Source organism: Camellia sinensis, chromosome 3 (genome assembly GCF_055761805.1).
Source record: "Camellia sinensis isolate YWXY chromosome 3, ASM5576180v1, whole genome shotgun sequence".
Lineage (NCBI taxonomy): Eukaryota > Viridiplantae > Streptophyta > Magnoliopsida > Ericales > Theaceae > Camellia > Camellia sinensis.
The window spans coordinates 106,009,117-106,063,952 of NC_138963.1; the positions used below are offsets into that span (position 1 = coordinate 106,009,117).

Genomic DNA, 54,836 nt, shown 5'->3' on the forward strand with positions numbered 1-54,836 from the left:
TCATTCCATGAATAGTTTGGGGGAGACATTAATGACTACTTCAGTGCAACAAAATTATGCAACAAATGTTTGTATTCCTCTGTGCACTCGTGCTGCATCAATGTTATGTGTTGCTATTCTTATTTTAATTATTGTGCAATCGTTTTTGTGGGGACATAATTTTTGAATGACAACATGTGGCTAAGGTGTCACCAAAGTGCCAGCTAAGGTGCCACGTGTCCCGGTCATGACGCTGAGATCATCTCAGCTAGGCTGAGGTTATCTGCGAAGATACCAGAATCTGGGATAAGCGGATAAGGGACAAGAGTCCTAGAATGAGAGAGGACTTCAGTTTGGGTAAAGATAAGACTCTTAGAGAGTTTATCCCAATCTTACTGGGAGTCCAAGATTAGCAGTAATCCTAAGTCCATTGAAGCTAGGCTTCTATTGGGACTAGGTTTGTGTTGGCTGTAAAAGAGAGGCACCCTCATGGGTCTAAGGTATGCTTTTTATGCTCTGAATAGTGAGTTAAGCACTTTTGCTATCTTGAAGAGATAACTAACTTGATCGTCGGAGTGCCCCCGGGTGGACGAACAACCGCTGGAATCTCTTCTTTTTGTGACAGGTCGTTCGGGCTTAATCTATTCTGCCAGTGTTCTCCAGCTGAGTGCTTGATTGGCAGTGTGGTCAAAAATTGACACACATAATTTTGCGTCGTCTGTGGGAAAGAAAAGAGAATAGATGGCCAATAACGGACAGAAAGAGAAGGTTGGGGACGACAATCCTATTGGGAGTGGGAAACCTATTGACCTTGACATCGAAGAAGACAACTGCAACAAAGAGACTCAAGATAAGAACTGCAGAGAAAAAGACGTCAGCTAGGAGGGAGACACATCGAAGAAGTCAGACCAAAGCGGGTATTATAACGAGGACGACCTCCAAGTGTGGAAAGAAAGATGCCTGCGAAGGGACGACGAGATGAAGGGAATGGCAAACAAATTGGCAAACCTGCAAACAGTCGTCAACTTCATGATGTAAACAATGTCATGCAGCCACCATTCCCGTTGCAAGATACACCGAATCCAGCGTCCAAGAAAGATGCATGAAAAGATGGCCAGAAAACAGTCCTTACAATCCCCCAGCACACCAAGAGCGAAAAACACTCTCACCAACCTTCAAAGGAGGTAGGGCGAAGAGAGTCAAGAAGAGAAGAATCTAGGAGGACACATCGCACCAAGGAAGCAGACCCCAAAGAACATCGGTATGTTCAAGGGCAGGAGTTGTGCTTCGACGCAACTAATGGAGAAAGGTCAAAGAGGGCTCACAACGAAGCTTAGAGTAGTGCACCGAAAAAGCTGAAGTCAGGAGATAGCCAAGCTCCTGGACGGATGAAGGAGGATCTAAAGGATTACCTACAGGGGAGGCAACAAGATGCCGAGGTAACGTCCCCGATCAAACCGAGAACGCCGTTCTTGATAGAATTGGACAAATTCGAAGCGCCGAAGTGGTTTAGCATGCTGAGATTCTAGATCTACGACGGCAAGTCGAACCCCAACTTTCACGTCGATTTGTACCTGAATTCGATGGCGTTATACACCAGGCACGAGCCGTTGCTTTGCAAGGTGCTCCCATCATCCTTCGAAGAAATTGCATCGGACTGGTTTCAAAAGTTGCCGAAAGGAACTATGAAAACCTGGGAAGGCCTGGCCAAGATGTTTGTGGCCAGGTTCAGTGACAAACAAACTGCAGCCATTGAGGGTGGATGCCCTGATGGCCCTGAGAATTAGCAAGGACGAAAGCCTTAGGGCCTATGCCAAAAGGTATTATGAGGTATTCAACCGAATACCAGGATGCAACCAAGAGGTGGCGGTTGTGTTGTTTAAAAATGGCCTGAAAAATGACTGCCTGTTTCAGAAATCACTGGCAAAGACATGGCTAAAAAACATGGAGGAGCTCATGGCCAAGATAGAAAAGTATGCCAGAGCCGAGGAGGATGCGTAGGGGACAAAGGCGCCGAAACCAAAGAAGAAAAACAGCTCGCCGAAGCGAGGCCGAGGTGATGGTGGCTACAACAAACCAGAAGTAGGATTAAGAGTTGCCCAGGCTGTCATAACCATATTCTGAATTTTGATTTACAAAATCTTGGAGAAAATCCAAAATCAGCCTTATTACAGAGCACCATCAAGGGTACCAGACAAATTCATGGGAAGAAGCCTTGGAAAGCACTGTGCTTACCACAATGAGGCTAGACATCTGACTCAGGGGTGTAGAGCCCTGAAGACACATCTGGAGAACCTGGTAAGACAAGGCCATTTAAGGGACCTGGTGGATGAGGCCAGGACAAAGCAGGCAAGACTGCCCCAGGCACCAATAGCACCACAACCACAGGCAGGCGAACCTCGAGTGATTAGTGTGATTCACTCGAAGGTGAATGAGAATGAGATAAGGGGGGAAACCCAGAAAGTAAAACACCTACAACATGTGTATCAGGTCGGGAAGAAGAGACCTAGGGTAGACAAGAGCCAGAGACCAGTGGCGTCCTTTACTGAGGAAGACCTGGAGATGGTGCAGCATCCACGCAACGATGCCTTGGTAATATCCCTCCAGATTGAAGAGTGCCAAGTGAAGCGTATCTTAGTTGAACAAAGTAGCTCTTGTGACATCATGTATGTCAGGTGTTACAATACAGGTGTTACAACGAGCTTGGCCTTCACCAAGATGACTTGGAGCAGTCTAATGGCCCAATGGTTAAGTTTAATGGGACGCCGACATGGCCCCTGGGAGCAGTAACTTTGGAGGTGTAGGCTGGCACCAAGAAGCTAAAAAATGAGTTCACCATAATCGACACCCCTTCCCCTTACAATGTTATCCTAGGAAGGCCATGGCTACATGCAATGGGGGCTGTACCCTCAACATTACATCAGCTATTGCGGTTCCCAACAGAGCATGGAATAGAGGAGGTCAGAGGGGATTAGTTACAGGCAAAGAATTGCTCCATGGAAGCAATGAAGTCTACCTACAACATACGAGAAGCAGAAACAGCAGAGATCGTAGACGAGAATGTGGAAATCCTGGATGACGTCGGAAAAGAGCCAAGCAAGAAGAGTGAAGAAGCCTTGAAGAAAATCCTTGTCCAGCAAGGGGATGAAGAACGCTTCTTTCTTCTCTGCTCAAGCTTAGCCGAAGAAAAGGAAAAGGAGTTAGAGGCATTCCTGAGAGCAAACCTTGAGGTGTTTGCATGGACACCATACGAGATACCAGGCATTGACCCCGAGGTCACTTGCCACAAGTTGAATGTACACAGGTCAGCCAAGCCTATCATCCAGCGAGCAAGGAGGCCGACATTAATGCATGTTGAGGTAGTAGAAGAGGAAATGGATAGACTTCTGGAGGCCAGAGCCATTCAAGAGGTAAATTACCCAACATGGTTATCAAACACAGTGGTTGTGAAGAAAAAGAACGGTAAGCGGAGGGTCTGCGTGGACTTCACCAACCTGAACAAGGCTTATCCCAAAGATAGTTTTCCATTACCCAAAATTGACCAATTGGTGGATGCCATTTCAAGGCATGGAAGGATGAGCTTCCTGGATGCCTACAGGGAGTACCATCAGAGCTATGTACCCCCCAGATGAGGAAAAGACTGCATTCATCACCCCAAAAAGGCTATACTGCTACAGGGTAATGCCTTTTGGATTGAAAAATGTAGGAGCAACATACTAGAGATTGGTAACCAAGATGTTCAGACATCTAATTGGCAGAACAGTAAAGGTATACATAGATGACACGGTCGTGAAGACCAAGGAGCCTAAGGATCATCTGGAAGACTTAAAGGCAATCTTTGACATCCTTAAAACATATCCGCTCTGACTCAATGCATCGCAGTGTGCATTTGGAGTTGGGTTTGGTAAGTTCTTAGGATATTTGGTAACCAGAAGAGGCATTGAGGCAAGCCCAGATCAGATCAAGGCTATCTTAGAACTGAAGAGCCCAACATCGGCAAAACAAGTGCAAATGTTGACTGGAAGGGCTGCGGCCCTGAACAGATTCATAAGCAAAAGTGCTGATAAGTATAAACATTTCTTCAGCTTAGTAAAGAAAGCCACAGACTTCTTATGGACCGAAGAATGCGAAGCCGCCTTGGCCGACTTAAAGAAGTATTTGACCACAGCTCCAGTTCTCTCAAATCCAGCACCTGGAGAGGAGCTGTTCTTATACTTGGCAGTTTCAGAGCACGCAGTAAGTGCAGTAGTAGTTAGAGAAGAAAAATGAGAGCAAAGGGCAGTTTACTATGTGAGTAAAACCTTGGCAAACGCAGAGACCACATACTTACCCTTGGAGAATTTAACACTGGCTTTAGTAATGGCTTCCAAAAAACTGAATCATTACTTTCAAGCCCACAAAATTATGGTGTTAACTGAACATCCTTTAAGGTCCCTGTTGCAACACGGAGATCTGACAGACAGAATAGCCAGATAGGCAGTGGCCTTGGGCCAATATGACCTGGAATTCAAACCCAGGACAGCAATCAAAGGCCAAGTCTTAGCCGACTTCGTGGCCGACTTCGCAGCAGATGCCATCATATATTGGGCTCCGTTGCGCCGAGGTATACAACGTCCAAATGAGCAAGAAAAAACCCAACGGAGGACAACAGAACAAAGGAACAAAGAGAAACTCAAGCCCTGCAGTATTTACATCGGTGACTCTTTCCGGTTGTTTGTTGATGGGAGTTCAAACCGACAAGGAGCAGGGGCAGGAGTAGTACTAGTATCACTAGATGGACAAATACTAGAACAATCCCTTCGTTTGGGGTTTAAGGCCTCCAACAATGAAACAGAATATGAAGTACTAATTGCAGGGTTAAAGCTAGCAGCAGCCATGGAAGCCAACGAGGTAATAGTCTTCTGTGACTCCCAACTTATAGTCAACCAGGCAACAGGCGAATATGCAGCCCGAGATGAAAGAATGTCGGCATATGCAAAAGAAGTGGGCAGGCTGGTAGCCTTATTTCAAAATTGCCGATTACAGCAGGTAAGCCGAGATAACAACAGCCATGCCGATGCTCTGGCTAACCTGGCTAGTGCAATGAAGCCTGGAGAGGCAAGAATGATAATGGTTGACTACTTGTCAGGTCCAAGCATAGAACGACTGAACACAGCGCATGAAGCAATGTGTGTGGAGATGGGACCAAGTTGGATGGATGCAATAATAGTATTCCTTAGAGATGGGAAGCTGCCAGATGACTGAAAAGAAGCGCACAAAATCAGGCTGAAGTCGGCAAGATTCAGTTTGACCGCAGAAGGACATCTCTACAAAAGATCTTTTACGGGACCCCTTTCTGAGGTGTGTGCATCCTGCACAGGTTGAAGACTTTCTATACGAGATACATGAAGGAGTATGTGGAAGCCACGTTAGGGGCAAGTCACTTGCTCATAGGGCCATTATGCAGGGGTACTAGTGGCCTTACATGCAGAAAGATGCTGAAGTCTATGTCAAGAAGTGTGAGAAGTGCCAAAGGTTTGCACCTTTAATACATCAACCAGTGGCAGACTTGAACCCGATGTCCAGCCCTTGGCCATTTTTCCAATGGGGCATGGATCTTGTTGGAAAACTACCTCAAGCAACTAGACAAAGGAAGCACCTGCTGGTAGCAACAGATTACTTCACCAAGTGGGTAGAAGCTGAACCCCTTGCCAAGATTCGGGACGTTGATGTAAAGAACTTCATATGGAAGAACATCATCACTAGGTTTGGAATCCCAAGAGCAATAATAGCAAACAATGGCACACAGTTTGACAGTAACCTAATCAAGAGCTTCTGTGCAAAGTTCAAAATCAAAAATTATTTTTCCACCCCAAGTTTTCCTCAAAGCAATGGACAAGCAGAATCATCCAACAAAGTTATCTTCGATGGGATTAAGAAGAGGCTACAAGTAGCAAAGGAAAAGTAGGTGGATGAATTGCCCAGTGTACTCTGGGCATATCGGACTACGCTGAGGAGATCAACTGGGAATCACCATGTGCTATGGCTTATAGCACAGAAGCAGTCATTCCTCTGGAGGTCGGCATCCCAGGAATCAGAACCCAGGGAGTGGAGAATGGAACTAATGATATATTTATAGCCCAAGATCTGGATCTGCTAGAAAAAAGAAGGAAGAAAGCAACAATTCAGCTGGGGGCATACCAGCAGTAGCTCGCCAGGGCTTATAATAAAAAGGTGAACCCGCGAGAGTTCCAAGTTGGTGACCTCATCCAGAGAAAGGTCGTTGACAACAAGAAGGATCCCAGAGAGGGCAAACTTGGCCCAAATTGGGAGGGACCCTATAGAGTCATCTCGGTCTTGGACAATGGGGCATATCGGCTTAAAGACTGTGAAGGCAAAGAATTGCCAAGACCCTGGAATACTTGCAATTTGAAGTTTTTCTATCACTAGATTTTCTTGTTTTCTAAGTTTTCTTTTTGTCTTGTTCTTAGCAGAAGTAATAAAGTTTTAGCTTGATCTTTAAACTTGTGTAATGTGATTGACCAGATACTTGATGATGTTTCTAAGAAAAACATGACGAATAACTTAGACTCGTTATATGGCAAAGTAGAACTTTTACTTGCATATAATAGAGTTGAACTAAGTTGGCGATGTTTCTAATCGAAACATGATGAATAACTTAGACTTATTATATGGCAAAGTAGAACTTTTACTTGCATATAATAGAGTTGAACTAAGTTGCCGATGTTTCTAAAACGAAACATGACGAATAACTTAGACTTATTATATGGCAGAGTAGAACTTTTACTTGCATATAATAGAGTTGAACTAAGTTGGGATAACCTGGACTTGTCATATTGGCAGAATCAGACTCAGATTGGAACTAAGTACACGTCAGTCAGATTAACAACGAGACCGAGGTTGGTTACCTTGGTCAGTCTTTGTTTAAATCCGACCTCTGCAACAAGGTCAAAGCCCTGGGCTTAATGAGGACCCAAGAGTAACTTAGGTTCACATTAGGGGGTAGAGGGCTGGAAAATGATACTTGGAAGATTGGTTTAACACTTGTTGAAATTTTAAATTTACAAGTTGAAGTTAAAGGAAGATTGGTTTAACACTTGTTAAAATTTTAAGACAAATTTACAAGTTGAAGTTAAGCCGAGGTTATGTTAAAGGAAGATTGGTTTAACACTTGCTGAAATTTTAAGAAAAATTTACAAGTTAAAGTTAAGCCAAGGTTATGTTAAAGGAAGATTGGTTTAACACTTGTTGAAATTTTAAGAAAAAATTACAAGTTGAAGTTAAACCGAGGGTATGTTAAAAGAAGTTGGTTTAAAGCGTTAGGCCAAAGCCAAGATAAAACGTTAGTGGGTGTAACCGAGGTGTTATACGCCAAGGAGATTGCACAGTTAAGGTGTATGCTAATACTTGCATTCAGATAAGGAAGTTAAAATACAAAAAGGCACTTCGACCTGACATTAAAAAGTAATTGTTCAGATTGCAAAGGTAGCATATCTGCCAAATTAAAACTTACACTATTTTAAAAACAAAGAAAAAGGTACAAGGTGCAGAAAAAATAAGAAAAACATCAAACTAAGACTCTTCGGCGTCTCTAGCTAGTTGGGTCTGGAGTTCAGAAGACAGCTGAGAAGGCATCTCGATGGCCCTCTCAACCCCGAGCTCATCATCGATTTCTTGAAGAGTTTGGTCAAGGCTCTTGTCGGCAATAGGCGCGTCCAATGTTGCCTTCTCAGGAGTAGCGTCTTTGGAGACCCCACCCTTCTCATCCTGAGACAAGTCCATGACTTGCTCATTCAGAGTAGGGGACTGAGCCCCAACAGCTTCCTTCTTCTTCCTCACCAAAGCCTCCTCCTCAGACTCAGAATCATCTTCAGATTGGCTTGGAGTAGGAGGGAATGGCAGGGGGAGGTCGTCAGCATTCTTAAGGGGGAAGTCCTCGAGGACATCAAGCTTTTTGAGGGCAGCCATCCAACCAAGGGTGAAACCCTTGTTGCATGCCTGTTTCACTTGCTTTTTGTAGTCCTCCTTGACGTTGGCTGCCCCCTCAGCATACGCCTTCTCATCAGTGGCCTTGATCTCGGCCTCCTTTGTGGCTAGGGCATGTTGAAGCTCCTTTTAGGCCTCAACCATCTTGGCCTCGGCCTCTTTCTTTTCGGCCGTAAGGACCTTGGCAATGGCCTCTGTAGCATCGACCCTTTCCTCGACCTCGTCGGCGGCCTGATCTGACTAGGTCTTTGTTTTTGCCTAGGCCTTTTTGATGGTTTTCTGTAAACCAGTGACCTCCCTGATCTTGTCAACCAACTCCTTCCTCATTTCAAAAGCTTGCATTGAGAAAGAGTGGGCGTGCTGGATCGCCCGAAAAGAAATGGACTGGACAAAAGTTAGTAAAAATCCTTTAAGTGTGGAAAAATAAAGAAAGAAAAATACCAAGTGTAAGGAACTTACTTGAACAGAATGCTGCAGCATCAAAGCAAAGTTTTCATACTCGCTTATCTCGGCGTTACGATTAAGATCATTTGGAAAGAGCAAAGCCGTAGAGAGGGCAACGCCGACCTCATGATCAGTCGCGCTATCACCAACTCTGACCGGCTTGTCCTCTATAGTGATGAGAGGGGCCCAGGGGGCATCTGATTTCATGGACCCCGAGGTTGCGGCTAACTCTGACCTTGACCTCTTTGACCGAGTTGATTGGGATGGTTTGGCCTCGGCGGGCCTCTTTTCGACGGCGGAGGGGGTCTTCTCACTCTCAGCCAATTTTGAAATATGCAAGGTGTCCTCAGTATCAATCTGAGTCACTGTTGCCTTGGGCTGAGCCTTCTTCAGTCTTTTGGGCTTTGGCTTTGGTTGAGGTGGGATTGCTCTGGTAGAGCATTGACGGTGTCAGGCATGTCGGCCAGAAGATCATCTGCGACTGCTTTCTTACGACCCATCTCGACGACAATTGTGATTCGGCGTCAACGTCGGCGTTGAGATGGAGGGATCAGCTGTGGAGCCGAGGTTGATGGCTGCTTTGCTAGATCAGAGGTTGACCCCTAATCTGGCCGAGATGATGAAGTTGTTGGAGGTGTGGTGGCGGACGGAGGAAACTTGCTCTTCTTCTTCTTTGGGATGTCGGGCAAAACGGATTTGTAGGTTGGGATGAAGTTAAGCTATAAAGGAGCTTTTCGCCGCTCCATTGGCAGATCCAGTAACCTTTTGAGGTCCTTGCTGGGAAAGAAAGGCTTACGGAAGCCTTTTGGTGGCTGCGAAAGCGCTGCACAAAAGAACACAGACGTTAGAACATACGGAAAATAATAAAGTTTTAAACAACTTGAAAAATAAGCCTGTGTAGTTCTTGGTTCTTACCATTACCCTCTACGAATACTGTTTGGCTAAGAGGGTGGAGATGAAGGTCTTCATCTGGAGCGAACTCCCAGTTGCCCAAGACAATGATGTAATCATCCCCAGCTCCCTTGTTGGAGTCTGGGAGGTCGGCAACAAATTTATATTCTGTGGACCTCGGTTTAAGATAGTAGATGTAGCCTTTTTCTAATTTAAGGCCACACATGGTATAGCAACACTGGATGTCGGCAAGGGTAACCCTAGCTTTCTCTTTTTTGGCTAAGGCAATTATACCATTGATAACTCGGAAAAAGTTAATGGCAAGTTGCATCGGGTTCAATTTGTCCACATTCTGTAAAGGCAATGATAGGAAAAGGCATGAGGTTTTCATCAGGCATGATGGAGTTGTCCTCCCTAGCCAACCTCAGGTGAACGTCGGCCGAGATGTCAAACTCCTGCCTGAAGTATTCTAATTTAGTTGGGGTGTCTACCTTATGCCTCCACATACCCATTATATCGGCTTAGGGAAAGGTGTTGGAGTTCAGAAGGAAGTGTTTTTGTGAAGGTTTGAAAGACCTCGACTACAACCTAAATGTGCACTGTGGTAAGAATTTGAGAAGATCTAAGGGGGATTCATTTTAGTTTTCCCTAAAATTTGTGGGTTCTACAAACAAAACCCAAACCTATATCAATGGAAACGAAGATTGAAGGTAACAATCTGGAGAAAACACAAAACAAGAACAGTGATTCAGAGTCAGGAATAGTGATCAATCGCCAAGAACGCTATGACAGAGTGTGTACAAAGGTACGAAGCCAAGAACAGTGGCAAAAATCAACAAGTATGTGAGCAATGTGTGTGCATTCAAGAATGGATTGGGAAAAAATAGAATCATAAAAACAAACATGTTCGAATACATGGTGGAATTCAAGATACAAGTTAAACGATCAAAGACATAAGCAGGATTGAAAAGGCAGTAAGTAAAACAGAGGAGTTCGTTAAAGAAAAACAAGAGATTGGAAAAAGAAGTTAAATGGGAAAGAAATGGTGACTCACCGAAGAAAAATGAAGTCGGTGTTGCGTACGCCGGAGTCAGATAGTGACAGCAGCCGGAAAAGATCAACAAAAGCTTCATCGGAGGGGAAGACTGGAAGAAGTAGTAGAGCTTGAAGAGCTTGGAACAATGGCGAATTTGGAAGAGGAAAGAGAGAAAGTTTGCACGAGAATGAAGATGCAAAAGTGAAGCGACGAATAGAGAGGGAAAAAGTTTTGTTAAAACAAAAAACTGCGACAAAAAGGCAATTAATGTGCCTAAGACGACGTGCGTGTCAGACAACGCGCGCAAAAATGATACGACTTAGTGGTGCGTGTCAGATACGGCTCAGAAAGGGAAAGACGCGTCGCAAGAATGGTTGAGTTGTTGTTTGTGATAACTCATACGCGTGAGGAAGCTCTTGGAGTTTCTTGATTTAATTAAGCAGTACCTCGGCTTTGAGGATGATCTCGGCTGAGAAACTTGAACAAAACCTGGTTAATGGTTCTGAGGAATTAATGAAAATAGAAAGTCTTGGTCATATTTAAGCTGACGAATGATGACTTCGGCAATGAATGATGAAGCGAGCTTAGCAGACGTGCTAGATGGAAGAAATGATATAGGTTCCATCACCTCAGGATGCCGAGGTAATAGAACCTAGGGAGCAGTTGTGGGGACATAATTTTTGAATGACAACACGTGGTCGAGGTGTCACCAAAGTGCCAGCCGAGGTGCCACGTGTCCTGGTCATGACGCCGAGATCATCTCGGCTAGGCCAAGGTTATCTGCGATGGTACCGAAATCTGGGATAAGAGGATAGGGAACAAGAGTCCTAGAATGAGAGAGGATTTCAGTTTAGATAAAGATAAGACTCTTAGAGAGTTTATCCCAATCCTACTGGGAGTCCAAGATTAGCAGTAATCCTAAGTCCATTGAAGCTAGGCTTCTATTGGGACTAGGTTTGTGTTGGCTGTAAAAGAGAGGCACCCTCATGGGTCTAAGGTATGCTTTTTATGCTCTGAATATTGAGTTAAGCACTTTTGTTATCTTGGAGAGATAATTGACTTAATCGGCGGAGTGCCCCCGGGTGGACAAACCACCGCCGAAATCTCTTCTTTTTGTGACAGGTCGTTTGGGCTTAATCTATTCTGCTAGTGTTCTCCAGCTGAGTACTTGATTGGCAATGTGGTCGAAAATTGACACACACAATTATATATTGTCAACATAGCAACCAATTTTTTTTAATTACTGTGCAATGGTTACATATTGTTAACGTAGCAACCAATTGTTTCTAATTGTTGTGCAATGGTTACATATTATCAACATAGTAACCAATTGTTTTTAATTACTATGGAATGGTTATATATGTATGTGTTCCCATACAATTTTATGATGGTGATAATTTTGGCCCATAAATTACTTGGCATGTATGTGTGGTTAGTCCAAATGGCTTTCATACGTACTTCTCCTAGTACCCCATCGAAAAACAAAGGCACTGCAACAGAGAAGTCTAGCAATGTTGACGAAACACACAAGCAGTTCAACCACAAGGCATCTTGGGATAGTGAATCAACCCAGATTTTCTTGCAGTTGATTGCCGATGAGATTAGAAAAGGAAATCTCCCATTCTTAGTCCTAAGCCAAACTGGGTACAAGTCATTGGCAAGAAAATTTGAAGTAAAAAACATGGGAAAAAACATGGGCTGAAATAGTTGAAAAATAAATATATGAGTCTCAAAAAAGAATGGAATGCTTGAAGGAAGTTGATAGATTCCAGTAAAGGAATCCTAGGGATTGGCTTTGACATCAAAACTGGTTTGTTTCAGACGTTGAATGAGTGGTGGGATAAAATGGAATCAGTAAGTAAAATTTTATTTCCACATGTTTGTTTCATTTCATATTTTCCTGTTAACAATTAATTTTTTCGTTTTGGTTGCTAGTAAAAATTCCACCTATTGCATGTTATAATGTTCAATTTTTTAGACAAACAAGGTGTGTGCAAACTTTAGGGAAAAAAACTTTGGAACACCGCAAGTTGATGGAGACGATCTTCATAGGGGCATTTGATATGGGTAAGAACCAATGGACCCCGTGAGAGAAAGTAGTTGAACCTGCTGCTGTTTCATCCAATTATGTTAATAGTATAAGAATGCGGCCATTCGTCGATTCAATACCCGCACATGCAGATGACATGGATTCAGATTCTTCAATGGAACCAGTTGATACTGTGGTGTAAAGCAAATGGACTCCGTCAACAAGTTGTGCAAAGTTTAAGAAGGAAACAAGTGGTGTGTCAATTATAGCGGAAAGCATGAATAATTTGACAAACGTGGTTCAGACCCAAAATCAGCAAGTCACTATCAGGCACCTCATAGGTAACGAATCATTGTACGCAATTTCGGAGTGCATGCAACAGCTCAGGAACATTCCTTCCCTTCTCGATACGCCACTATTCCATTTTGCGTTGACACTGATGGGCAACGCAAATTACACGAAGGTGATTATGTGCTAGCCCGATGACGACCACATTCTAGGCTGGATGACACAGAAACGTCTTTAATATAGTGTTGCAGCACCGTTTGCGAACCTGTTCGGGGCTCGCCAAGTTTGATAGCAGTGTGATGGTGAATATAGCCTTCCCTTCTCTTGGTTTTGGATGTTGGACTTGTAATAAACAGGATAGTTATGTGTGCTTTTTTAATTTATTTTTTTTCTTTTTAATTCTTTTTTTTTTTTGGCTTTGCTCCAAAAATTATGATGTTTGTGTGTGTTTTTTAGGATGGAATACATATATGTGTCTGGTTTTTATTATGGAAATTAGATTCGCAATGGCAGGTTGCCATGTCATGCTTTTTTATTTATTTATTTATGTTGGTTTACTTTCTGTACCGTTTGTTTGGTTGTGTTGGTAATGCAATCAAATATTTCTTGGTTTGTATATTACCAAGTACCAGCAAATTTAGTGTATTTTTATTATGACTTGATAGATTATTACATGCAATTGTACCCATCTGTTAGGTATGTTCGACATGGTCACGTAAAATAAAAATTTTAAAGGTCGAACAATGTATTTCAAAACTATTATTACATTAGCTCAGTCCATTATGTGCAAACTGATCTCAACCATTCCTAATGTTGTAGGTGACGCTGATATCGACGTGATGAACACCAGGGATAAAAGCAACAATGATGGTGTAGTGGAAATGCTTAACCAAATCGCCATACAGCTTCAACAACAAAATAACTGGACATTCCTCCAAGCATGCCAGTATGTCCAAGAGTGGTACGAGAAACACGTGTAAGATGCCATGTCGCACTTCTATTTTGACCGGACATGCATGGATAACCAAACTATATACAAGCCATGTCGGTCGATTTGAGGAAAATGTGTGCATGCCGAAGGAAGTGTTTACGTCTTTGTCTCACACGTTAGTAAATGATTTTAGGTTACAAGTAGCGCAACGTGAACATGGCTTAGCTGTTCAAGAAAGCGTTGTGACGTCTATCCACATGTTGAAAGGGTTTCATAATTGTGATATCCAAGAACAGTTCCAATATTCAGGGGAGAATGTGTCTCGGCACATGCATAGTGTTTTAGCGGTGATGAAGAAGTTCACTATTGTACATTGCAGGCCAACATATAGTCTCCATCATATACATCCATACGTGCGGTCTAAACGGAAATATCTACCTTTCAAGGTGCTATTTTCAAACATCACTCAGTTAAGTTTATTTCAATGTTTGGAAAGAATTTTGACACGTGTGAAAAACATCATGCTTTTGGTGTCATCAACATTCAAACAAAAACCATTTCTTGTACCCCTAGAAGTAGTAAGATAACTAAGTTGTTGGCAGGACTGTATCGGAGCCATTGATGGAACACATGTTACTGCGCGGTTACAGGGCCAGATGCTCCAACATATTTTGGTAGGAAATACTGTCACACTCAAAATATCATAGCGGCTTGCGATTTTGACATGTGTTTCACCTTCATATCGCTAGGATGGGAAGGAAGTACGTATAATAGTGGCATTTTCAATGAGATAATAACAAATGACAATGTCCCTTTTTCCACATCCTGAAGAAGGTATCATATTGCATTTCCATTTCCAAATTTTTGATACATAATATTTGAGAAAAAAAATTACTAAATTTGGTTTGTAATTTGAATTTTTGGTATTTTTGTAGGCAAATATCATCTTGTCGATGGTGGCTATTCGAACCACATAGGTTACCTAGCACCATTCAAAGGCAGTCATTACCACCAACAACAATTTCTCGCTGCTAAAAGGCATAGGACAGCAAACACCCCTAGGAAATTATTTAACAAAGTTCACGCGTCGTTACGAAGTGTGGTGGAATACACTTTCGTTGCATGAAAAAATCAATGGGGGTTTATTTAAAATATGGCTCTGTATGATTTTGCAAATGTGCAAATTCAGTTAGTTAGTGCGTCAATGGTGTTACATAACTATATACGTAAAAATACAGGCAATTCAACAACTGTTAACCCCATCTTAAACGAGGAAGAGGCTATGGCAATAGTAAATGCCATACCGGAAGTTGCACATGACGAGGATGGTTTAATGATTGGGGATGAGGACCCGTGTATGGCATTGGTGTGATTTCGCATACGGGATAAATTAGTGTACATGCGTAATAACAGAATGCTAGGAAACATATAATAGTCAACCTACTATTCGTATGCTTGTAACATTGTTCAACTACGGTCAGGATGTATGTGATTATATTATCTTGTACAGTATGTATGTGTTTACACACACACACACACACACACACAAATTGAAATTTCAATGGTTTACGTGCCTTGTTTTGCAAAATTATTGGGTTGGAGAAAGAGAAATTTTGTTACGTACTTGTAATAATTAAGCATGGTAGCACGATGGCAAACCGCAGTATTATGATTTGATGACTGTGATAGAAAAATTAAAAATTTTATAAAATTAAAATGGGCACGTAATATGTGGTCGTCAACTCAATTTTGGGTAAAAGGTATGAGTATGATTTACCCAATTTTTGTTTAACAAATTGAGTAAAAGGAGAGAAAAAATAATTTTGCAAATTTGTTTTCAAAAAATATGAACCAAAAAAAATTTAAAAAAATGTTCCAACAAATGGTTACCATCATTGACATAAAATTTTTGACAAGTTTACCTTATTTTTTTATAAAAAAAAATGCTGAAATTCTCATTTTTCTCGAAATTAAAAAAAAAATTGCTTGTAAAAAAATAAAATAAAATAACCAAAATAATCGATTGACATGTCAGCTGCACAATCGACACGCTCAGGTAAATCAACAAAAAAAAGGGAACACCTTCACTCCAAGGGCATTTGGGTAATTTCACATATGGACACCTCACCAAAAAGTCAAGAAGTTAAACAAGCCAAAAAACCTATCCCAAATCAGACTTTTCAACCCCAAACTAAAATAGTTAAAAAAAAAAAAAAAACACCAAAAACATAAAAAGCTAACTCATATTCCAAACGAGCACTAAATAAGGTAGATGTAGGAGAAGCAAGTGCTTCCCTCGGAGCAGTTTTTCATGCTTTACAAATAAACTAATAATTCTTCTTAAATAGTTCATCGCATTTGTAGTACCTAATGTCTCTCCCATGTTTATTTTGTTTCGGACGTTTAAATACTCGCTGAAACTTTGTAGTCATCCATTTCTTGTCATTGGTGAAAAGATTCCAGATTCATTCTCTTGCCTTTTGTCGGAACTTTTTCCTGCCAATTCTGTCATCATTTCAGAACTTCATAAACTTCACCTCTCCAAAATTAGTTGCTCTTCAAGAGATTTTGGAAGAGTGTAGAATAGGTGTCGTTGGCTCAAGTTTTGAAAGCTTTGTTACTGTTGGCCAGCACAAAGTTTTGATTTTGCCCAGCATAAAGTAATATTTTACTTCATTTTTTGACAATTATCTTTAAAAAAGAGCCTTGTGTCCTTTCTTGTGATCTAACTGTGACATTGTTGCATGCTTTTCTTGACATAATTGAAAGTGACATGTTTCATGCCCATATGAAAAGGTGAGTCCTCTGCTGCTTTATTTTATCTTGAAAGGACAAATAATTGTTGGTCATCTGATGGTTTTCTTTATGATGTGTTTGGTTGGGGGTTTGGAAAGGAATTTGGAAAAAAAAAAAAAAGGTATGTGAAATATAAATAAAATATACTTACATTTCACCTAATTTTACAAATCTTTTCCAAATCCATTCCCAAATCTCCCACCAAACACAACATTAGTGATATTTGGTGTTACTTATTTCACTTGTAAGATGTCTTTTTTCCTCTAATTTGAATTTAGAAGTTGGAAGGTAAGAAACTTGCTACTCATCATCTCTTTCTAGTGTCATCCAATAGTGCCAAATCCATGTTAACCAAGCCTTTATTCTTTCAGCACCTCAATACAAGTTCATTGGAATTTGGTTAATTCTTTGGTTTTACAATCAACAAAACATGATACTTGATCTAAAGGGTTGTTCCCACTTACTCAGCATGAGCTTATTCCATGTCACGTCCCGCCAACTTACCCCATGTCACGTCTCGCCAACTTACCCAAACAGAATTACCTTCTAAAAGGAAGTCTCAAGGAAAGGAGGCTAATGGAATATTCAGGAAGCTCTTCGAAGACTTGAGAAAATATGAGAATATGGTTACATAATTCTATAAAAGGATCTAGAAAGAGGTTCTAGAATATTCAAGTGAATATTATAAAGATGGAATGTAAAAGATCCTTGTAACTATTTCTAAAATGAGGTAGAGATTTGCATAGATATTTTTAGGGAGAATTCTAGAACCCTCTTATAGGATAAGGAAAGCTTCCATGAGAAGCTTCTCCATAGGCTTTTTCTTGTATGTTCTGGAATATTCTAGAGAAGGCTTAAGATTCCTATAAATAGAAGAGGAGCTCACTTGCTCCAATGGATCCAAGATTTGTAAAGCTTTCTCCCAAGTGAATACAAGGCATTCTCTCAAACTCTCTTGTGTTCTTCTAACTTCTTTTTCCTATAAGTTTGTAAGTTAGGCTAACTTAGCATCATCAAGTAAGACTTAAGATTGTCTAAGTGCCGCCCAGATAGCTTGGAAACAACCAAGGCCGTGACACATGGTATCAAAGCAAGTTTGAGACAAGAGAAGAAAGGGCAACAATGTCATCTGGCATAAGGAGACTGTGACTAAGCAAGCCCGTGGAAGGGAACCCACAAAAGGAAGGAAGGATAAGTCACGAGATGCTATGACCACCATGGAAACATAGCTTGCCAAGGTGGAACTTGCCGTGGGCAACTCAGGGGAGCACCTTGATGTGTTGGAGCAAAGCCTTGAACAAGAGGTGAAGGGTCTCAAGGGAGAGATTAAGGAACTCCATGATGGCATGCTTTCCACCACCAATTTTGTGGCACATGATGCTCAAGTGGCCAATGATTCCTTCCAAGCCAAGGTATTGGAGATGCTCACACAGTTTCAAGACCACTTGGAGAAGGTACACCAAGACGTGGCAATGTGCAAGAAGGCCATAGCCGGAGGAGCTGTGATTGTGAGAACCCGAATATACAAATCAAATAAATAATTAAGTAATAATAATTTTACAATCCTCAAATATTTTATTGTGAATCTTTTAAGTGCAAATTAAATATTTAGAGGGTCTTTTAATTAATTTTAAAACCTAAAATAAATTTATGATAAAAGTCTTTAATTTGGAGGCGAGATTTATTATAAAAAAAATAATATAAAACAAAGGATAATTATTTAGAGTTTTGTTTAGATATATATATATATATATATAAAACAACCCTAGGGTTCCTAACAACACTATAGCGGCAGCAGCAGCTAGTAACAACGTGAGAGAGCAAGAGATAGAATAGAGAAGAGGGTGTGACTTGAAATCTAGACCACAAACTTAATAAATAAGGTTTTACCATTTGAGTTGCATATAACTTATATATATATATATTGTATATTTATGTATTTATTTGACTTGCGCACGCATTACGTGTACTCACCACTAGTACAAAATAAAATAAACACAAACCCTAATCTCTTATTTGTTCACAACACTAGCAGCCCTAGCAGCCAGCCATGGGTTTATGAAGGAAGGTAAGGGGTGATTCAATCATCAAGATTATTGTTGTAGCCAACAAGGAGAGCTTTGTGTGTGTTGTGCCTTGTGGCCTCTTAGGTTTTCTTCTTTTCTTTCTTTGTTCTTTATCCTTATTCGATTGTTATTTAATTCATTGATGGAGAGGTTATAGGTGTATGTATTTTGTATCTATATATATATATATACTGTTAAGAAATCTGAGGAGTTAAATTCATGTATAAAGAATGGGTGTAATTCTTAGTTCAAAAATTCTACACAAAATCACAAACTTTAAAAATCAAGAAACCATATCGAACGGATGAATTTTGAACTAAATTTTTATAGTAGATTAATTACGTATTGAATTACATATCAGAATTTTCTCATAAGTTTTGGGAGTCAAAATCTATATTAGCCGGTGCGTTCAAATCTATCCAGAAAATTGGCGTTAAACAGTAATTTCGGAAGTGTTGTTCTCTTTGGGTATAAATCCGAAAATAATCAAATCAGCGTCCTTAGAGCCGATTACAAGTCTAGTTTCTTAAATTTTTGGCCTTGCGTTAATTGCTTGTGTATACTAAGAGAACCATTAATTTCTTTAAAATACTGCAGAAAACAACCTGTTTGGATATAATTAATTGTAAATAATTATTTTGATAAGCAAATCAAGTGAAACCAATCGGGTTTGAAACTTAGGATATATTAGTTCATATCCGGAGGGTTTTGGAATTTTTCGAACAGTGTGGAGTGGGTTTTGTAATTTTCAAAGTTAGCGAATAGATTGGGAAAGTTTGTTTAAAATTCTGTTTTATCTTAAAGTTACTTTTAATTAAGTTTCAATTTGAACCCATGTCTTGGGTGATTTTAGACCTTGATGAACATGAGATTAGGTAATATTTAAGAGTAATGGTGAGTTGGGTTGAGCTGTGTTAATGCATTTTAGTTTGGGGTTACTTAGCTTATTATTCTTTTTAGTATGTTTGAATTAGTAGTGACATGTAGTTTTAATACTTTGTTCAGGGCACTAGTTGGACTTTCATACTTTATTCGAGGATTATATTATACCGTGTTCAAGTGAGTAGTTGCATCCTGCATATTTTTATAAATGTTCCCCTACCCTGAACTGTTGGAAAATTAAATTGTTGTTTTAGGACTAAACTGTTTTGGTAAACTATTATATTATCGATGGAATTAAATTATTTCTGAAGCATGTGTAAACTTGGCATACTGTAAACTATTTGTTATGGTCTCATGTTTATAATTGTGAACTACCATGTTTTGCAAAACTGATGTGTATTGATTATTGGGACCATTTGTGTATTTTAGTCTAGGGAAATTATTCCACTGTGTGTGGTGACTCTGACTACTAGGGAAAAGATCCAGGTTGGGCCGTGATGACTCTAGTGTTCAACGATTGTAAGTAAAAACCTTGGGTTGGGCTAGGTGACCTTTAATCGAATCGTCTTAGAGAAAAGGTCCGGGTTGCCACCCTAAGGATGACTCTTGGTTCGATATTGGATCCAATGGGCTTATTGCCTTGAGAACTGTGTGGTATGTTACTTGTTATTCTTGGTACCAAAAAAATTATTGGTGTTCATATTATAATTTGCTTTAAGTGGAAAATGTCATTTACCATGTTGTTGAGAGACATGAATATTTTAACTGTTGAACTGTGGAACCTTCTTTTTGAAACCGATTATCTTTATCAAAACTGTATGTCAATCTAGTTTCTGTGATATATATCTTATTTTGGAATTGAATCATGTTTTCAAAACTATATTTACTATCTATGTTGCTACTTACTGAGCTATTGTCACACCCCAAATCCGGGCATGACCGGCCGTGGCCCACAGGGACTTAGCCCAAGGCACACGTAAGCCTAAACACGAATCCAATCACATCGAACAACTGAACAATAGTCCAATAATAAATAACCAAAACTCAATCCAGACATGTCACAATTATAAACGGCAAAATCAACCGTAATCAAAAACCATCCCAAACTTATGGGATATAAACAACCCACATATCAAAAATAATCCTAAATGAACTTCGATAAGAATAAATATAAATATGCACAAACTTGACATAACACTCTAAACTAAAGGAATGCCCTAGAGGTCCATGCAATTGAGTCCCCGCTACGCCATGAGTCCACTCTAAGTCCTTCTAATACCTGGAAGTGATAAAAACTAAGTCAGCTGATAGCTCAGTGAGTAGCAACATGGATAGTAAATACAGTTTTGAAAACAGGGTTCAATTCCAAAATAAGTTATATATCACAGAAACTAGATTGGCATACAGTTTGGTAAATACAATCTGTTTCAAAAAGAAGGTTCCACAAATCAACACTTAAAATACTCATGTCTCGCAAGAACATGATAAACGACATTTTTCACTTAAAACAGATTATAACATGAACACCAATAATTTTCTGGGTACCAATAAAAACAAATAATTTGCCACACATTTCTCAGGCTATAAGCCCCGTTGGATCCAATACCGAACTAAGAGTCATCCTCAGGGTGGCACCTGGGCCTTTTCTCAAAGACGATCCGATTGAAGGTCACCTAGTTGTTTTTAAAGGTCTGTTCCTTACAATCGTTGAGCACTAGAGTCATCACGGCCCAACCCGGATCTGTTCCCTAGTGGCCAGAGTCACCACACAATAGTGGAATAATTTCCCTGGACTAAATACACACTTGGTCCCAATATCAATACACATCAGTTTTCGCAAAACATGGTGGTTCATCATTATAAACATGAGACCAAAACAAATAGTTTACAGTATGCCAAGTTCACACATGTTTCAGAAATAATTTGATTCAATTGATAATATAATAATTTATCAAAACAGTTTAGTCTTGAAACAACAATTTAATTTTCCAACAGTTCAGGGTAAGGGAAACATTTATAAAAATACGTAGCATGAAACTACTCACCTGAAACCGAAATAATATAATCCTCAAATAGAGTGTAAAAGTCCAACTAGTGCCCTGAACCAAGTATAAAAACTACACGTCACAACTAATTTAAAAATACTAACAAAATAGGAACTAAGTAACCTCAACTAAAGCGCACTAACACGGCTCAACCCAACTCACCGTTACTCTTAAATATTACGTAAGTTCATGTTCTTCAAGGTTTAAAATCACCCAAGACATGGGTTCCGGTCAAAACTTAATTAATTGTGACTTTAAGATAAAACAGAATTTCAAACAAGCCTTTCCAACCTACTCGCTAACTTTGAAAATTACAAAACCCACTCCACGCTATTCGAAAAATTCCAATAACCTCCAGATATCAACTAATATATCCTAAGTTTCAAACCCAATTGGTTTCACTTGATTTTCTTATCAAAATAATTATCTACAATTTATTATATCCAAACAGGTTGTTTTCTGCAGCACTTTAAAGAAATTGACGGTTCTCTTAATATACACGAGCAATCAATGCAAAGCCAAAAATTTACGAAACTAGACTCGTAACCGGTTCTAATGACACTAATTTGATAATTTTTGGATTTATACCCAAAGAGAACAACACTCCCGAATTTACTGTTTCGGACTGGTTTCCTGGACAGATTTGAATACCTCAATTTATATGGATTTTGACTCCCAAAAATTATGAACAAATTCAGATATGCAATTCAATGTGTAATTGATCTACTGTAAAAATTTCAGATTAAAATTCATCCGTTTGATATGTTTTCTTGATTTTTAAAGTTTGCGATTCTGTGCAGAATTTTTTGGACTGAAAATTACACCCAATCTTTACACATAAATTTAGCTCCTCAAGTTTCTTAATAGGATATCTATATACACAATACATAAACCTACAACCTCTCCATGAATGAATAAAATAATTATAGAATAAGGATAGAACAAAGAAAGAAGAGAAGAAAACCTAAGAGGACTAACCTTTGATGATCACACACAACACAACACACCCAAAAGTTCTTTGATTGCAACATCTTCTTCTTTTTTTCCTTCTCTCAAACCTTCTCCCGTGGCTGCTGTGTTGTTGCCCTATGTGGTGAACAAATAATAGAGTAGGGTTTGTGTTTATTTTATTTTATACTAGTGGTGGGCACACTTAGGTCAAATAGATAGATAAATATACAAAATACATATATAAGTTACATGGAACTCAAATGGTAGGAGTCTTATATATTAACCTTATGGTCTAGAGTTCAAGTCACACCCTCCTCTCTCTCTCTTTTTTTTTTTTTTTTTTTAATAATAAACCTTGCTTCTCAATCAATGACTTTCACCATAAATTTATTTTAGGTTTAAAATTAATTAAAAGATCCTCCAATAATATTTAATTTGCACTTAAAGATTCATAATAAAATATTTGAGATTTGTAATATTATTATTTAATTATTTACTTAATTTTTATATTCGGGTTCTCACATTCTCCCCTCCTAAAAAAAAGTTTCGTCCTCGAAACTAACCTGAGTAAATCATGAGAATAAATATGGGTACTTCTCACGCATCTCCTCCTCGTGTTCCCAAGTCGCCTCTTCAACTAAATGATTACGCCACAATACCTTAACCAATTTAATGACCTTTGTACGCAACATTTTCTCTTTCGAATCCAAAATCTGAATAGGTATCTCCTCATACGAAAAATCCTCTCTAATCTGAAGCGGCTCATAATCTATCACATGCGACAGACTGTGCACATATTTCCTCAGCATAGACACGTGAAACACATTATGCACTCCTGCCAACCTAGGGGGTAAAACAACACGGTACACAACCTCACTAACCTTCTCTAATACCTCAAATGGTCCAATGTATCTAGAACTCAACTTTCATTTATTTCCAACCCTGATGACTCCTTTCCATGGTGACACTTTCAAGAATACCATATCCCCCACATGAAACTCTAAGTCTCTCCTACGATGATCAGCATAACTTTTTTTTTTGTCTACTCTGAGCTGTCAATAATCTCTCTCTGATGGTGATAATTTTCTGTGTAGCATCCTCCACCAAATCAAGTCCCAACATTTGCCTCTTACCAACCTCATACCAGCACAAGGAGACCTACACTTCCTCACATACAAAGCCTCATAAGGAGTTACTCCCAAACTAGAATGATAATTATTATAATACGCATACTCCATGAGCGGCAAATAATCATCCCAATTACCTCTCCACTCCAAAGCATAAGCCCTCAATATATCCTCAAGGATTTGAATAGTCCTCTTCGATACCCCATCTGTCTAAGGGTGATAAGCTGAACTAAAATTTAACCAAGTACCAATAGCTGACTGTAACGCACCCCAAAACTTAGACACAAAACGAGGGTCCCGATCTGACACTATTGACACAGGTGCACCATGCAATCTAACAATCTCCTTCACATACAACTGTGCAAATTGAGCTAGAGAATAGGTCATCCATACTGCAATAAAATGTGCTGACTTGGTTAATCTATCAACAACTACCCAAACTGCATCGTGATTACTACTAGTACGAGGTAAACCACACACAAAGTCCATGGTATCATGATCCCACTTTCACTCTGGTATAGGTAAGGGTTGTAGTTTCCCCGCAGGTTTCTAATATTCTACTTTAACTTGTTGACACACCAAACACTGAGCCACAAATTCTGCAATATCTCCCTTTATACCATTCCACCAAAAATGTTCATAAAGATCCCGATACATCTTAGTACTTCCAAGATGAATGCTATAACTATAACTAGAACTATGTGCCTCTACCATAATCTCCTACCTCAAATCACCACCAACAGAAACACAAATTCGGCTACGGAATCTAAGCAACCCGTCAGCACTAACCACAAAGTTTACATTCTTACCCTCTGCCATCTCTCCTTTAATATGCTCACACTAGGGGTCAATCTCCTGTGCTAAACGAATCCGTTTTCTCAAGGTTGGCTGAACTGTCAATTGACTACAATAAGCCCTATCACCAGGCGTAACAACCTCAAGCCTCAAACGTCTCATGTCTTCCACAAAACAACTCTTAATACACAAAGCAGCTGTATCTCCAATTGCGACCTTCTTACTCAAGGCATCCGCCACCACATTTCCTTCCCTGGATGATACAAAACATTCACATCGAAATCTTTTAGTAACTTAAGCCATCTTCTTTGCCTCAAATTTAGTTCCTTCTGTGTGAAAATATACTTCAATCTCTTATGATCAGTGTAAATCTCACATGACTCTCCATACAAATAATGTCGCCAAATCTTAAGAGCGAAAATCACTGTTGCTAACTCCAAGTCGTGCGTAGGATAATTTCTCTCATGTACTTTCCACTATCATGACGCATAAGCAATCACCTTCCCATGTTGCATGAGCACACATCCTAAACCCTATCGTGAATCACTATAAATCACAAAACTACCACCACATGTAAGTAAGACAAGGATTGGAGCTGATATCAACCTTTGTTTAAACTCTTGGAAGCTACACTCACAATTATCATTCCACTCAAACTTACCTCTTTCCTAGTGAGATTTATAAATGGCAAAGCCATACGGGAGAATCCCTCCACAAACTGTCTATAATATCCAACAAGCCCTAGAAAGCTACGTACCTCTGTCACAGAAGTAGGTCGTGGCCAATCAATAATTGCTTCCACTTTCATGCTATCCACAAATACCTCATCTTCACTCACTACATGACCCAAAAAGGATACACTGCTCAACTAGAATTAACACTTCTTAAATTTTGCACACAATCTCTTCTCCCTAAGGATCTGCAGTACTACCCTCAAATGCTGCTCATGCTCCTCCTTACTCGATTAAATTAGGATGTCATCAATAAACACTACCACAAATTTATGTAGTTGGGGTTTAAATACTATGTTCATTAAATCCATGAATGCGGCTGTTGCATTTGTGAGACCAAAAGGCATCACCAAAAACTCATAATGCCCATAACGGGTTCTAAAAGCAGTCTTAGGAAAATCCTCATCCCTTACTTTCAACTAGTGATAGCCTAACCTCAAGTCAATCTTAGAGAATACTTGAACTCCCTACAATTGGTCAAATAGGTCATCAATACGTGGCAAAGGATACATATTCTTCACTGTGACTTTGTTCGGTTCTCAACAATCAATACACAACCTCATAGACCTATCATTCTTCTTCACAAACAACACAGGTGCTCCCCAAGGTGAAACACTAGGCTTAATAAAACATTTCTCTAACAACTTCTATAACTAAGTTTGTAACTCCCTTAACTCTAACGATGCCATTCTATAGGGCGCTTTAGAAATAAGTTCTGTGTCAGGGACCAAGTTAATGGAAAATTCTACCTCACGATCTAGAGGAAGTCCAAGTAGATCCTTTGGAAAAACATCAACACAATCACTCACTACAGGCAACTCCTCTAACTTCTATTCTGGTTGTTCGATACTCACCACACAAGCTAAATAATCATGACACCCTTTACTTAACATTCGATTAGCCTAAAGGAAAGAAGTAAAACAGATAGAAGACCATTTCCTATCCCCCTGAAAGAAAAACTCAAGTTGTCCCAACATAGCAAAAACTACCCCCATTCTAAAACAATCAATAGAAGCATGATGCTTCGTCAACAAATCTATCTCCAAAATCACATCAAAATCATTCATCTCTAAAGAAATCAAATCCGCTGGAAAAATCCTACCATCCATCTTTATCTCACAAGATCTACAAACATCTCCCAATACTACTATTTCTCCTAATACTACTGTTCCACCTAATGGAGTAGACAAGGTAATACAAACATCAAAGGCTCACCAGGAATAGACAATCCAAATAGATATCCAGGTACTAACTCTTAATCTCCAAAACGAAATCAAGAACGATTCAACACAAGCTTAAACAAAACTAACTTAACCAAACACTACTAAGGACTATAGGGACTCGGACCTCGTCTAAATGATGAAATGCAAGGTATGTAACTTGATAAATCTATAGCTCTGATACCACAATTGTCACACCCCAAATCCGGGCATGACCGGCCGTGGCCCACAGGGACTTAGCCCAAGGCACACGTAAGCCTAAACACGAATCCAATCACATCGAACAACTGAACAATAGTCCAATAATAAATAACCAAAACTCAATCCAGACATGTCACAATTATAAACGGCAAAATCAACCGTAATCAAAAACCATCCCAAACTTATGGGATATAAACAACCCACATATCAAAAATAATCCTAAATGAACTTCGATAAGAATAAATATAAATATGCACAAACTTGACATAACACTCTAAACTAAAGGAATGCCCTAGAGGTCCATGCAATTGAGTCCCCGCTACGCCATGAGTCCACTCTAAGTCCTTCTAACACCTGGAAGTGATAAAAACTAAGTCAGCTGATAGCTCAGTGAGTAGCAACATGGATAGTAAATACAGTTTTGAAAACAGGGTTCAATTCCAAAATAAGTTATATATCACAGAAACTAGATTGGCATACAGTTTGGTAAAGACAATCTGTTTCAAAAAGAAGGTTCCACAAATCAACACTTAAAATACTCATGTCTCGCAAGAACATGATAAACGACATTTTTCACTTAAAACAGATTATAACATGAACACCAATAATTTTCTGGGTACCAATAAAAACAAATAATCTGCCACACATTTCTCAGGCTATAAGCCCCGTTGGATCCAATACCGAACTAAGAGTCATCCTCAGGGTGGCACCTGGGCCTTTTCTCAAAGACGATCCGATTGAAGGTCACCTAGTTGTTTTTAAAGGTCTGTTCCTTACAATCGTTGAGCACTAGAGTCATCACGGCCCAACCCGGATCTGTTCCCTAGTGGCCAGAGTCACCACACAATAGTGGAATAATTTCCCTGGACTAAATACACACTTGGTCCCAATATCAATACACATCAGTTTTCGCAAAACATGGTGGTTCATCATTATAAACATGAGACCAAAACAAATAGTTTACAGTATGCCAAGTTCACACATGTTTCAGAAATAATTTGATTCAATTGATAATATAATAATTTATCAAAACAGTTTAGTCTTGAAACAACAATTTAATTTTCCAACAGTTCAGGGTAAGGGAAACATTTATAAAAATACGTAGCATGAAACTACTCACCTGAAACCGAAATAATATAATCCTCAAATAGAGTGTAAAAGTCCAACTAGTGCCCTGAACCAAGTATAAAAACTACACGTCACAACTAATTTAAAAATACTAACAAAATAGGAACTAAGTAACCTCAACTAAAGCGCACTAACACGGCTCAACCCAACTCACCGTTACTCTTAAATATTACGTAAGTTCATGTTCTTCAAGGTTTAAAATCACCCAAGACATGGGTTCCGGTCAAAACTTAATTAATTGTGACTTTAAGATAAAACAGAATTTCAAACAAGCCTTCCCAACCTACTCGCTAACTTTGAAAATTACAAAACCCACTCCACGCTATTCGAAAAATTCCAATAACCTCCAGATATCAACTAATATATCCTAAGTTTCAAACCCAATTGGTTTCACTTGATTTTCTTATCAAAATAATTATCTACAATTTATTATATCCAAACAGGTTGTTTTCTGCAGCACTTTAAAGAAATTGACGGTTCTCTTAATATACACGAGCAATCAATGCAAAGCCAAAAATGTACGAAACTAGACTCGTAACCGGTTCTAATGACACTAATTTGATAATTTTTGGATTTATACCCAAAGAGAACAACACTCCCGAATTTACTGTTTCGGACTGGTTTCCTGGACAGATTTGAATACCTCAATTTATATGTATTTTGACTCCCAAAAATTATGAAAAAATTCAGATATGCAATTCAATGTGTAATTGATCTACTGTAAAAATTTCAGATTAAAATTCATCCGTTTGATATGTTTTCTTGATTTTTAAAGTTTGCGATTCTGTGCAGAATTTTTTGGACTGAAAATTACACCCAATCTTTACACATAAATTTAGCTCCTCAAGTTTCTTAATAGGATATCTATATACACAATACATAAACCTACAACCTCTCCATGAATGAATAAAATAATTATAGAATAAGGATAGAACAAAGAAAGAAGAGAAGAAAACCTAAGAGGACTAACCTTTGATGATCACACACAACACAACACAACACACCCAAAAGTTCTTTGATTGCAACATCTTCTTCTTTTTTTCCTTCTCTCAAACCTTCTCCCGTGGCTGCTGTGTTGTTGCCCTATGTGGTGAACAAATAATAGAGTAGGGTTTGTGTTTATTTTATTTTATACTAGTGGTGGGCACACTTAGGTCAAATAGATAGATAAATATACAAAATACATATATAAGTTACATGGAACTCAAATGGTAGGAGTCTTATATATTAACCTTATGGTCTAGAGTTCAAGTCACACCCTCCTCTCTCTCTCTTTTTTTTTTTTTTTTTTAATAATAAACCTTGCTTCTCAATCAATGACTTTCACCATAAATTTATTTTAGGTTTAAAATTAATTAAAAGATCCTCCAATAATATTTAATTTGCACTTAAAGATTCATAATAAAATATTTGAGATTTGTAATATTATTATTTAATTATTTACTTAATTTTTATATTCGGGTTCTCACAGCTATCAGCTGACTTAGTTGTTTATCACTTCCCAGTGTTAGAAGGACTTAGAGTGGACTTATGGCGTAGCGGGGACTCAATTGCATGGACCTCTAGGACATTCATTTATTTTGTTTTAGCTTGTTATGTCAGGTTTTGTGCATATATTGTGGTTGAATTTTTTATTTAGAATTATTTTATTTTGTGGGCGTTTTGTGTTCCATTTAGTATATATTTTTGAAAGTTGGTTGTGGTTGGTTTTACTATTTATACTTGTGACTTGTCACTGGATGGAGTTTTGATTTATTTATTTATGGGTTATCATCACATTTATTCTTCGTGATTTTGGGTTCATGTTTAGGGTTACGTATGCCTTGGGCTGAGTCCCTGTGAGCCACGACTGATCATGCCCGAATTTGGCATGTGATAGTGACCTTGCCGAGGACATCTAAGGTGGAGGTGCCAAAGCTAAAGCCTTTTGATGGAAAGAGGGATGCCAAAGAAGTGGACAACTACTTGTGGCATATGGAAAGATATTTCGAGGCGATAGCAGTAACCGAGGAAGATGCCAAGGTATGAACCACAATCCTTTACCGTGCTGATACAGCAACACTACGGTGGCATCGCCAACATGCTGACATTGAGAAAGGTACATATACCATAGCAACTTGGGATGATTTCAAAAGGGGACTTAAGAAGCAATTTTATCCCGAGGTTGTGGCCTATCAAGCACGGAAGTGCATGAAAAATCTTAAACACACAAAGTCTATTTGGGACTATGTAAGGGAATTCTCTACACGCATGCTTGAAATCCCGAATATGACTGCTGAGGAATTGCTCTTCAACTTTCTAGACAACCTACAACCATGGGCAGAGCAAGAGTGACGACGCCAAGGCGTGCAAGACCTTGCAACGGCCATGGCAGTGGTAGAATTACTTATTGAGTACAAATGTGGGGATGGCAAGGCCAAGACATCCAAGGGTGACCCTAGCAGAAGTTTTAGTGAAAGTGGGGAAGATGAGGATGAAGGCATTCGGCGCAAGGAAAGACACGACAGACCTCTCACTGGCAAAAAGGGCAAAGGCAAGGTCAGAGAAAACAGGGAGACATTCAAACCCAAAACCAATCGTTTCCTATCTGACGGGCCACATTGGGCGAGAGAGTGTCTCAAGAGGCAAGCCCTCGATGCCATGATTGAAGAACGGGAAAAAGTAGAGACTCCGCAAATAGGATCTCTACAGCTGCTTGGTGCCATCGAATCAAAGCCTACTACATTGGCCCAATGGGATAAGGGTTTAATGTACGTAGATGCCAAGATCAATGGGAAAGTGACCCAAGTCATGGTAGACACATGTGCATCGCACAACTTCATCAATGCGGAGGAGGCAAAGAGGCTTGTTCTTAAACTTGACAAGGGTCAAGGATTGATGAAAATGGTGAACACCAAGGCAAAGCCCGTAAATGGCATGGCTCGAGGGGTTGAGCAGCGCCATGGTGGGTGGTGCGAAAAAGTCAATTTTTCGATAGCATCACTTGATGACTATGATGTGATGCTAGGAAAGGAGTTCTTGAGGGAATTCAACGTAGCACTATTACCTCTCAACAACATTATGTGCATTATGGAGGGCTAACCTTGCATGGTACCAATGGTGAGTAAGTTGAATACTAAACTCAAACTTCTGTCAGCTATGTATATTAAGTTAGGGACGGATAAGAAAGAGGTAGTAGGCATTGTCAAGAAGATGACTGGCTCTACAGAAGATAGTCCACCGACATGCACAGTTGTTAAGTCATCAATAGGGCAAGTGAACAAGGAAAATCTAAGAAGGTGCAAGTCAAGGATAAAACCTACGACTTTGAGGAAGAAGTCGCGACAAGGGCATCGCAAGCATGAGTGGGGAAGAATGTCATGTCCCACCAACTTACCTAAACAAAATTACCTACCAAAAGGAAGTCTCAAGGAAGGGATGCTAATGGAATATTCAAGAAGCTCCTATAAGACTTGAGAAAATATGAGAATATAGTACATAATTCTATAAAAGGATCTAGAAAGAGGTTCTAGAATATTCAAGTGAATATTAGAAAGATGGAAGCAATAGAAGCTTCTAGAACCACCTAGAGAAATGGAGATGGTAAAAAATCCTTATAACTATTTCTAGAATGAGGTAGAGATTTATATAGATATTTTTAGGGAGAATTCTAGAACCCTCTTACAGGATAAGGAAAGCTTCCATGAGAAGCTTCTCCTACTACAGGAAAATTGAGATTTACCGGCGTTTGTAAAACGCCGCAATAGGCCTAAAAAACGCTGCAAAAATATAAAATAACGTTTACAAAATTCGTCGCAGATGTGGCCGCCGTCATATCTTGGTGGCATTTTAAAAACGCCACTAAAGATTTTTGACGACGTTTCTTTAAAGCGCCACTGATTCTTAACCTCGGTTAACAGTGTCCGTTAGAAGGGTTAACTATGACGTAATCATGACGATATTTTGCGACGTTTTTACGAAAACGCCACCTTTTCTCTTTTTTTAAAAAAAAAAATTCATAATTAATTATGCTTTTACTTTTGTTCAAAGCAAACCTATTACCCATCACCATTTTCAAAATATATACCATAATGTGAGTCAATATCCATTTTTTAATTTTCCACAACTTATAAATAAAAAAAAAACCCTTAAAACACAATATGTTAAATCAATACAAAAACAATAAAAATAAAAATTACTAATACTTTTACATTTTAATAATAAAAAAAATATATGGAGTGTGCCCTCCAAACTTTGAAAATAACTTCATCTTCTAGTCATCCAATCCTCTTCAGCAAAATGATGATATATACCTGAATCATCCTTCCATTCTTTGTCATTCTCATGATCATAAAAGCTTTTTTACTGTAATCTTTGTCATTCTCAAGATCATAAAAGCTTTTTTACTGTAATCAAAAGGAAAAAAAGACAAACTCAATCTGATTAGAAAGAAGTTAGAGGCAGATAAAAAATAGACTTGATAGTTGGATTCTTACAGCAACCATTGACTATCAACCCAAAAATATCAGCCATTGAGCATGCCATTATCAATTAAAGACTAAAAAATGATGATCTTAAAAGTGCTATTGCACAAAAATGATTCGTCATGCAACCCAGTAAGTAAATTTGCAAAATCTATCACTAACCCATTTGCAACCTAGCAATTAATATATATATATATATATATACGCATTATCCATCATTAACCCATTTCCCTCAACGTCAAGCACAACAAAGCATCACTAAACATCTAACATAAATAAATTTATAACTGCAAAAATACACAATCTCACTGTATGCATAAGTAATCAGACAATATAGTTTTAAAATAAGGGCTCAATGCATGATAACCTAAGAGAAAGAATTCAATAATAGTTTAAAACTGGCAAATGTACACTATTCTACCACAATGCAGCAAAGGATCTCATTGATTGATTGTAGATAATATTTGGTGAACAAAAATGTAACATGGAGAACTAAGTGATGAGCATAGTAGAGTACTCATTGCAAGCACTCTGCTGCATCATATATGTCCATGGTTTCTGTACTTGTGTCATCAATTTTCAGATAACATCTCCAGACAAAATGCCAGCCTTGTGTGAACATTAAGTCCTATGGCCACGACACTGCCATATCTGAAAATGGTAAGGACTGTGATTGTGTTGCTCTAAGATTCTTGATTCTTTGAAATGTGCAGCAGTGTTTTAGTATTTTGCAGTAAGCAAATAACAGGAAGATTCGGCAAATGACGGACACGAAAGTGACTCAAACAAAACATGTCGATAAATACAATAAATGCATTTGATCGTGCATGTTGGGTCAGGAGATTGAAGAAGTTCGACGATCAAAACAATGTGATTCTGAGGTTGGTGACAATTTTTAGGACATAACTAACCAGTTGCATCATTCAAATCTAAAACATGTCTTTTTTTTTTTTTTTTTTTGGTTCTTGATAAATTTAAATTTTGTGATCAGGTTAGCAAAGATTCATCCAAATTGCATTTGTTTTGTTGATTACAACAGAGATCAGAATTTGTGTCTAGCACTAATCTTTAATAAGAATTCATAACAAATCGTTAAAAAGTTTTTAAAAAAATTGCATTAAAGATGAGCAACTTACACATTTGTTAAGATGGCTGCTTCCATCACTATGTGCTACATAAAGGCTGGCATCTATGAGGACTTGATGCTTACATTTACTACAGTAGTGGGCTATTAGAGGAGATCCGCAGTTGTAACAAAAAGAATGTCCGCATCTGTGATCATCCACAAAAACAAAATATACACATAAGTAAGCAAATGATTGGGAGTAAAAAATAAATAAACTAAAGAGACATGCTTGCTAAAAAAGATCAATCAAACACTACAAATGATTTTTATGTTATGACATAGGAAGTAGAAATGCAAGGAAAAAAAATGAAAGGAAGTTTGACAAAGTTGAGAAGTACATCAAGAACAGTACTGTTTATACACCAAAAAACCAAGCAAGGAAGTAAAAATGCAGAAAAAAAAAAATGAAAGGAAGTTTGACAGAGTTGAGTTGGTTCACAATCTTGATTGTATCAAAACAAATGAGGACAATTTGGCACTATATAATTTGTGTTCAAACAAGAGACCAAAAGCCCTCCAGCTCAAGAGCAAGCATTTTTTATATTTTGTTTTTCTTATTTTTGAAAATTAACTGTTATCTTTATTTCAAAATTTTAAAAGAAGAAGAAGAAGATACCACAAACTATGAAACCAAAACCAAGTAAAATTATCTTCACAAAAGAAACCAAGATACCACACAGCAAATACCAGAAATTATATCAGGAAGTGGAACCAAAACCATAAGGACAATAATATGCAAAAAGTCTCAAGATCCTTGGACAAAATAAAAAGTCACAAGTCAGCTTAATTGATGAAACAGAAAACCAGTAAGAAAAAGAACAATTTAAATATTACAATCAAGCATCAAAAGGTTCCAATAGGTCCCATAGATCACATAATGGCCGAGTTTGTCATCGTGTTGAGGATTTAGCATGTTCAGTTCAGCTGGTGTTGTGAATGTGGGACCTTCTAGTCTTCTTTTTGTTTTTTTGTTTTTTTCTTCTTTTTTTGAAGGAACAGCCATCATCAGTATACAGGACAGGACTATATGTCCAAGTTTATTTGTTGATCATAAAGGTAAAATTTATGTGGTTATTTCATTGATGAACTTGTCCTCATACATTAAGATGTAGGTATGGTGAATGGAGATGATTTTCTTATGTTTTCATAGGCTAGCCTGTCATTAAAATAGAAAACTTGTTTTTCTTCTTTTGATGATTCTAGTACACTACCCTGACATGCCTTTAATTTTTGATGCTGTACACAGTTCAGACCATTGTGGCATCTTATGTTGTTGATATGATGCCTAATAGTCTAAGATGCCTAATTGTCTAAGAAGACCTCAGTTACTGCTGATAAAAAAGAATACCTCCTTACATCTTTTATATGCTTCAGTCAGTGAATAAATTTGGCCTCTTCAATTTGCCAGCTCTGTTGAGCTTGCAGGAATTTTAGGCAATCATTAAATTTCTTATTCTTTGAATGGTCTTAGTATTTTAGATACTTACATTTGTTGGAGCCTCCAGAAAGATCACTTATCATGGAATTGTATTTGTCTATAATACAAATATAGTTGTACGTAGCTATGGTGAAGAAGAGGTTACTGTAAAGTTTGGGGGAAATGGTTCTTTTATCAATCTGTTATGCCTAGTTCTATTCTATTTCCTTCTTAGTGCCTTTCTCACATGCAAGGAAAAATTCTTTCCAGTATCTCTGAGTTTGATTCCTTGAATTCATTGAAATGATTCCAACAATTTTAAAAAATCATGCATTTTAGTATGACCTGTCTTGGTCATAATTACAATATAATTATAGTAGTTATAATTTCTTATTTCCATTTTTATTGGAATAGGTAGTCAGTAATAGTGTTCTTGGTCCTTTAATATATAAGGGAGGAAGAAAACTGAGGCATGTATTCACAAAGAAATAATAGGGACAAACTTCCAAAAGTAGTCTCTCACTGGTACAGACTAAGAGGAAATAATAACACTTGTCGTTTTTCCATCCAAAATATTAATGGCAGCCAACAAAAGGACCACATTAAAATGAAATTGAAAGTTTGAGGTTTACATTGATGTAATTGAAACAAGGACCAAAGTGAATTACACTCAAATTAAAGGGACCAAGCACGAATGGTATATTTTACCCTAACAAATAAATTATGAATTAGAGGGATCAATGGTACAATTTATGCTAATAACTAAACTCTGAATTTTGCTTTAGTTTCTCTAGTTTCACATGTGTTGTCTTTCCATCCAAAATGATTACGGCAACTAATGGAGGGATGACTTTGAAATGAAATTGAAAGTGTGAAGTTTAAATTAATAAAATTGAAACACCAGGAACTAAAGTGAAATTTCACTCAAATTAGAAGAACCAGTGGTGCAATTTACCCTAATAATGAAAAACAATAAACTCTTACTCTAATTAGTAATCAAGTCAAGCAGAATTACTAGAGGGGTGAAATTTCACAATATATCAAAAAACAGATTGCGTGGAAGGCTTAAATTCAGAATTTACTCCAGCATTTCGTAATAATATTTGCAATAACAGGATCCATATCATCGGGAATGTCAAGACGATGATGCTGAAAACCCACCGCATCGACAACTTGCATTGGGTTCATTCCCCCCTACGGCTGCTGCAATGTACAAAGCTCCCATCTGCAATGTACAGAGCTCCCATAAAATAACACCAAGGCTATAAACATCACACCTGAATCGCATCCAGTAATAATTCAGCACTGGTGAACAATTCACAAAGATAAATATACAAATAAATAAAAATTTAAAAACATAAATGATTTACGTAGGGAAAAAAATGAAAAAGAACAACCTACTTTTCATCTGAAGGTTCATTTCTGAGCACTTCTGGGGCCATCCACTCAGCCTGAAGAAGAGTATAGTGCAGAGCAGCATTATTAAAGCACCCTTGATTGTATTAACATAAGTACAGATAGATAATAATAGATGATGCCTTATCTTTTTAAATACGTGAAGATAGTAAATCACGTGTTTGAGATCAGATCTGAGAGAGAGAGAGAGAGAGAGAGAGAGAGAGAGAGAGAGGACAAGACCAGAGGGGCAGTAGCGACGAGAGGACAAACCTTAGGAGGAGCTTTGCCCTTTGATCCATAAATTAGAATCCCTTCGCTACCATAACAACTCGATTACCAGAAACCTAGTATTCATGATCTCGTCTTCTCCTCTTGCTTCGATTCGACCAGTCTCAGTCTCGATCCCTGTCTCGATCCCGATCCATGATCTCGATCCTTTTTCACTCCTCGGTCTCGTAACCTCGCGTTCGTGCAACTCAATCTGTCCATCTTCCTCTGTAAAATTATCAGAATCAGAATCAAGAAAAACAAAAAATAGTCAAGAAATTTTAACCAAATCGATTCAAGAATCGATGGATTTAGAATTAGCACTGAACCAGTAATCGAAATCGAACCTGATGAATCTCTCAAGGAGCACAAGGAGAGAGAGAGAGAGAGAGAGAGAGAGAGAGAGAGAGAAAACCCTAGATCTAGGACGGACGGAGAAAACGATAGAGAGAGAATGATAGAGACGGAAAGAGAAATGAAGACGGAGCACAGTGTAACGCGTGCTTATAAGAAGATAACGCGTGTTTTTAATTTAACTTTACGCCTTCCACAGCGTTGGTCAAAAAACGTTGTCTAAAAAACGTGGCTATAGACAACTTTTGTTGTAGTGTCCATAGGCTTTTTTTTGTATGTTCTGGAATATTCTAGAGAAGGCCTAAGATTCCTATAAATAGGAGAGGAGCTCATTTGCTCCAATGGATCCAAGAATTGTAAATCTTTCTCCCAAGTGAATACAAGACATTCTCTCAAACTCTCTTGTGTTCTACTAACTTCTTTTTCCTATAAGTTTGTGAGTTAGACTGACATAGCATTATCAAGTAAGACATAAGATTGTCTAAGTGCCGCACAGATAGCTTGGAAACAACCAAGGCCGTGACATTATTTCCTGAATACCATGTTTAATCTAATTTGGAAATATTGGAGGAGGTGGATACCATGATGGTGAGAAGGCTGGAATCTAGGCATCCACTGGGAATGCGGCACGTGTTCTTAAGAAAATGTTTCATTGTAGGCTAAGGAAACATAAAAAACAAAGGTTTCAGTTGATGCTTGGGTGTATGATATGAGGGGCTTGAGGAATCTCAGGGCTTTTGGAAGTAGCTGTGAGAATATCAAGATCAAGTATTGAGTGATATGGAAACGGGAAGGTGATGGTGACCTTTGGGGGGTCTAGCTTTAAGTAGGAAACAAGACTGAGGATGCTGATTTGCTCAATTGACTATTAAAGTATAATGCTCAAAGTGCGACAGGGGCAAGGAGTTTATTTACTTAACGAGGGAAGGAGCAGCAGGGTTTCAGTTGTTTCCATTAAAACTTAGATTCATTTCACAGAATTTCTGGGCCTTAATTATGCAGAAAACACATCAACATTGAAGACTATTGGCAAGATTGGAGTGTTTGATAGGTGCAGAGTAAGGTGTTTGAGGGGATTAATAAAAAAAACATCATTATTAGTTTTGTTGATTGGTTGTTCAGGCTTGGATCAACTCCGATTTTGTAAGAAAATTGAGAGATCCAGTTGAGTAAATGTCGACCACACATCATAAAATGATTGACTACGATTTTGCCACATTACTAAAAGTGTGTTTTGCAATCACTTTTTTTAAAGTGTGCCTTAAAATTGATAGAGTGGTTGGAAGTTTTCGTTTAAATTTTAACAACGTAGCTAAATAGTAGCCACACGTTTTGCAATGTGGGTCGTGATTGCTTTAATTAGATCTTTCCATTTTTTATGAAATGAAAAGTATTCAAATCCTGGTTGTTCTCAACTGTGATTTGCACAGTCTACTAATTGATATTCACAAGGTAGAACAAAATAACATTAACCAATTTAATTACTTTATGGAATAATAACTGGCATTTTTTTTTTTTTTCTAACATAAAGAAAAGACTCCTTATTGACGTTTTCCATTGTTCTTATTATTTTGTGCATGCTTCAAAGCAGTGTCAATTATTTGTGACTGGATGGATCAGTTGTGCCCCAAAAACGTTTTGAAATTGTGAAGGCTTTTAATTCAGACCCTACTATTGATGTACTTTACTGCTCACTACACATGGTAAGATTTTTGTCGTCTACAACATACACTAGTCTTGGGTTTATGAATTTCACGCACCTGTAATCTCTTCCTGCAGTTGGCGGGCTTGGTTTCTATCATCAGCAGACACCATCATTTTCGTGGAGCATGATTGGAATCCTATGCAAGATACTTTTATCTTTTCATAGACATAGAATAAAGAATTACAACCATTCTTCTGCAATGGCTTGTGTTCCACGTGGAATTTTAGATTAAAAAACACTTGAGCAAGTTTTGTACTGAATGTCATCTGAAATTGTCAGGTCTATTGGATTTCACTAGAAATTATTTGCACCAGCTCTTTCTAGAGATCATCAATACAATAGGTACCAAAATTGGATGAACTTGACCACTCATTCTGGTGGACTCATTATCTCACTCTTGACATTTTGGTTGGTTCAATGGTTGGGTTATTTAAGAATAACCTGATTAACATGCCTTGACTTGCTAGAGCCAAAAAGATTTTTGGAGGACAGTAATGGACAAGAGTGGCTGTCATGTATTCAAAACATAAAAATAATCTATCCGCATGAGCTTGCATATATTTGACCCTTTCCAAACCGCTTGGGCTGCCATTTTTTGTTGGGGAAAGGCGTAGTGAATTGACTAATGCGTGCGTGTGCTGCCTTGGTTTTATATTTTAGTAATTTGGTCCTCAGTGATTTCAAGTCATTTAATGACTTTGCTTCTTTGAATTAGCGATGCCATGTTTAGATCCAGTAAATACTATTGGAGCCCAAGATCCCTTATGGTTTTCTTTGTAGTGTTTAATTATTAGAGTTTCTTTTCTTATCTAGTCTTGCTTGCTTCTTGAGGCTGTGAAGCTTTGGGTATTTCCATCAAGAGGGACTTGTGAGAAATGGATCACTTTGTTGTGAGAGATCCATTGTGTCTGACATAACACATTTGCAGGCAATGGATAGAGCACACAGGCTAGGTCAGCGAAAAGTGGTGAATGTACGTCGTCTCATTATGTGCGGACCCATAGAGGAGAGACAAATGGGCCTCCAGAAGTTTAAATTATCAGTAGTTGATGCTGTCATAAATACAGAAAATGCCAGTCTCAAAACAATGAATACAGACCAGTTGCTTGATCTGTTCACATCGGTAGATAATAACAAGATAAACAATTAAAAAAAAAAAAATTTGGTGTTGTCTCCACTTCCACTTATGAGTTTATGGATGTGTTATAATTTTAATACAACATGTCAAACTTTTTTTTTTTTAATGTTAATTTTCCTTGTTTAGATGACATTTTATAAATATTTTATGATTTTTTCCAGGGAAAGGTTATATGGGAAACTTGGATGGAGACTCAAAGTTTTCCGGTACTGATAAGGGATTAAAAGCCATCCTTGGTGGACTAGGGGAGCTTTCGGATCGATCATAGTACACTGAAGAATACGATTTGAGCCAATTCTTAGCCAAGCTAAATCATGGCTAAAACCCTAGCTGAACAGGGAGAAGAGGTTTTTTTTTCCATCAATAACAGTAAGCTAAAGAAAATAATATGAATCAGTTCTCAGCAAAACTTGATGACTAGTTTCCAATCAAAGAAGAAGTCGACTGAACCCAACCCTACCAGCACTTCGTGTACAAATAGTATATTTTGCCGTCAGAGCCGAAGATTTTGACAAATTAGTTTAGTGTAGTTTAGTTTTTTTTTTTTTTTTCCCCTTTTCGTTTCTCCTTAATTTTCTTCCTCGTATGCTTTTATGTCTATGGGAGGCTATAGAAAAGGATGGGGAGAAAAAAAAAATTGTGTTTACAGGGGTGAGAGTTTTGCTTGGGATGAAAAAAAAAATAAAATAAAATAGTTAGAGAGGCAAGAAAATTATAAATTTGGGATAATATATATACATTCAGCTTCTTCTACTGAGAAACAGGTTAATATTATTGCCTTGAATTCTTATTTTGTCACCCAACTACTGAAATTTGTGCGTTCTTTCATGTCTTCTACAAGGAAAATACTTTAGACTTATAATATCATCTTTAAATTTATCTCTAATAATGTAGATTGTTGCATATACTTGTTGATTTGTCTAATAATCAATCAACTAAGACTCAATTCATTTGTTAAATCAGTGTTGATAAATTGCACAAGTAAGCAAAAAAGTACATTTATGGATCAATTTATTTAGAGTGTGGTTTACATTACACAAATTTAAATTTAGATTGTATTTCATTTCCAATATAATTTTTAGGTATATAGCATTATTTATATAAGAGTAATGATTCATCCCCCTTTTCCCCCCACCCCCTTTGACCCCCTCTCTCTCTCATTGGTTACCTTTTCTTTTTCTTTTTCTTTTTTTTCCTGCTCCTCCAATCACCACCTGCCACGTGGCAAAGAGGGGGTGAGGGGGTGACCCCCAAAAGGGGGTCCCAAGCATTATTCTTTATATAAATCTTTAACAATTCAGCTTACTTAACAATCAGCATGGCTTTTGTCTTAAAAGAACATTTAAGTGGGAATTGGATAACTATTTACAAAACCGTGGGAAGTTTTTGAGAATCACAGGGTTTGTAATATTAATTATAAAGACATGGAATTGCAAATTTTTAAGACAATTTTGCCCTTTTCTTCATGCTCTTCTTTGTAACTCCAATAACTAACATCTGTCATAGTCTAGAATGGGCATGAATACAAAAATCTAGAATTAGTAGAATTGACAAGTTCTTGCTTAATCTAGAATGGTTACAAATGTTTAATTTTAAGCTTTGGGGGCTGCCTCAGAAGGTCTCTAATCACTGTCCTATTCTGTTGATGAAGGATGAGAGAGATTGGGGTCCAATTCCATTTTGATTTCTAAATGCTTGGACCCTACATCCTAAGTTCAGATCTTTTGTGGAGAATATGTGGCTAGAAGCTAATGTGGTGGGATGGGCTGGTTTCAAGTGTCTCCAAAAGCTCAAAATATTAAAATTGGCATTGAAGTAGTGGGCTATAGAAGTCTTTGGTGATGTGGAGCATAAACTTAATCAAGTTGAAGAGGAGTTTCATGCACTTGATATAAGTGCTGAAGAAAGACCTTTATCTGAGGCAGAGCAAGCTAGGAGGAGAGAGGCTAAAGGCGTAGCTTGGAAACTAAGTAAAATGGTGGAATGGGAATGGATACAAAAATCTAGAATCAAGTGGTCAACACAAGGAGACAGGAACACAAAATTTTTCCATATTATGGTCAGCTCTAGAAGAACCAAAAATTCTCTGTGCTCAATAATAGTTAATGGAACTGTTAAGGAGGATCCTGTGGAGGTAAGAGATGCAGTTCAACAACATTTTATTAACCAATTTACTGAATCATGGTGTATTAGGCCAAGGCTATCTAGGCCTTTCTTCTCCATTGGGGGTAGAGAAGCTGTCCAGCTCTTGGAAGGTGAGTTTTCAGAAGCTGATATTGAAGCTACGGTTAAAAGTTGTGAAGGAAACAAAGCACCTGGTCCTGATGGGTTTAATCTTATGGTGTTTAAAAAGTGTTGGAAGGTGATCAAGGCAGATATGCTGCAATTCATGAAGGAATTTCACCAAAATGCAAAACTGGTCGAAGTTATTAATAGCTCTTTTGTTGCTTTGATTGCTAAGAATGAGAACCCCCCTGGTTTGAATGATTACTGGTCTATTAGCCTCATTGGATCTTTGTATAAAATTTTGGCAAAAGTATTAGCAAACAGAATCAAAACAGTGTTGCCTCGAATTATTAGTGTTACACAATCAGTATTCATTGGGGGCAAAAACATCTTAGATGGGGTGTTGATAGCCAATGAGATTGTGGATGGCTGGAAGAAGAGCAGAAAGAGTGGCATTGTCCTAAAGCTAGACTTTGAAAGAGCTTATGACTCAATCAATTGGAATTTCTTATTTACTTTGCTCTCAAATTTTGGCTTTGGTGTTAAATGGGTTAGTTGGATGAGGAAGTGTGTCTCATCAGCTAGAGTTTTTATTTTGGTAAATGGTTCGCCAACCTCAGAATTTAGCCCACAACGAGGTCTTAGACAAGGTGACCCTCTATCCCCCTTCCTCTTTAACATTGTGGATGAGGGCCTAAATATCCTGCTGGAAAGAGCAAATCAGATGGGGTTGATCAAAGGGGCAGCAGTTGAATCAAGTGCATTTAGGATCACCCACCTACAATTTGCAGATGACACAATTCTATTTTGTGAAGCTGATAAGGGGGAGGTTAATAACATAAAGAGGATCTTGAGATGTTTTGAAGTGCTGTCAGGCCTAAAAATTAACTACCACAAGAGTGTGGTGTGTGGAGTTGGGTTAACAGATGAAGCATCCAAGGAATTGCTGATAAGCTCAATTGTCTACATCAAAGTTTGCCCCTGAAGTACTTAGGTCTCCCTCTGGGTGCAAGTCCAACGTCAAAAAGAACCTGGCAGCTAGTGTTAGCCAAATGCAAACAAAGACTTGCTTCTTGGAAGAGAAGATTCCTCTCTTTTGCTAGTAGGGTGACTTTGATTAAATTTGTGTTGTCTAGCTTACCAATTTATTATCTATCTTTGTTCAAAATGCCAGCAGGGGTTGCTAAGGAATTTGTGTCAATTCAATCTAATTTTCTATGGGGAGGGGATGGCTTCAGAAGGAAAATATATTTGGTCAAATGGAAGGTCATTTCAAAAGGCAAACAACAATGGGATTTAGGGGTAAACAGGGTTAGACTTATGAATGATTGTCTCTTATTGAGATGGTGGTGGAGGTTTGGGGCTAAACCTAATGCTCTGTGGAAACAGGTGATTCATAACAAATACAATCAGGTGGGTGTTGGGTGGTGTCCAGAACCTGTTGATAACACTAGGAACTCATGTATCTGGGCTAGCATTTTGGGTGTTGCTCGAACTAGACCTGATTTGGTGGAATTCTTTAAAGAAAACTCTGCTCTAGTGATTGGGGATGGGAAAAGCACTTTGTTCTGGAGAGGTACATGGTGCAATAATGTGTGCTTGATGGAAGCTTTCCCTAGGCTCTATTCCTTTTCTTTCTATAAGTTTGAATCTATGAATGTGATTTATATTAGAAGGAATAGTGAGGTGGAGTGGAACCTTAATTTCAGAAGATCACTCTTTCAGTGGGAGGTGAAGGATTTGAATAGATTGAAACTACTGCTGATGAATGCTCCAGATCTTAGGGAAAATATGGCTGATTCTTTGCATTGGAAAGCAGACCCATCAGGAAACATCACTGTCTCATCTGCTTATAAGTGGTGCGATAATTCTTTACATACAATGTGTAAGGTAACTGATCTTATATGGAACAATGTATCTTCACCTAGAGCTCAATTCTTTGGTTGGTTGGCATGGAAAGGGAGGATAAAGACTTCCAATTTTTTGCATCGAATTAAAGTGCTCTATGATGAGGCCAATGTGAATTGCTTTTCTGCAATGTGGGAGTGGAGAATGCCAATCGTGTGCTTTTGCATGTCCCTTTTGCTTGGAAGGTTTGGTCACATATGCTAAATTGATGGGGGTTGCTATGGGTTCAACCTGGTACTGTACATTGTTTATTAGAATGGTGGGCTGGTACAAGGATGAGAAAACAAGAGAGGCTATTCTGGAAGCCATGCCTCTAGCTATGCTTTGGTCCATCTGGAAACTGAGAAATGATTGCATTTTTAATGGCATTCATCCAAATTTTGAGGAGCTATGTGAGGTCATTAAAGTGCGAGTTGCGATGTGGAGCAAAGCTATTGGCTCTTCTTTCTCAGGGTTTTCAGTAACTAATATTGTGAACATCCTGCAACATGTAAGGTTCTGTAGTATGGGTATTGGCTGAGTAAAGATGTCTGTTGCTATCATGTCCTTCATGCTGCTATTTTTTGTTTTTGTTTGGTTAGTATGTACATTGGTGATGATTGAGATGACCTTGAACTTTGGATTGTGACCTTGTGTTTTGCTGCTATTTTTCTGGAGTGTGGTCTGCATCACTGTGAGGCTTGTTGCATCAGTCCATCATCTAATTCCTTGTTTCTTGGCAATAGGATTGTAGTGGAGTGTGGTCTGCATCACCTTGTGTTTTGCTGCTATTTTTCTGGAGTGTGGTCTGCATCACTATGAGGCTTGCTGCATCAGTCCATTATCCAATTCCTTGGGAGGTGTATGCTTTGGTCAGTGGCCTAGAGCTTGGTATTCTGCTGTATATTGCTCTATATTGGCCTTGGTTTCTCTGGAGTGTGGTTGCATTCGTGTGAGGTCTGTGATGGTGCATGTTGGTGGTAGTGGTAGTGGTAGTGGTTTGCTGGTTGTGGTTTGGGTTGGTCGTGGTAGTGGTCTGCTAGACTGATGTAAAGGGGAGTTTATTGGTGGACTGTTTTGGTTTTTTCTGTGTATCTTGTGGTTGTTTTCTCTTCAACCTTAAGGTGTGCTGGCAAATGATTGGGCTTTCCTTGCGGTGCCAACCTAGTTGGGATCGTGCGGTTTGCTTTGATGCCTTTTGCACTTCCTCTTCCTTTATTTTATGTAATTCATGTTTGGAAATTTTCATCAATAAAGGGTTGTTTTTTGCTGTTCAAAAAAAAATAGTCTAGTACTCCTTGCCATTGCCAGTCAATCCTTTAGCTTCCCTACCTTCCTTTGTCACCCTAGCTTGCTCCTTGCTCTCCTTTACCACCCCTACCCCTTTTTCACGCACCTTGTTACTCTCCCTAACTATTCTCATCATTTCCAACACCACTGTGACCCTTTTTAACCTACCCCACCCTCTTCATAGTTCTTTTTTGCCACCCAACCCCTTCCCTCAACTCACCATACTCTCAATCCCCTCCACCCCCAACCCCTTCTACCTTACCCAGCAACCTAGTCGCCACAGAACCAGCTACAACAATCACCCAAAACCCTCAAGATCACCGCTGACATATTCTCACATTTGAGCTTCTGTATTTTATAAATTAACTTAAGGAGTTAACCCATGCAACTAGAAGTCAACACCTAATTAGTGAGAGTTGGGTTGTAAGTAAGGACTTGACTGCTTTGGTCATGATGTCGACCCCAAACACGAAATGTTATAATTGCACTATAAATGTGTTATTTGTGCATTTCGCCGCCATCCACTAGTCCCCTCCTACCTTCTACACCTCCTTTGTCACTTCAACTTCTCCTTCACCTACCTTTATCTTGATATGTTTTAAAGTTGCCAATCCCACTCGTATTTGCTATAATCAAGGTTTTAAAAAGTAGCTGCAACCATTACATAACGATTGTAGTGGTTACTATCACCCGTTATGACTGCTATAATGGTATGACAAAAATTCATAACTGTAACGGTCACCACTGTCACATAAAGTCTGGAACGGCCATTACATTGCCGTTACAACACCGTTACGACTATTATGCTTCTATTTTTAATTTTTTTTATAAATTTTGAATATAATGCTGTTTTCTCTTTTTATTTTATAGTTACATAGAATATAAGTAAAAACATTATCTAGACATGTTTTGAATGTCTAATATTCAAGTTATACAAGATTTCATTATTTTTTCACATAATTATTGTCACACCCCAAATCCAGGTATGACCGGCCGTGGCCTATAGAGACTTAGGCCAAGGCACACGTAAGCTTAAATACAAATCCATAAACACATTGAATAACTATACTATAGTCCAATAATAAATAACCAAAACTCAATCCAGTGGCATGCTATAATTATAAACGGCAAAACCAACCGTAATCAATACCATCCAAACTTATGGGATATAAATAGCCTACATATCAAAATAATCCTAAATGAACCCCTAATAAAAATAAAAATAAATATGCACAACTTGACATAATAATCTAAAACAAAATAAATGAATGTTCTAGAGGTCCATACAATTGAGTCCCCGCTACACCATGAGTCCACTCTAAGTCCTTCTAACACCTGGAACTGATAAACAACTAAGTCAGCTGATAGCTCAGTGAGTAGTAACATGTATAGCATATACAGTTTTGAAAACATGGATCAATTCCAAAATAATATATATATCACAGAAACTAAATTGACATACAGTTTGCTAAGGATAATCTATTTCAAAAAGAAGGTTCCACAATTCAATAGTTAAAATACTCATGTCTCTCAAAAACATGATAAATGACATTTTTCACTTAAAACAGATTACAACATGAATACCAATAATTTTCTGGATACCAAGAATAACAAGTAACATGCCACACAATTCTCAAGACAATAAACGTGTTGCATCCAATATCGAACCAAGAGTCATCCTCGGGGTGGCGACTCAGGCCTTTTCTCTAAGACGATCCGATTGAAGGTCACCTAGCCTAGCCTAGGTCTTTTCCTTATAATCGTTGAGCACTAGAGTCATCATGGCCTAACCCGGATCTGTTCCTAGTGGCCAGAGTCACTACACACAGTGAAATAATTTCCATGGACTAAAATACACAAATGGTCCCGATAATCAATACAATTCAGTTTCGCAAAACATGGTAGTTCACCATTATAAACATGAGACCATAACAAATAGTTCACAGTATGTCAAGTTTACACATGTTTCAAAAATAATTTAATTCCATCGATAATATAATAATTTATCAACACAGCTTAGTCTTGAAACAATAGTTAAAATTTCCAACAATTCAGAGTAGGGGAACACTTATAAAAATATGTAGCATGCAACTGACTCACCTGAAAATGGAATAATATAATCCTCGAATAGAGTATAAAAGGCCAACTAGTGCCCTAAACCAAGTATGAAAATTATACGTCACTACTAATTTAAAAATACTAAAGAGAATAATAAACTAAGTACCCTACACTAAAGCGCACTAACACAGCTCAACCCCACTCACTATTACTCTTAAATATTACTTAAGCTCATGTTCTTCAAGATCTAAAATTACCCAAGACATGGGTTCAAATCAAAACTTAAGTAAAAGTAACTTCTTCTTTTTTTTTTATCAGCAAAAGGAAACAAATTTATTGATATCAATAAACAGAATACATCAATAAAGCAAGGGCGAAGAGCAACGAGTTTTAAATCAATAAAACAGAGTTTTAAATACGTTTTTCCAATCTATTCGCCAACTTTGAAAATTAAAAACCCACTCCACACTGTTCGAAAAATCTCAAAACCCTCCAGCTATCAACCAATATATCCTAAGTTTCAAACCCAATTGGTTTCACTTAATTTGCTTATCAAGATAATTATTTATAATTAATTATGCCCAAACAAGTTGTTTTCTACAACACTTTAAAGAAATTAATGGTTCTCTTAGTATACACGAGCAATAAATGCAAGGCCAAAAATGTAATAAACTAGACTCGTAACCGGTTCTAATGACGTTAATTTCAAAATTTTTGGATTTATACCCAAAGAGAACGACACTTCCGAAGGTATTGTTTTAAACCAATTTCTAGACAGATTTAAACGCACCAATTAATATAGATTTTGACTCCCAAAAATCATGAGAAAATTCTGATATGCAATTCAATATGTAATTAATCTATTGTAAAAATTTTAGTACAAAATTCATTTGTTTGATATGATTCCTCGATTTTTAAAGTTTGTGATTCTATGCAAAATTTTTGGACTAAGAATTACATCCATTCTTTATACATAAATTTAACTCCTCAGATTTCTTAACAGTATATATATATACAAAATACATACACCTACAACCTCTCCATCAATGAATTAAATCATGATATAAAATAAGGATAAAGAACAAAAATAAAATAAAGAAGAAAGCTAGAATCCTACCACACAACCAAAAGTTCTTCTTTGATTGCAACTTTTTTTTTTTCTTCTCTTTCAATCTCTCTCCCGTTAGTGTGGCTGCTGCCGCTGCTATGTGTGGTGAACAAATAATATAGTAAGGTTTGTGTTTATTTTATTTTATACTAGTGGTGGGCACACATAGGTCAAATAAATAGATAAATATACAAAATACATATATAAGTTATATGCAACTCAAATTGTAAAAGCCTTATGTAATAATTTTGTGGTCTAAAGTTTAAGTCACACCCTCTTCTCTATTTTTTTTTATATTAAATATTGTCTCTAAGTTGAAGACTTTCACCATAAATTTATTGTAGGTTCAAAATTAATTAAAAGACCCTTCAAATTTTTAATTTGCACTTTAAGATTCACCATCAAAATATTTGAGATTGTAAAATTATTATTATTTAATTATTTACTTAATTTGTATATTCGGATTCTCACAATTATGTTTGAATATTAACTTATATCTATTAATTTTATGTTAAATTTATTGAACAAAACTTAAATTTCATGTTATGTACTTTTTTATTAGTATTATGTTCACATTTTGTATTTTGAACTTATGTGAGACTATTATTTTTAGTATTAAACATAGGGAGCTTTTTTGATAAATACACTTTCTAAGAGCTTTATTCCATCCAACCCATATTCTTTTTGGCTATTCCATTAGGTCTTATTTGAGATAAGAAGACCAAAATACCTTTTTCATCTACTTATGTTCCATTTAGTTTACATTATTTTCATATGTTTCAATAAGTCCTATGGGTGACATAATTATCAAAATACCCCTAATGTAAATGTTCACACTGTCAATATGAATGTTTATATCGTCAATGTGTAGGGGCCCGGCCCATGTCGATCCTCGTGGGTGCTCGGAAAAATTCGATTCGGGCCGGGGCAGGTCCGGCCCGTTGACAATGTGAATATTCGCATTGACATATTAACATTCACATTAATAGGAGTGTAAAATTGGCCCGCATCCCGTGGCGACGCGAAACCCGCTCGTGGCACATAGGCGGCCCGGGGCGGGCCCGGTTCAGCCCGTTGACAATGTGAATATTCAAATTGACATGTTAACATTCACATTGATAAGAGTACAAAATTGGCCCGCGGCCCATGGGCGACCAAAAGCCCGGTCCGGCCCGTTGACAATGTAAATATTCACATTGACATGTTAACATTCACATTGATAGGAGTGTAAAATTAGCCCGCGCCTCGTGGCTGCCCGAAATCTGCCCACGGCCCAGCCTGTTGACAATGTTAATATTCACATTGACATGTTAACATTCACATTGATAAGAGTATAAAATTGGCCAGCGGCCTAGGGCGGGCCCGACCCGACCCGTTGACAATGTGAATATTCGTATTGACATGTTAACATACACATTGATAAGAGTATAAAATTGGCCCGCAGCCCGTGGGTGGCCCGATGCCTGACCGCAGCCCGAGGCGGGCTTGGCCCGACCCATAACAATGTGAATATTCACATTGACATGTTAGCATTAACATTGATAGAAGTGTAAAATTTGTCTGCTGCCCGAAGCCTGCCCGCCGCCCGGGGTAGGCCCAGCCTAGCCCGTTGACAATGTGAATATTCACATTGACATGTTAACGCACATTGATAGGAATGTAGAATTGGCCCGCGACCCGTGGGCTGCCCGAAGCCCGCCCACGGCCCAGGTCAGGCTCGTTTGGGTCCAGGCCCGAGCATGTCCGAGACCCTAGGCTAGGGCCTAGGCCATCACTTTGAAGCCTGGCCCAGCCCATCAGCCCGCTTAAGGCCCATTCAAGGCTCGGTCCGAGGCCCAGCCCGGCCGAAGCGCAATGTCTTTTTTTGTGGAAAATAATAAAATTTTGGTAGAAAAAATTAAAAAGAATTAAAAAAAATGGTCAGGCCAGGTCCGCCCAAGCCCGACCTATGCTCGAGACTAGGCTTAGGCCCACCTGCCCAACCCGAGGCTCGATCCATCAGCCCGTCCAAAGCCCTAATACCCTTGTGCCAGGGCTAGGGCCTGGGCCTAATTTTTTGGCCCATGGGCAAGGCCGGCCCGGATTTTTTCGAACACCTACGAGGCTCGATATGGACCGGCCCGGGCCTCTACGCATTGATGATATGAACATTCACGTTATGGGTATTTTGGTAATTATGTCTCCCATAGGACTTATTGAAACATAAGAAAATAATGTGGACTAAATAGAATATAAGTAGATAAAAATAGTATTTTGATCTTCTTACCTCAAATAGGACTTAATGGAATAGTCAAAAAGAACGTAGGTTGCCAGAAGCCCGCCCGGGGCTCAGGAAAGGCTCGTTTGGGCCCGGGCTCAAGCCTAGTCCGAGACCCTAGGCTAGGGCCTGGGCCATCACTTTGAAGCCCAGCCCGGCCCAGCCCATCGGCCCGGTTAAGGCCCATTCAAGGCTCGGTCAGAGGCTCGGCCCGCGCCGAGGCCTAGTGTCTTTTTTTGTGGAAAATAAAAAAATTTTGGTAGAAAAAATTAAAAAGAATTAAAAAAAAATGGCCAGGCCCGCCCAAGCCCGACCCAAGCCTGAGGCTAGGGCCAAGCCCATCGGCCCGAACCCAAACAAGCCTGCCCTGGGCCATGGGCAGGCTTTGGGCAACCCACGGGCCGCGACCCAATTCCACATTCCTATCAATGTGCATGTTAACATGTCAATGTGAATATTCACATTGTCAACGGGTCGAGCCGGGCCAACCCTGGGCTGCGAGCAAGCTTCGGGCAGCGGGCAAATTTTACACTCCTATCAATGTTAATGTTAACATGTCAATGTGAATATTCACAATGTCACGGGTCGGGTTGCGGTCGGACTTCGGGCCGCCCACGGGCTGCGGGCCAATTTTACACTCTTATCAATGTGAATGTTAACATGTCAATGTGAATATTCACATTGTCAACGGGCCAGGTCGGGCCCGCCCTGGGCCACTGGCCAATTTTATACTCTTATCAATGTGAATGTTAACATGTCAATGTGAATATTCACATTGTTAACAGGCTCGGTCGGGCCCATCCCGGGCCGCCCACGAGTCGTGGGCAGGTTTCGGGCAGTCACGAGGCGCGGGCTAATTTTACACTCCTATCAATGTGAATGTTAACATGTCAATGTGAATATTCACATTGTCAACGGGCCGGGCCCGCCCCGGGCCGCGAGGGGGGCTTTTGGCAGCCCATGGGCCACGGGCCAATTTTATACTCTTATCAATGTGAATGTTAACATGTCAATGTGAATATTCACATTGTCAACAGGCTGGACCGGGCCCGCCCCGGGCCACCCATGGGCCGCCGGCGGGTTTCGCGCCACCACGGGACGCGGGCCAATTTTACACTCCTATTAATGTGAATGTTAACATGTCAATGTGAATATTCACATTGTCAACGGGCCAGGCCCGCCCCGGCTTGCGGGCGGGTTTCGGGCCGTCCACGGGCCAATTTTACATTCCTACCGATGTGAATTTTAAAATATGAATGTTCACATCATAAAATTGCTAACCGTTCAAAAAATATTTATAAGGGTATCAAAATTAAGGCCAAGTTTAGCAACCCAAAAATAATTCATCTTTTTATCATTTTATCTTTTTTCCATCACATCACCTCTCTACTTTTTTGCACATCTTTTCGTAAAAAGGCAAAAAGTACACTTATTTAGGTCATCCCAAACAACCCCAATATAAGGGCATAAGTGTCCAAGAAAATAGTGTAAATCAAGAAAAATGACTTTATGGAATAAAACTATACATACATGGGACTAAATGGGTTAAAAAATTCCTTCATGGACTTCTTGAGTTAAAACACTTCTAAATGGGATTTATCAATAAAAATCCATTAAACATATTTCATCTTTTTCTTAACAAATTGGAAATTATCCATAAGTATAATTAGTAAAGCAAAGAAATCTAAAAAAAAATCTCCATAGTGAGTTAAAACTAATATAAAAATTGATATATATATGTATATTGGATCATGTTTTAAAGAACTTTACAAAAATATTAAAAGTCATTTTTAAACTCATTAAATGTGATTATGAAATAAAAACATACGTATCGATATATTTTCTTAAAATTGTACGAAGAATTACAAAAATTCATACTTCCAATTGTCGCCACCATTATGCTATGACTGTTACACTCCACAACCACAACAATGCTACCGTTACGGGTAACCATCACCATTATTTAAAACCTTGGTTATAATTCTCTATAATTTCTTGCTATTTTGTAAATAATAGCCCCAATTCCTACTTATACGTTATTTTCTCTTTTTTATTTTGCTTTGATGAGTGGCCTAGTTTTGTTTTGAAGGCCAGGAATCTAGGAGCTTGTGCTTCTTGTCTTAAGTTAACAATAATTAGTTTTACTTAGCAAAATAATTGATTCTTTGATAAACATCATCAAACGGCCAACAAACTCTACTCCAACCGCAGAGAAACTGTTATTAGCCCGCCTTCCTATACTCAACTTCACTTTGATAGCAATAAATTCATACATATATATATTACCAACAACTACATATATGTACATATTTTCTTTTACCCACCTCTCTCTCCAAAGAACAAATCTCTCTCTCTCTCTCTCTCTCTCTCTCTCTCTCTCTCTCTAAGATTCTGAGCCACCATATTCAAGAAAGCATCAAGAAAAATGTCTCGAGCCAGAGACATTGATACAGGTCTCGATGATAAAAAAGGAAAAAGGATGAAGACGTCAGAAGAAGAAGAGAAAGCAAAAGATGTCTCCAAAGCAGGAAACGCAGAAATGTCATCAACTCCATCTCATACTGTCAATCCTCCTGCTGGTCCTGCTCCTGGAGAAGAATCAAAATTAGGGTAACTAAACTTCCTCTTGTTCTTCACCAAGAAACTCATATATGATCTTGTTGAATCTTTTTGTGTGTATCTTTGTATGAATGAATGCATGTTTATATACACAGCTATGCAACATACACTGATAAATATATATTTTGGTTGCATGCAAAAGAAAAAGAACAGAATTTGGTTTCATAATGAAATAACCCCAGAGGTAAATTGTCGGTTTTCCCTTTTCTTGGAACCAAGCAGACACTCTAGGATTTTCATCTTTGTTAAATGTGTTCTACGATTTTTTACACACATTAGGCTGAAGGATAGACATACATTCATTACATAAATTGGTTGGTTTGTGTTGAACTCTGCAAGATTGAGGGTTACACAGTATATGAACTGAATCATTGGTACAAAACCAGTCGGACTCGTGGCTGCATTGGGCTTCCATGGAAATTCCACTATTTGCTGTAGATATTTCCATATATACATTTAATGAATAATCTAATTAAATGACTCATAGAGGAGTGTAATCGTAGTGTCTTGGGGTTTTTTTCTTAACTGGAAAAACTTGAATCTTTTTAATGTATACTTATATACATAGACATCATATATATGTAACAATAAAGCTACTTTCAATTGCATGCCAAGAAGAGAAACAAAATTAACTTCCAACCCCATGACTAGTTTGAAAGATCATTGATCTTTTGTTCAATGCCATCTTTGTGAATTTCTGTTTCATCATTTCGCAACCATTAGGAAGTACATGAGAAAGAGTTCATTAACCTATCTTGATTGATTATTTGTTGGAGTACTTCATTAGCGTATCTTGACTGATTATTTATTGGAGTACTTGTTTTATTTCTTCCCCTCGGCATAGACTTTTTTTTTTGCGATGGAGTTAAATATTGATGACACTGCTTTACTACGCGCGCTGTTTCTTAGTTATGAATTAGCATCACGCTATCTACCTCCTCTGGTGATTCCTGGACGAGTATCCAAGGCGAAGATTAAAATTTCTGACAGTCAAAATCACAGTTGGGATGCGACACTCATGCACTCACAAGTGCATTGTGACTTCATGATTACAGGCAGCTGGTGGGAGGGCTACGTTGCTAATCACAATTTAGTAGCTAGGGATTTGATTCAGTTCTACAGACCTGTCCCACGTACAGGCAACAATCATTATTTGATTAAACATGTCAAAAGAGAGGAATTAGCTACTCATAGTGGGAAATTCAATCGGGAAAATTTTCTGTTCCAGCTGCCATTGACGACTACTGACGTGACATGTGGAGGGCTCATCATTCCTAACCTAAGGAGAAATGATAGTTCATTTCCGAGCAATAAAGACTAGTGATGATGCTTTTAAGTTGAAGTGGCTGCATTTCACTGATGCTGAAGGCAATGAATCGTGGCGTATGCTGTTCAAGTTTGATAATGACTCAGATGGCTACACGATTGTAAATGGGTTGGAAAAGTTTCTGAGGTGGTACAAATTGAGAACTATGGATTTGATTAAGTTGTACAAGCCTGTCAAGCCCTTAAACGCCCACCACTTCATCATTGATTATGAGAAAAGAGAGGAGGCTAATGAAAAACCAGCAACAGAACGGGGCACTGATCATTACCCTGGAAATGGCAGTGGCGGGGTTGATTGATTGATAAAAGGAAATTAAAGAGGAAGAAGTATTGCCAATTTGCAAGCGACAAACAATCGGTGTTTGGGAGGAAAGGATAGCGTATTCAAATGAATCAATATAGGTTCCATTTTCATATTCTTGTTGTAGGAAGAAAGGAAAGTTCTTCAAGTATTAGCTTTATAGTAGTACAATTTTTATTTTATTTTTGAAATTGATACATTGTTCAGTAAACAATAATCTTTCTGCTAAGCATCCAGATATATGGTGGATTATTTGTTGTTTCTAAAGTGAATTCAAGTTAGTAATACATGCCTTTGTCATGCAGAGGTCAATGTTAGCAAGTTGAAATTAGAATCAGTATTTCAGTGTTTTATTACTGTTGCCTCCTCA

General features: G+C 38.4%; 1 protein-coding gene and 3 long non-coding RNA genes across 8 annotated transcripts; 1 reads left to right on the forward strand and 3 right to left on the reverse strand.

The window, feature by feature from the left end:
- Positions 1 to 20,333: 20,333 nt before the first annotated feature.
- LOC145822711 (uncharacterized) lies at positions 20,334 to 23,036 on the reverse strand. Its single transcript, XR_014364381.1, has 3 exons — positions 22,352 to 23,036; positions 21,374 to 21,427; positions 20,334 to 20,607 (listed from the first exon to the last, which is right to left on the reverse strand). It is a non-coding gene; the product is annotated as an uncharacterized LOC145822711 (long non-coding RNA).
- A 3,442-nt stretch (positions 23,037 to 26,478) lies between these two features.
- On the reverse strand, positions 26,479 to 28,002 carry LOC145822712 (uncharacterized). The gene is made up of 2 exons (XR_014364382.1): positions 27,519 to 28,002; positions 26,479 to 26,752 (listed from the first exon to the last, which is right to left on the reverse strand). It is a non-coding gene; the product is annotated as an uncharacterized LOC145822712 (long non-coding RNA).
- Positions 28,003 to 31,590: 3,588 nt separating this feature from the next.
- Positions 31,591 to 36,684, reverse strand: LOC145822713 (uncharacterized). Of its 5 annotated transcripts, none has more exons than XR_014364386.1 (6): positions 36,545 to 36,684; positions 36,201 to 36,425; positions 35,934 to 35,983; positions 35,615 to 35,809; positions 33,200 to 33,261; positions 31,591 to 31,911 (listed from the first exon to the last, which is right to left on the reverse strand). It is a non-coding gene; the product is annotated as an uncharacterized LOC145822713 (long non-coding RNA). The 5 variants fall into 5 exon arrangements; XR_014364387.1 differs by having other exon boundaries at positions 31,593 to 31,911; positions 35,694 to 35,809; XR_014364385.1 differs by having other exon boundaries at positions 31,593 to 31,870.
- Positions 36,685 to 42,787: 6,103 nt separating this feature from the next.
- Positions 42,788 to 44,048, forward strand: LOC145821738 (uncharacterized). The gene is made up of 2 exons (XM_082918299.1): positions 42,788 to 43,562; positions 43,714 to 44,048. Exons 1-2 carry the CDS (start codon positions 42,788 to 42,790, stop codon positions 44,046 to 44,048), a joined length of 1,110 nt encoding a protein of 369 aa, XP_082774425.1.
- The last annotated feature ends 10,788 nt before the right edge of the window (positions 44,049 to 54,836 follow it).

Coding starts and splice junctions, on each gene's coding strand:
- LOC145821738 (XM_082918299.1), top strand. CDS start 42,788: ATGCCAGCAGGGGTTGCTAAGGAATTTGTGTCAATTCAATCTAATTTT. Junction 43,563..43,713: donor ACCTAGAGCTCAATTCTTTG/GTTGGTTGGCAT, acceptor TTTGCTTGGAAG/GTTTGGTCACATATGCTAAA.